Below are 72089 nucleotides of genomic sequence, written 5' to 3'. Positions count from 1 at the left end.
TTGTGGAAACAGGTGAAGGGAAGTATTACAGAAGAAATTGTTTCACTGGAAAGGCTACAGAGAGCTGGCAAAAGCAACGGACTGGTTTGAAGACTGAAGGTGAGCAAACATGAGAAAAATGCCATGTTTTGGAAGAGTCACATGCAGTAGGAAAAAAATGCCAGCTCCCTTAGTAGCTCTTCTCTGAAGATGCTCACACCATGTACAATTGTTTCAGCCTGAATGCCGTTAGCAAAATACATATAAAGGAATTTTCTTAACCTTAAGTTTTTGCTTTCATTATTAGTCTGTATCTTTAAAGAGGTGAATTCATATTACAACAGAAGCGTCCACCAGGCTGAAGTCCCACACACAGGCTGCACTATGCCCATGCGAAGGACCATCAGCAGTCCTAAGGTCTGAAGTACAGGGGCCAGGAGGTGTATTTCTGCAAGTGGGTAGACAGAAGAGCAGCATTCAGAAACATATCAGAAAAGTTGAAATTAAATCACACTAATAGGACTGTGCTGAGCCACCAAGAAGGGGAAGCGTTGGGTCCAGCTGGACAGAGGCCGGCTAGCACAGCCTGGAGACTAGCTGGGCACCATGCTCCTTGACATGGTGCACTGGCACCTCTCCAGGCATCAGGCGGTGGGCATTAGTTATTGGGGCAGTTTCCCTGCTGGAGAGAGAGATCGTAGCCTCTGTAACATAATGATGTTGGAGACCATCTTTCCAATAAATAGGCCCTCAACTGGAAGCAAGGCATTTTAAGTGCAAGACCACTTTGTTCTTCTACCCAGAAAGAAGAAGCACCAGCAGTATGGGGAAGACATGTACTCTGTGGTCTGGGTGTGATGGGAGCAGAAAAAAAAAAAAAAAGAACCAAACACCCACACAACAAAACCAACAAAACAAACCCACCCAAAACAAGCCAGAACAGAAAAACCTTTGGGAGGCTTTGTTTTCCCTAAGCACCGAGCTGGCTGGATTCACAGACCATGACTGCATCTAAGCCAGGGCAGGGAGTGCAGGGGGCAGGTTTCTTTATGCTCTTCTTTTACGTGCTCAGCCCCAACTTGGCAAAATCAAGCTAAAGGTATATCTCCTTGTTATGGCTAAGTAACTGTAATGCACATATGCTCACTCTGTAGGGAAAAAAAAGACGTAAGAAACTGCATATAGCATTAGCCCATTTGTTGCTTTTCTCAGAAGCCAACCCCATCTATCATTTTGTTCACTTACCGTGCAGCTTCAACCTGGTTTTGATTTTCTGTGTCTGTTCTTAGTGCACATTTTAACACAGTTTGCCCCCCCCTTTTTTTTTTTACTGTATCATTTAACTCAAAAACTTTATACATCAAGAGCAAATGCAGTTGATCACTGTGCTTAGTTTTATAGTAGAAACAAAACATTGGGTCAAGGGTATATCTGAATTAATGGATAGGAGAGACTTTCATCCCAAAGGTATCTAAAAATGCTATTCCAATGCATTTGCAAGGATTGCCCTGAGAGCATTTGCCTTGAAGATGATAGAAGGAAACGCACATGCACAACATGCACAGTCTGACTAGCAAGCAGTGCTAATAATCTACATATTAACAGGGGTGAATATGGAGCAGGGAACACTAAATGCCATACTTGCAGCAAGTCTCAACTCACAATATATAGGTGGCTGCAAAAATCAGTACTGCTGATTTTATCTGTGCTTCATTCCCAGAACAAAAACTCTGTGATCAGGAATCATGACACAGTGGAGCTGTGAACAGCCTTATCCCCAGCAGCATAAACTTATGGTTATTACCCTTAGCTTCCCCCCTTCCCGCCCCCCCAACAGCACATGAGCTTCATAGGCAGAAAAACTATCACTGAGATAGGTACCGTGTTCAGCAAATCCTCACATGCTTTCAGTCATCTGTCACACTATGGCATTATTCAGCACTTTGATGGACAGCGACTGCATGTGCTATTGCTGCATCCATGACGCAGTCGCCTCGTCTCCAGCTGGAGCTGCTGGGTGCTGCCATCAATTCAAATGAATGATGCTACTGTACACAAGAGCTGGCTGAGTCAATTGGAAGAAAGAACATCACTGAAATAATTCAATCTGCATAAAACACCTTTTCTGGAACAGCAATATACCCACTTGTAGTTAATTATGACATCTTCAGCAATTCCTTCATTGATTTGAAGGGCATCATACATTTGGGGTTCTCGATCAATTGTTCTCCTTTTGGTACATTTAACTGCTGCAGAATGCAGCAGTATTTTGTACAGCTATTTTGTTGTTCACAGAGAAACGCTCCTTGAAAAACACCTCAGACTCCAATTTATTTCAAGTCATTAGAGCAAAATCTTTCAAATGGACAATACGATTTATAGAGTCACAGAAATACTTTTATGAAATATCTTATGAATTCTAAACCTTCAATATTTGTTATAGTTCTTTATTCATTTGGTCTCTGAAAAGAAAGAAAGAAAAAAGCTCACCACTGAATAAAGAGGAAAATTATTCTCAGATTTCAAACAATAAGCACATCAAATTAAAAAATCATTTATTTCAGTGCCTCTCATGCAGCTTAGTCACAAACGCACACAATTGTCTAGCCAGGCTTTTCAGCCCACACACAGCTATTCTGTGTCTTTGAGGCATAAATTGAAAGTGAGCAACTCTGACAGAGCCGAGAGGAATACACAAACTCTGAAGTGGAACTGCAACAGCAAACTACACCTTTTTTTGTTCAAGACCCCTACTCAGACGTATGCGGTTTTCATTTGGCTACCTCCATACTCTTAAGAGAAACTAAAATCTTTACCCATTTGGGTAAACAAAATGAAGGAGGGCGTCTCACATATACACAAACAGTTCTATCCCTCTGAACGCACAGTATCCATCAGCCCTTAATGATAGATGCCGACTGCCTAATTGCACTGACACTTGTCTTTCGGCACAAAGCTCGAGGAGCGCAGCTCCGTGCCCTGAGACGTGCCACCCTGCAAAGACAACTGTTCAGTCCCACCAGCCCCGAGCTATTGCTGCTGAAGAAATAGCACGGCCTGTTTAACCCTCAGCTGATCTGGCCTTCTACAGGAATCTCTGCTGCTGGGCTAGATAATCCCATAGCACGTATGGCTTGCAAACAGCCCAAGGACACCCTATTCTAGAGCCTCAGAGCACGGGGAGAAACATCACACAAGCCAAGGAGATGAAAGACTCTTACCACTTCCCATTGTATTACCACTGGGTTGCCCACTGGAAGAGGCAAAATAATAGGAAAAAGCAGAATAAAGGCAAGGATGGAAAGGAATATTGAGCAAAAAAAATATGTAATCTCATAAATGCAAGCTCTGCATTCAATACATTGTAGCCAATGTTTTCAGACGCCAAACATCTCCAAAATGCTAAACCGTGACCACATTCTCCAGGAAAGGGAGCACAGTTGCACAGCATGCTTTGGCACTCAAATTCACATATTTACTTTGACTCCTTACAGACCCAAACATCCCAACCTCATCCATATTTCTCCAGAGACCTGCAACAACTTGTTAAGTTGTCACAGACAGACGCAATTCATCCTCCGCCTCCAAGCTCCTGGACAGGTAATATTGCTGCTGCGTGAGCCTAACAGCTCCAAATCCAGCTGGTTCTTTGCTGTTTACTTTTTGTTCTTTGCCATTCATCCTGTTTCCTATTTCGCCCCTTTCATTTACCAGGTAACTTTTACTCATCCTTTTTCATCTATCCACAGTCATGACTTTTTCTAGTGTTTTCTAAGCTATTTTAATCTAATCTTTCATGGGACTGCTGGCTCAGAATGATAGCTCTCCTTTCAGACCTCATTTATCATATTACCATATGGCAGTATTACTCGATTACTGGTAAGGATTCAAATTTTCTCTTTATTGTTACAAAAACCTATTATGAACCTCTGGACTCTCCTGTTCTGGACAGAGAAATAATTATAAAAAGTACCCGCTGTCTCTAATACTGATAATTTGTCATCTACTGAGCATTTTTTCTAGGTATAATAGTAGTGCGGCTAACTCATACTAAATACAGCAATTTTGTTGTCGCCTAGCCAAATATTTCTAATATTAATGATGCAGTTTAGATAAAATGATTTAGAGTTGTACATACAACCATTTCTGTGTGCTTATGCAATGATAATTAATTATCTTGAAGTTTTAAACTCCAATCTTTCACTTCCAATTATATTTTAATACTTCTGATGATCATTCCGTAACAGTTTTCTTAAATTTCATAATCTAGTTTGACATTAAACCACTATTGACTGGAAGGAAGAAGAAAGGAGATGCATGCCTGGGAGCACATTCACCTCTCAGCGGACCGAAGCAGCAAGTTGCAATGTGGAAATAGGTTAAGAGCCTCGCTGTCTTCACAGAGAGTGTCAGGAAAAAAATTATATATACTGTTTGCACAACAGCAGTACTTCAGGTGCTAACACAGGGGAAAAATAAAAAAAGATACAGCTGCACACAAACACGGGGAAATCCATTCCCTGCTGATTGCAAGGGGCTGGGGGATGCTCCCAGGCAAGGAAAGGCCCTTGGCCACATCCCCACCCCTGCATATCTTGCTGTCTGGGCCACATCAGCAGGGCCAGGAAGGCCGTCTTTTCATCTCAAAGCTCTTGCTTTCCTTTGTCGGGCAAAGTTAGAGGCCTCTTGTCCTCCTACATTCGTGAGCTGGTGTTATTTTAGGTCTTCCTCGCTTGTCAGCTCCTTGGAACGCCGAGCCGGGAGAGCACCAGGCACTGTCAGCCGCTCCGTCCCGCTTCAGAGAGGTTGTGTGCAAACCTAATGGCAGCAACACACCTTCATAACGCTCATGGGCACACTACAGGTGTTTCAAGATGTTGGCTTCATAACGTAATACTTTTAAAACAACTATATGTTATCAAGGAAAATGCATTCCTAAATACTTTTTTTCCCCTCATGGTCTGATTCAAACACAGCTGAAACCAGGGCATTCCCCTTTGCCTTCACTAATAATTTGTCTAAAATCTCTGCAGCTCTTCTCTTTTTATGAAAATTGTGTGAGCCCTCCCACCAAAGATGACAGCATGGTCTGGAGCTGTTTGCTCACCTGGGAACAGGGTCTGGGACGCTGGCAGGAGTCTCTGGAAAGGGTCATTTTATCTCAGAAGTAAACTGCTTTTACTTCTTTGCAAACATTTATGGCCATAAGAATCACAGAAACAAGAAGAAAAATCTGCAAAATCCTTGACAACCCTTTCTGCTGAAAAATAAAATTTTTAAATTATTAAATTTCCTGAGATGGTCTTAAACCTTACAAATACACCCCCACAAAATTAAAACCTTCAAGAGCAAATCACCACAGACTAAAACTCCAAGCTGTATTCATCTCCAGGGACTCTCCCACACATATTATCAACAGTTGAACAAGACCAGGACAATTGTACAATATTCAGAAGTTATTCTAGACTTTACTCAGCGCTCAACAGGGATGACTGTTTACAGCACTGTGGATTTGTTTTAAAAGGTGAAATTATCTAGCACATTTTGCATATGAAGTAAAATTTAAAAAGCGCCAATAAGTGCAGATGATGAGCACTAATCTTAGCCCTGAGCCTCAGTATCACTGGAAGTTTTTCCCTCCTGCCTGAACAACACATGTTCAGAACAGATCCATTTTTTCCATCTTTTATTTGCAGAGGTGGGGACAGTTTATTCAAGCCAATTATCTCAGCACGATTCATCATCATGATGCTCTAAAATAAAAGCAATCATGCCTGATTGGTCGCAATTAAAAAGGTATTTTTACATTTGGAGGAAAATTACCTGTTGAACCGACAACTTTTTCCCAAACAAAATCAGGATACCTGTTGAACTGGTATGCTGTGGTTCTCCCTCTCTCTGAAGCTCAAATGCATAGCCCCCTGCTCTATGTTTTCCCTTGACTAAATGTCTTCAAAAATCAAGTGAAAAAGCTGTGGTCCATCCACAAAGTGAGTATAAATTTTAATTGACCCATTTTAATCAGTAAAGCTACCCTTGCTTTGCAGCATCACGAAGCAGTGCTCACACACAGCGTTGCCTGCAAAGATACTAAAGGAGTCGGGATTCAGGGACCCATAAACCACTCCAGGGAAGACGAAGGGAATGGCTTTCATCCAGTGAGATTTTTCCCAGGGCCTCTCTCAGGTCATGCACTTCCAACTGCTAATTAAATATTGCCTAATTGATGCACACAACCTCTGGCAGACTGGAAGAAGTGTGTTTATAGGTGGAGGCTCTGCTTGGCACTGAAACCTACTTTTATATTTAAGTGTATGACTGTTGGTCTCCCCTCTTACCCATCTGAAACCGCAGCGTGACGCTCTGCATCACACCCTGTGCACTTGTAACGGCAGCTGCTCACCTGCTCACCTCTTTTGAATAGGAAATATTCAAATCTTGAAGAAATAGTCTAAAGACTTAATTTCTATCAACCTCAATCAGAGCATATAGAACTACTGATAAAGATTAACTACAGAAATTAGGAGTGGCTGCTTTTAAAGTTTATGGCCATAAAAATAAACCTCATCTTTATTCTTAGTGGTGGGACAGGGAATATATGTGTATATACACATATGCATATATAAATACATACATATTATTGGCAGCTCCCTGTTGCTACAGACAAGTACTTCTGCATTCTTCACTAAAAAGACTTTGCAAGTGCAACTTCCAGAGAAGGCCACAAACCTTATGGCTGTGAACAGAATAAGAAGAAAATCATTGCTCGACTATTTCTTTGATTAACAGTGAAAGCAATTTGTACAGGCACTGGGCAGAAGGAAACAGAGACAGCAGCCTGTACAAACTGAAGTGTGAGCCTCTGACTACAGAGCAGTGTGCAGCACACCCAGCAATACAAATAGCAGCTTATGTAAAATTCCCTGAGTGGCACAAACATATTTATGGACGGGACAATATGCTTCAAACTGGAACTGATGTTCTGGTTGCAAAGAAATGAGACTGTCTCCAAACTGAGCTACTGCTGCATCATCTTCAAATACCTGAAATGTTCCAAGACCCAATGTTTTTTAAGTGTCACTCTGTCTTTGATCTTTGCAGAATATGAAACGTTATCGTTCCCACAGCTGATCCTTCGCTTTATTTGTTTCTTCTTTTAAAGTCCTGTTTTCTAGCAGAGCTGAAATAACCTTGAAAACAGGATAAAAGCCCAAATTTTGCAGACTGCTGTATCCACACAAAGGAAGGTACCGTAGTGCTCTGGAGAGCAGACGGGTGCTGCTCCAGCGCTGTCCTGACGCAGCACAGCAGGCTGCTGCATCAGCGAGCATCCCTGGTGCACTCAGCTTGGGGGGACAGAGCCATCCATCCAAACTGCTGCCACTGCACAACGTGCAAAAAGACTTTTTCTGCTTAACATTAAAGAAGTGTTTCAATGGTGGGTAAAGTAACAAACCACTTCATTCTGTGTGGCACTCACACAGACTGGATCCAGTTTTTATATTTGCTTGCTCTTCTTTTGATCAGAAAGTGGATCCAGGACATTTCCACATGGCAGCTTGTGCCCTTCACTTGTGTCAATCTTCACCTGGAAGCACTGAGGGGATCCATGCAGAAGAGCTGAGCAAGGTGAGCTCAAGTCTAGAAGCCATACAGCCACTTGGAAGCAATTAGCACATTCAAGCCCTACCTCTGAAGGCTTCTTTCTCCCACCACAGCACCACATTACCAGAACAATTTGGGTTCCCTGTCCCACGTGGTAAATCCATGCTTTCAAACTCTGGACAGCATCAGCTATGACCCATAGCACTGCGAGCAACTGTCAGGCATTCAGAGACCCAGACAAAGAAGTTGCCCAGAGAGGTGGTCAATGCCCCGTCCCTGGAAGCACCCAAGGCCAGGCTGGACGGGGCTCTGAGCAGCCTGATCTAGTTGAAGATGCCCCCACTTACCGGGGACACTAGCTGACCCCTAAAGGTCCCTTCCAACCTAAATCATTCTATGATTCTATGATAGTGTCCCTATTTCCTATTTATAGTATATGTACAGCACCAGATTCAAAGGTGGTCTAAGCAGAGACAAATCCAATGAAAATCAATGTCATAGATATGCTCTTTAAGCAGCAGCTGAGGCAGAACTCTCCAGAGGGACATGAGTCATAGAGGTTTTTTACCTCAGGGGAGGAAAAGCAGGAAAAGCCTGAAAGAATTTCAGTTTTTCATTCTTGGGTCAAGGTCTAACTCACAGTTTCCTTTTGCTATGCTAGCTCAAGGTAGGTTGAACTTGGCTTTACATCCTTCTCTGAAAAAGAACATAACACATGTACTGAAAACGGAGACTTTTTTCCCCACCCAAATAGCTCTGAAGGAGTACTTTTGGAAGCCCAGTTGCATGGCTGCAGGCTGGGCAAGGAGTGCCCTGAGCTTCACCAGAGCACTGTGCAGGACTTCTCACAGGAGAAGCATGCAGAAGCACCATCTCTTCACCAAACTCTTTGGATTTCTCCTTCATCTCCTGCAGGCAGAGCAAGAAAAGGAATAGCTTAAAAAATGTTCTTGTTTCCCCTCTCCCCACCCTTGCCTTGTTTTTCTTTGGCTCTGGAGAGAAAACAAAGGTATTTCAATATTTACTGCCACCTTAAATTTTTGATAGTAAAGTCAGATGCACCACATTAAAAGGTACCAGCCTCCATTATCTAACAGTAAAGCTAATAGCAGGAACACTGCAGTGTGTCAGATTCGCATGTAAGCATATGGACACACTTGGGTTTCTGAGATGAATCTTCTGTCACAGTAAAGGCTGAGCTTGTCAAATGAATTATTGAGGCAGTAACTGCAAATTAACACAAATTACACACAGTTATCAGAAGGAAACTTTCTAATTTTTCTCCCTCAAAGCTTCTAGAACAAAAGTGGGAAAAGCTTCAGAAATTGTACCTCCCAAGAAGGAAACACCAGCACATGTTCTTACATAGCTTTGCAAGCAGTGAGTTAAAAGACAGCTAAAAGAAAAACATACTTCAAGGCTAAAACTATCAAGCAGTATTATACAGAAGGGCAGATATGCACTGGCTTTGGGTATCGTGCTGTGCTAAGCTCAGTTACAGCTCCTGCCTCTCCCTGAAAGTACAAGGTTGCACTTTTTACAACAGAATTGCAGTTCCTGAAGAACGATGCCTACCCATCCCCAAATGCAACTCTACCCATGTTTGCATTCTCCCATAGGGATGTTGGAAAAAGCAGAGGAGTCCAAGCTGAGTTCACCAAGAGCAGAGATGCTTCCTAAAACCCACCTGGAAATGAGTGGCTGAATCTGCAAACGAATTAAGGTTACTGTCTCTACTTTTAATGATATCACTGGGCTTGCAGGATTCATCCTTTCTGACTACCACTTTAAAAATAAACAATGAAAATTTGTTAGTGAAGACAATGTGGTTTAATTATTACCATTTTTATTCTTATCCTGGAATGCAAGATTCCCCAAAGGTGCTCAGACTAACAGGCAAGAGCCACCTGCTTCCCAAACTGCTAGTCATTACAAAATCAGGTTTACAAACAAAAGGTGCTTGGTAGCAATTCCCCTATATGAGTTAAAATATAAATTTATTTTTGTCTGCCCTATGTACGTCACCTGGGGCAACCAGAGAACTTATATTTTTCACATTAATGAATCCCCCCACTTCTGGTAGAACAATTTCTTCTAGGTGAACTTCTCAGAACTACCTTCAGAGTCTCAAGAGAGAGGTTTATGTTCCAGCCCAAGAAATAGCCTCTGAATTTTCATTTATTTCTTCCAATGAAAGCTCATGACTTTCTCACATCACGTCATACACAATTTGCTCTATATTCACCTGGCCAGTGTTTTTTCCCCTAATTTCACTGGCACAAAACCTGTCACCTTGTGAAGAAGTTGGAAGGTTACAGCCCTATCTGGGGTGCTGCAGGTAACCCTTTCATTTGCAGAATGAAACCCTTCCTCTGGGGGTTCTTTTCAATGTCCACAGATTTTGATGCCCAAGCGTGATGTGATTGATGTAGACATCCAAGCCTTGTGTTATAGTAATTGCCATTTCCATCACTGCATCTGCAGGGTTTCCTCTCTATTTTCTCAAAGAGCTCTGGATGCCTGAGACTGTAGGACTGTTAACAAAAAAAATATACAAAACCAAAGCAAACACACACCACACCACCCCCAAAAGAAGGGAAAAAAAAAAATCTGTTCACCTTTAGGGACAGAGATTGCTTCTTATTGGTCTGTTGAAAACAGTTCAAGATTACATCGCTCTCTTTAATAGTAAAACCTCAAGAAAAAGTTTCCCAATCCTTTTCATGGGGCCTCTTGCTTTCTTTGAAAGATAAAAACTTGTCCAGAAAAGCCAGCTGCAAACCCAGTGGCTCAAACCGTGCAGCTCTAACGCTTTCCACAACTGGACTTTGCAAAATTACTTATTTTTTGTCACTGTGGATAATCAAGGATCACTAGAAATCAGCGCACCCAGGTTTGGTGAAAAACTGAATACAAGAAGCCCCTCTTCAGCAACTAAGCATGATGTCATCTCTTTCATTAAAAAAATTATAGTGAACTACTGCTTTCAGCTTTACCTTCAATTTTTTCAGAGCCTTTCCTAACACTGCCTCAACTCCAAGGTTTCTGCAGTTTGTACTGTTCGTTTTTGCTTCAACCTAAAACTTCATATTTTCTGTGATGATGAGCTAGTTTAATTTTATTAAGAAAAAATATAAAGAAAACCACCAAGATATAGGTTATAATTTACAGTTTTCTTCCTGACATGTCTTCAATAATATTAACAAAACAACATATAAACAGAGAAATGTTTTAAAAAAAAATAATAATCTTATAGCAAGGACAAGTATCTGATCATATTTTTTTACATGGAACTCTTTTCACTGGTAACAGGGTGAGTAAATTGCTAGCAACAATCCCAGCACTTAAAACTGCACATATCACACATATTTCTGCCACAAAGAAAAATAGTGTTTCCTGAACCTGTTTCCACCTAGCCCTAGATCTTGTGCAAAACTTGACTAAAGATTTATTAATCATTTAAGCACCAAAATTAAGAAGATTTTTCTATTTCTTTCCCCAGTCTTTCCATGAATAGGAAGATGTATTTAATCTTACTTTACACTTTATATTAACTTTGCAACCATAATTACCCCTGCTCAGAGCATTCCTTTCAGCAAAGTGTCCCCTGACTCCTCTCCCCCCTCCAGTTTGTCTCTTGCTTTTTCCAGTATAGCACAACTTCAATTTAAAATTTAACAGTTTTAAGGAGATCCTTGAAATTCATTTCACAACTGCTTCAATTTGTTATTATTGCCTTTAGAGTGATTTTAAGAGAAAAGGAGTACAGCAGTGGATGCTTTTAAATCAATCTTCGTGGCACAAGAGAAAGGACAGGCCCTTATAACCACAGGTGCCAAAAGTCTTTTTTGTACCATTGTACTTCCTGTCACCATTGGATTTGAGTATAGATTTTGTAAGTTATTTCCTACTTTTTTTAAAAAAAGTATATATATAAAGAGAAACTGAAGAAATAAAGCCTTTAATATAGTTTCAGAAATCACTGCCTATGTGATTTTAGCCACTTATTCAGTGGCGGCAAACATCATGACCCCATGTCAGTAAACTGCCTGGTGGATTGGCGACACCAGAGGGTACCCCGCTGCCTGGTAGCATCTGGCTGTAGAACTGTTCACTTTTTTTGTGCAATCCCCTTTTGAACATCCCAGAGCAACGAACCTCCACAGCCTCCCGCAGCAGCAAATTACGATGCTGACTTTGCACACTGGTGCCGTTTTAAACCTTACCCTTCAATTTTATTGCATTTATGGCTTCCTGGTTCTTAATGGCAGAATTTGGTGAAAAGCAGACTGTGCACCATTGCCTGGTAGAACAAAGTCTCTGCTACAATAACGACAAATCACAGCAATTAGTTAGTGTGGATCCCAGCAGTGCTTATGATGCGACCGGATCAGGTCACTAATGTGCTTCAGGCACTACCCGACCTCTGCCTAGCTACCCACTGTTTCAGGAGAATTACATTTGAAATCACCATAATTGCCTGGATAACACGAGGATCTCATCTGAAATCAATTCATTCGGTTTCCCCTTCCGTGTTTCTAATATTGTTTCTGAAGTATCATGACAATTTAAAATAATTATATTTTAATTAGCACTGATTTTCAGTGGAAGTCATGCACAGCCACTTAACAACTTCCACTTTAGTACCCAAATAAGTTCCCTGTGATTATGTGGAGACTCAAAAGCAGAAATAATGAGATATTGGTATAATCTTTGTTAAGTTCTTTACAAAAAGATCTCTAACAGACTGCATAAGCAGCACATATATGTCAGAGCTAGAGAAATAAGCAAAATTAGCACAGAACACACACAAAAAAACCATGCAAACTAGACTTCAGTTGTCTAAAACATCTACTTCACTTTATTGTTTTTAGGAAGAAATAACAGCACTTTAAAGGGTAGCAAAGTACAGTCAAATATTTCAGCTCTTTTTGTAAAACACACACTTAAAGGATGGGTTTTTTTCAATTTTCGAGGAGTTATTTAGAGAATACACCTATTCAATACCTTCTTTTTTTTAACATTGTCTATCACCCATTAGTCCCCAAACACCCGGCGGGATTACCGCTCCTGCCTTCGGCGCTGAAGCAGCGCTGGGACACGGGGTGAGTTAGCACAGCAGATGGGGGCCTTGGGTAACAAGTGGCTCGGAACAGAAAACGGTATTGCTGCAACTTGGGACAGATAATGTATTGCCAGATTTTCTGAAGATCACTCTGAAAATTTATGAAACAGTCCTTGTAATTGTTTTCCTCCCTCCTGTGCGGTGCGCTAAGTCCTCTCTACCCAAGCATGACAGCGAATCCCAGCAGCAGCCTTAGTTCCTTGCAGATCAGGATTTCCAGCCCCAAACCCCACCGGAGCTAATTCTGCTTTGCTCCTTTGAAGTGTTTTTAACAAGGGATCCCAAAGCATTTTTAGCACCTCCTTTATGACTTACTTGGATATAGCTGCATGCATTTCACAGATGCAGAGATTCACCAGTCATGGGTATTCACTGGGAATGAAAGCCAAATGTCCTAATTAGTCACATAGTCCACTAATCACTTGATTATCTTCATTTCCTGAAGCCAAAACAATTTAATTTTAAGTTTTGGAGATATTTGTGCACAGCAAGATATTAGCCTGAATTAGGATATGTAGTTAAAAAGGAAGCGCATTAATTTCCCTTTTTGTTTTGAACACAATGGCATCGAAAAAACCCATAACTAAGTAGCAGTGGCACGTTGCCAACATACCTACATCTTTTTTTTGACAGCCTGAATTATGGAAGTGCTTTTGCACCCAAAAGGAAGAACAGTCATGTTGCTCCTAGACTGAAATTGCCTGCGAGCAATACATTTTGCAGAAACAGAGCAGAGCTTTAGACAGTGAGTATTTAAATGACATGGCATTACTCCTAAAGGAAATATTACTGACAACAGCATGCAAATGTTTGGTATAGTGTTTGGCACAAAGAGAGAACATATGGTATTTAATGCAAGCAAATTAAACAGCTCTACGCTACAGTCAACTAGAGATGCATCCTACTGCAGCAGTCCTAAAGCCGGTATAAACAATTTCCCTCCAGATTTGCACCTGTATGAAATTGGTTGAACATATGCATGGTTCAACCAAGTATGCATTGTTAAATTTCGTCCAGGCTTTGCAGATGCATACAAATGATGGATTCTAGGTAAAATTTATGGTAAAATATTTCAGTAATTCAGAGTTTCTCCATTTCGGTTCCTGTACTCAAGTGGCTGATGTGTAATCTCAGATTGGCCATCTGCACTTGTGATCAACTGTCTCCTCTTCCATCATCAGTGGGTTTTTTTATTCTTTATTTAATCTCAGTTGAATGCATTTAAATTACCCTCATTCAAATACACCAGCAACTATCTACAGACCAGAACTAACTATCCAAAACCATATGCTGCCAAAGAAAGAGAAGTCTGTAAGAGCCTCCCCAACCATGGCGACTTGTATCACATCAAGGTCAAGGTTGCTCAACAAAATGCTGTGCCCTGAGTTACCAGGATGATCCCATCCTGCCCAAAACTCTTGGGCGTTTAGGCAAAGCAGGCTGCTGCCTCGCAGCCCTCTGACCCTCAGCTGGGAAAGACTTCCCACTCCCTGAGCACAACCCAAAACCTAGGCGTGGGATGATTTGCATTGACCACAGCCCAGCTCTTACCTTGCAATGGCATCACCATGCTGCAGGCAGCATTTCTTCCTCTACTAAAATGGAGGCATTCTTTATCCTGTAATTTTAACTCTGTATTTCCTTCAGCTGCTAGTCCAGCTCTATCTTGCTAAAATTTACCATGCAATGCAAATAACCCAAACTAAATTTCCTGTGTAATGATATTATAATCACTGAATCTTCAGTTTCACCACTGTTCATCAGATTTGCCTCCTTTACTAGGATGAAACCCAAAAACCCCCTCTGTTCACATCAGCTGCTCAGTAGGCTATTCAGGGAGATGATTTTGTTTCACCTCTAGAAACACTTTTGGTTTTACTGAAAATACTCCTGCAGTCATTACCAGTAAAGTAACCTAATCAAAACCAACGCTTCTGACCTTTTCCACAAAATTCAAACATCTATGTTAACTTACATTTTATCTTCCTTTGCCCTGTCCTACAGACCTAAAAAGATCTAACATATTTGTGGAAATTTACATTACAATATTCATTTTAACCCATCCTTGATGAACAAGCTAAGTTACGTATTACAATTCATAGAGAGGTTGTCTTTTATTATTTTAAATTAAAGACAAATTTTATTTTGTTACCTTCACATACTTCATTACACAAGTTGTCCTATTGAAATGAAGGATTTATTTCCATACTTTAATATTGCTGAGGGTTAGTAATATTATTAAAATAATATGTTATGAACTATAGTCTCAAAATCAGTGTCAAAATGTTTCAGCTATTTTTATGCTAACCATCATCTCTATGGAAACACAGCAATTAAGTTTAATACGAATTATCATAGATTTTTCTAGTAATACAGATGAACATTAAAGAGTCCAGACTGGTTTTAAAGGGAACAAACTAAGAATTTACGTGTCTGAACTGACTTACTGGATACCTTAACGATAATCATTTTTACCTCTGCACATTAACTTTCTCTCCTAGAAAAAGAACTGCCTTTATGGTTATAATATAAATTATCTGTTGACATCTGAGGTCTCTACAAAAAAAAATAATCTCAGAAAATATTAACAGAGCCCCATCTATACTCTGATTAATGAATTAACTGCTCCTACAGGCACTTTCATCTTTAACTCTGAAAGGCATCTCATAAGAGCAAATATTATTTCTAGCTTTCTGTATTTAAATAAAAGAAGAAATAATCTTTTAACATAAATGTATGTGGAGAGTTTGGGAAACACAGCAAAGTGAAAGGATGGTGCCACACGCTCTTACTATCTTTGCATTAAAGAAGGAAGATTTATAACAAGTTATTTTTTAACCTATCTGGCCTCAAAACCTATAAACAAAAGTTTGGCCCAGTACAAATTCTGTGGAAGTTGGGCTGTTTCCATTAACAAGTTCATGCTAGTCATAGCCTCAGTCACAGATGATGGTAAATGGGTCACACGGATCTCTGCTCACATGAAGTTTTAGTCCAGTTCAGTAAATTCTTCCCCTCCCTGGGAAAAGCGGCGCCTTCCCAAGGACGCCTTAGCACAGGGTACGAGCGGGTCTCCCTTGGCCACTGGGAATTCAGCTGTGCGAACTGGTCAGACTGCAAACATTTACCAGAGCGATGGGAAGGGGATGTAACATAGTGTTGTCATTTTATGTACTCGGTGAACTTATTGATATGTTATATAAAGACGTGCCCCTTAATAAATATGTATCTCCTTTTTATGCTTTTACTGTTGTGGTTTCATAATTTTTTACTATGTTTAGTCTATTTTAGTGTTAAGGACTAACTTAAGTCACACAAACTTATGGCTTAGTTAAAGGATGTAACTGTTAGTCCTTTAATAAAAGACGACAAATTAATTCTGCTGAGAGCATTCATCACAGAGCATCCAGAGCAATCCTGAGCACCACTCAGAGTCAGCATAGGAGAATGCAGGTTATTCATGCATTTCAAGCTGGGAGACAGTTCACACCAGGATATGCTACTGAAAAAAAAATGTATCACGAAGCAAAAGGCACATTTCAGTCTAAAATATTTCTAAAAGTTTAAACTGGCCTGAGAATTGAACAGGCCCCCACCTTTTGGGCTGCCTGACAAATTAGATTATCCAAGCTTGCAATGAACAGCCAGCTCAGTGCTCAATTAAGAGCAGGCCAACCCACTTTTCTTGTTGCTTTAGAATATTATTGAATTACTGTGCCCAGAAATAGAGGTTGCTCTCAGCACGTTATCACAGCACATGCTAGTAAGATGTATAGCAAAACCTAGAAAATACATTCAAATGCCCTTAAAATTAAAATGCACAGAAATCATGCGTGTAGTCTGGACACACGCCCTGGAAAACTGTGCTCGCTGGGTCCAGGGTTTTCACGTGTCAAGGTGAAGCTCGGCATTTTTGGTCCTTATTTTACAGGTTAATTTGTATTTCAGTATTTTGAAAATGCCTAGGGAGTGTGGGGAATGCAGGTAAGCGTAGCAGCTCTAGCCCATCCTGGGGGAACTTCTATTTTTTCATTATCACCTGTGTCTTCTCTCACCTGATTTAATCAATACGCATATTATATGTCGACAGTCAGCACCTCTGTGTCAGAACTAACAATAAATCAAATCAGCACTATAAATATGCTGAAGATTATACAGGTCTGCCCAGTTTCTGGCTGCCAAGATAAAAATCACACCAGTGACAGCTAAGGTGCCGCAGTTTGCCAGAGGCACCGTATCAGCAATGCGAGTCCTGGGGAACAGAATTAGCAAGACTTTAAAAAAAGAAATATCTGGGGATTGGAAAGGGGAAAAAAAAAAATCTTGGCCTGTTAATTTATAGGTATATCAACTATTCTGAAAACATTGGTGCCTGGTGTAAGAGTGGAAGGTTTCAGGACAGGAAAATACACTTCGGACAAAGCAGCATCAAAACCAAGAGATTCAAGAAAAAAATATATAGGCAATTTGTACACTGGCATAACAGTTGTTATTAATGTGTGTATTTAAAGATATCAATAGCTCTACATAACATTTTCATGAGATATCACTATATGAACCATCAGACATTACACCCCGAGACTAAGAACAAAAGCTCAATGTAAAGAAAGTTAACATGTTTTTTTCTGCCATAAGCAACAGTAAGTTCTATAGAAACATTTTTTTGGTCATATATCATATTAGTGGAAAGTCTCTAAAAATCCCCATTCTCTGCCTGAAAACTTTCTACTCTGATACTTCTTGTCACTCAATAAATAACATTTATATCAAGGATCAGCCATCGTGGCAAAACCAGAAAAGTACATTTAAAAACATAATCCAACCTGGAAGGCCCAGTTCCGAAATCTGCATCTCTGCAGAGCAGCAGCACCGCGCACCGCACGCCTGCACCCAAGCAGAAGCGGGGGAAAAGCATTATTTGTTCAACATATGAGCCGTTTGCACACCTTGGAGTTATTTAGGGTCAAACTTTATTTGCCATTTCTCACATAGGGTGTCTCAGTAGCAGTTCATAGGGATAAGACTTGTTTGATAGAAACCATCTATCAAGTTAATTACTGAAAGTAGCTTTCTTTAAGACCATGCCAATGCTTGCTGGAAGGAACCCCAGGTGAGGGTGACACAGCCGCAGTGGGAGCCTGAACAAGCCAAGCAGCAACAGCGACAATGCTTTGCCTTCAGCTGAGCATGTTAACTGGAGGGCATAGAGAGCACAGTGCATTTCCCTCCATTAAATTTGGAATTATGTAAGTTTGCTGCTGTTATGTGGTTAAAAAAAAAAGTGGAAAAGCACTACAGCTTACTGACAAATCTTGTACTTCTACTACATGCTTTTGCAAATATTTTATGCAGTTTAGGTTTTCAGATTATAAAAAAAAGTATATCTCCTCCCCCCAGGACTATTCATTGCATGTGTTATTTTTAAAAGTGACTGTTACTGTTCACCTAATAAGACACCTACACACCCAGCTAATGCAAGAAGCCTGGTGACATAAGATTATAACATTAGCATACAAGGCTTCTCATGTATAATTTATAGGTACCATGGTTTAAGCTATTTTTTCCCCTTCTTGGACGCTAGGCGTAGTGTTCAATTTCAGCTAATCCTTTCATCTTTTTCAATCTAGATTGTGAAGGTCAAACCGAATGCAATATTCCTTATATAACCCAAACCAAGGTCAGCCTTTGAATTTTATGATCAAAATTTCCCTCAGGAGGATAAAGTAGGAGGCAGCAATCAGTTCACCTCCAGAAACTAACCCTAGCTAATTATTGAACCCTTCCATACTAAAATGCCTATGCTGGAAAAGAAAATAGCGCTCGGACCATATTTTTTATGGGCTCAAGGGCAAAGCTGAAGGAATTGCACAGAACACATGATGGGACCTTCCCTTTAAACTGCATCCTGGATGATTTGAAACAGTAGCTATGGGTGCTATAAAACTAGTCCTTTTGCCTTTGATTGCTTTTTCCCTAGAGAGATTTGTGCACTTATGGGGCACACACGGCAATACATTTGCAGCTTTACTTTGTGTATAAATTCAACATTTGTAGTTTCTTCGGGGAGGAAAGCATCCTCCCTACTTATGTTCTCTCGCTCATAGCTGACAAAGTTTGAGAGGTGAAGGATCAAAGTCCTTGACATTTGAAAACTTCACTCCAATTGCTTCTTTTAATTCGCAGCCTGCAGGTACAAGCGTATGCAAAGGCAATGGAAGGGAAGAGCCCCCCTAGGGTGGCTGGTGCCAGTCTGCAGCCCCGGCTGCTTGCCAGGCTGTGCCAGGCAGGGAGGTGGCACTGGTGCCACTCGGGGGTGTAACATCTAAACTCACATTTTCCTGCACCGAGCTGCTCTTTTCTTAATAATTATTTTCCTGCATAACTGCAATTTCTGCATGAAAACAGAAGGGCTTCCACATGCATGCTCATCCTGGAGAGGAGCTGCTCAATCAACCCCTGCACACTTGGCTTGGTCATGCTTACCATGCCCTCTGGTATTAAAAATTCTCTGAGTAGCAGCAAGCAGAGTCAACAAGCTATTATCTGAAAATTAAAGCTAGCACTGCTCAGAAGTATTTGTCTTCCTCCTCTTAAAGCACCGTCTAAAGGAACAGGATGCAGCTATTTAGCATGGGCAGGTCTGGGGGAGTCCTAAAAAGCTGCCCAAATTTCCAGGGGTTCTGCATTTTGTGAGCCTTAAAGCTCTTAACATCACTCATGACAGGGAAGTTTTTGCCAAGTTCCTTGCTGTTGCAAGCACACGCCATCACACCTTCACTTCTTAACCACCTTCATTTAACAGACACGTAATTAGGAAAACAGCATGCTAGTCAAGTGATATGTTAGCGCTCAACAGAGGATTTCATGGTTGTTTTGTTTTCCCCCTTCAGTGAACACTGGATGCATAGTTACTTTTTCATATTACCTTGACTCAATACTTTCCATGTCTCGGGCTCAAATCACAAATACCAGAGTAAAGATTATTTCGTGTATCTTGTATCAAGCATAAAATGTTTCAGGCTTCTAAACAGGAGCAAATAGAGGTGAGAGAAACCTTTGTCATTTTCAGTAAATCTTTTCTTCACTTTTTCTTTTTTAAAACTTAGTACAGGATAAATAATTTGTAAGCATCCCCAAAATGTCCATACAGCGAAAGTAAAAAGGAAGGTGGCTTTTTTTGTCTTTTTTTTTTGTTTGTTTATTTTTGGTTGGTTTTTTTCTGTTTGGGTTTTTTTTTTTTTAAGGTGTTCTCAAGAGAGCATTTGTATAAACTGTTGTTAGACATGGTGGCGTAGGAGGACTGGAAGAACATTTCTATTTGGAAATACTCTTTGCATATCACGAATGAATAAAACATAGCCCTTTGTGTGCACATTATATCATGTAGCATGACTAATCTTGGAATACTTTCTGGCTTTTCTAAATTCCAGAAAATTAGCAGATTAGCTCAGGATGCCATAAATAAGAGATAGACTGTCACCTTAAGACTTAGTTAGAAAGAAATAAAACAACATAGAGGCTTCTGAAAACTACTCCTGTTGGTTGCCCAGTCCCTGTCAGCAATAATACCATCTGTAAACTTACTGGCTTCATACAATTAGACCGGGGTTTTTTTTTGTGCTATCATTTACCACTATCTTTGCTGGTAGTCTAAGACAGACAGGATTCAGATCTTCTTGCAATGCTTTTCCATCCTCCGCTCCTTAAATAATACTTACCTAAATGGATCTTCAAGGTAAGTATGACTTCTAAAGGATGTAGTCCTAGATCTTTCTTTTCTGATTGGAAAGATTGACAGGCTACAATTTAAAGAGAAGGGACAAGCCACAGGCATGGTTCTGCTTTATCATCTCCAAGGCTGAATATTTCATAAACTTAATTTGTAAAGCCTCTGTGGAAGGGACCGTATTTGGGTGAGCAGTTGCATGCTGTCCACCATGAGTCCTCCTGGTGAATGCTCAGGGTGTGGGGCACAGCAACATGGGCAAGGAGCAGCAGCAAACCTCAGCACCCAGCGACAAATAAAAATAGAAACATCACAGCCACCTGCTCTGCACTCTCCCTGGGAAGCAGGGAAACCACACCGCAGGTACCAGTGCAAATATTACAGTTTAGTTGCCAAGCAACCCCCTTATCCTCCAAAATTCATGTTCAAGTAGCTATAAAATCACTTCTTCAAAGAAACCGGAAAACAGAAACAAGTTGTATTTGTGGCATCCCATTTTGCTAAGCAAAGTGCAAGAGAAGCAAAATCTGACCCCCAGCCAAGGCTTTCTGAATGTAAACAAATGGAAATCACAACATTAGCTTCAGGATGCCAAAACTGTGTTTTTCTCATCATGCAAACAAATAAGTGGAGTCCTGTTGGGATTAGAGCTCTCCAAAATGGGCTTTGGAAAGGGGGGCCCACTCACACACCAGCACCCGATATGACCCACCTCGTCTCCAGTGCACCAGGTCACCTTGCCAAGCTGCGAAATATTATTTTACTGTAGACTGCAGGGCAGAAAGAGTCAGAAATATTAGCAATAGTGATCAAAGCCAGTGACATACTGTGGCAAACAGCCACACACTTGCATAGGTGTTTCTAATTATTCAGATAAACTTGATCATAAGCACGATACCCAAACATCACACATCGTAAAAGCTGTTTGGGGGCGGGGGTGGAGGGGGTGTCATTTTTTTTTCTTTCATTACTACAATGAATGAACAGAAGTTAATTACATCCATCCAAATACAGTCTGATATGAAATCAAGCAATGGGTTTTTAATCCAGTCACTCATGTTTGTTCGGCCATCCACCACAAGAGCTCAACAGAAATGCCAGCCAAGGACAACAAGTTTCAGTGAACTATTGGCAGACTTTTCCCGTTATTCTGTAGTATTTCTTTCACAAACACAGATAAGATTTATGTGCATATATACTTCTGCATGCATAGCTGTCTATACACATACATATATCTGAATTTAGATATAAAAGGGTCAATATTAGCACCCTTCTACTTGTAACACTTTCAAAATTGAGGCAGTTCCTTTAGACACTCTGGACATTTGGGGACAGAAAACTTTAGCAATAAGGAAAAAATAAATACTTCCAGTTTGAATCAAGTGTTTTCCTTTACGCAGTATATTCATTTTTCTGTCCAGACAGATTTGGAAAAAATAATTCAATAAGCTTTTATTTAAAACCAATTAATGAAGTAACAATAAATATTTTATTTCTTTCTTTTTGGTTGCTGTGTGAGGGTCTAACCAGGCTCCACCAAGGCTTATAACAGTCTTACTGTTATCTTTAGTTGCCATGTTATACCATGCCCTTTGAAGCCTTGGTCAGGAGGCTAGTCCTCCCCTTGATATCTCCTTTTGGACACTGAGAACTGCAGTTCTGGGTAGTGCGGCTGCAGGTGGGTCGGTGTGGGCATCCTCTCCAGAAACAGGATCCCTGGAGAGACAGCTCTTTACTATACACAGATACAGCAAATAGAAATTGAGGTGGGGAAAAAAGCCATCCACAACAACAACAAAAATTATTTTCATTTTATGAAGACTTTTAATCAAAACCAAAATTGACTACAGATTAGAGGCGACATGGGGAGCGCAAGAGCTTCAGGTTGTGGGTAAATTATTGTATAATATTTCTGAAATGCTCTGATTGAAGGGCTTGAATTTTTTTCTTCCTTTTAAGGACAGAATCTTTTAAACTATAATCAGTCTCTGTCACTGTGCTGGTCCATAATACTGTGTCTTTCACTAATCTTATTTTTCTGTCTCCCTGTTTCACCTTGCTTTTGAAATGTTATCTCCTCCCGGATAATAAAGATATACCTCCTGAAGGACTTTTTTCCTGTTTTTCAAACATATAGTTTATAGAAAAGGTCTGGAATGGGAAAATAATTGTGTGAGGGTGAGCTGGGGATGAAAGACATGCAGAGAGCACAAAACTGGGGGGGACGGCTGAATGTACCACATGCCTCCACCCACAGCATCTCTGCCTGGGGAGCTGCAGGCATTGTAAAGATGAACACTTTCGTCCAACCCATGAAAAGCGAGTCAGGTGGAGAGTTAAATATTTTTGGGGAAGATTTTTCCTGAAGATCAAGAGATCCTCAGTTTCCTTGCAAAAACTCAGCCTAAGGGACCTGACACTTAAGTCTGAGGAGTCAAACCTAAAATTAGCAACAAGTGTCTGGGTGCAAACCAAAGAGTGAGTCTGCTCTGACCTTCAGCAGGGAGCTGCCAGCTGAGGCCAGGCTCCCACATCTGAGCAAAGCTTTGTCATTAGCATGACAAATTTCATTATTTACAATTTTGTTCGGTACAAACAACCTCTGTGTGGCTCCTTTTTTATTTTTTTGGGGGTGGGGAGTAGGGGTGTGGGTGGGGGCGGAGGGAAGGTAAGGTTGGTGATAACCATTGAAAAACAAGACGGAAGCTCCAGGCTTTAGTTGCAAATTCAATTGGCCATGAAGGATGACTGTTGTCCATAAAACATGGTCAACAAACTGATGTAGTTAACTGCAAAAAAAAGTTTAAAAGTTTGAGCAGTGGATCTATGGATATGATTGTTCATGAGGAGGCAGATAATGGACTCCTGCATAAGTCCTACTTTTTACATATATATATGAAGAGATATAGATAAGATATATAAGACATGTATCCAGATACATATTTTTATATATGAATTTTCAGGAAGTTTGAAGACCCGTGTTTTCTGTTCTTAAACCCTCCCCATTTCAGAGTTCTTAGGAAATCAGCTCACACCAGTACATACTTTTTCCTCTCCAGGTTCTCCTGCATTTGGGTTATAAGCCAGGACCTTCTCTAACCCAAAATAATCAGTATCATCACTCTGGTTTTAACTAACTCCACTTTCTATGCATAGAATCCATTCATAATAAACATTTTAGCTACTTACTTTCTGCAGTCCTATTTTTTGGAAACATATACCGGCCAGTTTAATATGTTTAAAAGTTCATTTATCTATACAAAAAGTTACTGCCCTTGCCCATGCTAAATAGCGGAATCCTGACCATAGATTTATGTTTTATAGCTTCTGTAATAATACACTGAAGTAGTTTAATTTGCAAGTCCCAGCCCTGAAGGAGAGGGATGAAGATGGGACCAGGAGGAACCACATCTCTCAAATCTTGATCTTCAGAGCATAGGATCGTCTATAGCCTCCACACTGCCCACACATTTCACTCCTGCTCCCTTCCAATATACAGAGGAAAGACCTATTGTAGCAGATTTTTAAAGCCACAGGCACTTTACATCCCTCCCAAGTCTAGGTGGTTTCTGCCTAGGAAGGAAAATGCTAAAGGTTTTATACGTTCTCATTCGCTTAATGTGTCCCTTTATTGCTGCACTTGAACTAAGCATCATCCTTACACCTTCTGAAGCTCAGAAACCCTCCACTTCCTATTGACTCGCTACCACCACCTGCCTACCATCATCTTATTTTCTTTTTTCCTCCCTTATTCTTTTCCTGCTTGTTTGGGTTGGTTTTGTTTTCTGCCATCTCTGTAGCCACTAGAGAAGTTCCACAGTCTTCAGCAGGTCTAGGTGAAGTCGTGGGTGGGGCTGGTTTTCCCCAACAGCCAAACCCTGGTTTTCAGAATTAACTATTTTGTACATGTTTATGTTCCTACACAATTTTTATTTACTGCTAGAAGAAATGTTTCAAGTAGAAAATCCTAAGCATGTCAAAATTTTTCACTTTTAATGTAATACACTTTTCTATGAAACGGGGTTACCAATGTCATCAGCAGGTCCCATGAACTCAAAGACCAATACAGATTGCAATAATTTTTAGAAGTCCCTGCTTCCTGCCTTACACCAGTTTAGATTGTTACATTCAAAATATTTTCCCCAGCTAAAAAATAATTGAAGTCTAATCTGATGAAACAGTAAGAGTGTTAATACTAAATGCTGCTTTTTTCTCACAAGCTTATGGATCTTGGATTTTTTTCCCCAAACACAAGGTACACCATCAGACACCATCAGGCACAGAAGTGCCTGAAGATCACAGGCTCACAGGAGCCTGTAGAGCAGATTTCTCTACTACTCACTCAGGCACCACAGCACTGCCATAGCTCAGGTACTGTGGATTATGACTGAAAAGACATTATTGAGACTAATGAAATAATCTAGATAAGATCCCCAGTATAAACAGAATATTAGGCTAAAAATCACTCCAGCTGAAAAAGCTGCCTTCCGTGCACCACGAAGAGCAGCCAGCTATGGCTAGAAGAAAAAACACAGGGAACTGCTATGCATAACTCAGTTTAAGCACACTATTACTCTGCAATACTTCTCACAAGGTGCCTGTGCACATTCTCATTACATATTTACTTGTTATTCTCCTTAATAAAACAAGTAATTTAAGAAATGGCAGTGTAGTAAACGAGATGAAAGGAAAGCTCATTTACAGTAGGTCTATGTTCCTTTCAAGTACAATTGTCATTAATGATCTATTATATTATTAATAAAATCAATTTAGTTGCAGTGTTCTGTCAGGATGTTTAGCATTAATATAAATACTATCAGTACTAAGGTTATTTTTATGAGCTAAGGACATTACTAACCAAGATCATGCCATCAAACAGTATAGCCCATTGATAGCACATGCTGATAGTATCTACCTCACACCAGGTTTTCAAATACTCATTTTCCAAGGCAATATACCCAACTTTCACTTAGACAAAACTGGAAAACATAATTTGTCATTTCTGCAATAAATGTACATGGTGATACATTATTCTTATATTGCAAATGTGCAGTACTCCATTATGCAGAACATGGAGAGGAAGGAATCACAAGTAGTTATTACTCCTCAATGTTTTAATGAGCAGTTCTTTCATGGGGAAAAATATAGCTGTTGCTATTTTTGTATACGTGTTTTATCCTTTAATACCTGTATGATGAAGCCATGAATATACATGCGGTAAATATACTTGGCATTAACCTGCATTTGCTTTATGCCAGAAGTTATCTAGCGTACTCGCTACCACCAAATGCTTAAACCCAAACAAAAGATATGAAGGATTTAAAAATCACAAATGTCTCGACAACATTTGAAACCATATGGCACAACTATATTTCTTACCAGCTATTTACTCCATGTGTCTCTACACTGACAATCAACCTTCGAAAACACAGAGCAAAGCATATGTTTTACCACAGAGGAGCTGGACAACACATATTTGCTTTGTGAAGAGGTGTGACAGAGATTATTATTATAGGACCAATTATTATACACATTTCAAGGGAACCATGAAAAAGAAAAGACCACCAAGAAGTTTTCCAGACGACACATAGATTAGGAAAATAAAAGTCCCCTTGATAATTTAATGGGATGTCAGAACAACCAAGAAAGTCTTGCTAGTTGTTTGTCCTCATTGGTGGAGATTCAAGACTTTAAGAGAGGGGTGAAAGTAAAGGCGGAAAGAGATTCGAATGAAACCTTTCCATAGCAGCAATATGTTTTTGAGGAAATAAATCTTTATCCAATTCTACGTTAGGAACAAACAAACAAGAAAACCTGTGAAAACCAAATAATCCAAAGAACAAAGGAAAGTTGGTGCAGGAAGCTTGGTTGAAAAAAATTGGGTTTTTTCATATGTAATTGAGGGTGGGTAATATTTCCCAGTAGTTTCTCACACATATGAAAGTCTGAAAACATAAAAAGGGGAATCATGTTTCAGGCTTGTTGGTATTTTCAGGGGCAATAACAATAGTTCTGCTTCTGTTTTCACAATTTGCATTTTCTATGCTATCACTCAATTTTATAAGTAAACTGGGCACGCACAGTAGTTATTCAAATACTGGGATAGAGATAACAAGACACATATGATAGTTATTCAAATACTAGGATAGGGATAACAAAGATCTAAAATGAAAGGGAAAAAAATCAAGCACTGGAATTTTATAAGTCATTTTTCAAAAACAAAGAGCAGAACAAATAATTTTTAAAAATCTCTTTTCAACTGGGATAAAATATCTCAGTATACTGAAGTGTTTTAGAACCATTTAGGTCCAGACCCACACTTGGACACTGCATTCCCACCAAAATCCATTTGGGTATCAAAACAACTGGCAGCGCTGGCCACACAGCTCAGGGACACACTTTGTTTTATTGTAAAGAAAGACAGAAACATGCCTTAGAAGTTTGGCCCAAAACTGGAAGAGCTTCATCCCAAACAGCTAGAGCAACCTGAATAGGTACGAGCTTGGAGCCTTTTCCACAAAAGAATTACAGACCAGTTTCTAGAGCATTTACTCCATTGTCTGTATGACTGGCAGCAAGCAACACCTCTGGCTAATTTATGAGTGAGCAAATAAATGCTTTGACAATAAAACCCTCATGAAATCATTAAAAAAAGATTTATTCCCACCGGAAACTATTTTTAGAGACATTAGGGTTTAAATTTGCCCACTGAGTCATTCATTAGCCATTTCATAAGAACAGGTACTGGCCAGCAATGCTTTCTCCAGCTACATGCATGGAGCAGGGTTGGGTATGCCCCAGACTCCAGATCTCCTTTCCTAAAGCACACTATTAAGATAACACAAAGGCGATTGTCTGTCTATTGGCACTGACAGTTTATCCTTTCCACAAGACCATGAGGTACAGATGCTGGAATGACACAAGAAAATCCCTCTATAAGGATTTTTAGGCAGGGAAGGAAACTATGAAACAAATTCTCCAGGAAAAAAAAAGTACACAAACAAAAAAAAAATAAAAACAAAGCCACACCAAAACTTTGTGACTGCTCACTTTTCTGTCTAAATCCTTCATCCTTCATGATTTAATCAAATGTATATCTTGACCTCACGTGGTGAAATTGAACTTAACCAAGACCTGAAACAATTCAAATGTCACTTCCTTTGATTTAGCAAAAAGAACAGCTGCATGATGAATTGGAAATACCACATACACTCTACCTCAGAGCCAGATATAAAGCCACAGAAATGCCACAAATACAATTTTATATTTGTGCTTAAGAGCTAATACAAAGATAAGGTCCCTAACGTTACTCAGGCTTCCACATGGCCCACATGAACCATCCTATGGCACGTGAGCACAGCCTCGGTGGAAGCGAGTAGCACCACAAACATCTCTCGGGCCAAGCAGAAAAGTCCTAAGGGGTGAAAGGCCATACAACCTGATTCTTCTCATTAGCACACGAACAAACAGGGTTATCAAAGCCTTTATGCTCTGGTGCTTTTATGTTATACAAAGGAGATCCCACACTTGCTGGGGATCCCATCTGGACACCATTCAGATTATTTGCTAACCTATGTGCAGCTTTCTGTTATATTATCAGTTCTGTAGCAACGGATTTCTGGTTTCCATAGCTCAGTAAAGTGGAAACAGTTATTCTGATTGGCATTCAAAAATAATAATAATAATAATAATAAAAAAAGGAATTCACACACAAAATAAGGAGGAAACACAAAGAAGCTATTTTAGGAAATTACTATGGGGAAAATGGTAATCTGCGTATAGCGCTGCAGTAAATTTGAATTATACACCATGGGCTTTGTTTAGATAAACACTGTTTTGAGAACTGTTGGATTTATTCTGGAATAAAAAAAAATAAAAAAAGAGAGAGGGATGTGTCTGAAAAGCCTAGGAAAAAAATAGCTTTTGAGCTACAAGATACCTACAGTGCTGATTTCTGATGTTGACTCTTGTCTGTTAGCTGCCTGTTATCCCATCAAACTGCCCATGGGGCTAAGCCTCTCTAAAAATGAGTTGGATGCCTCTCAGAAAAATATATGCTGCAGTTAAGCAGAGTTGTTTATTTTCATTATGAATTATCTGGGGCCCTCATCTATTCCCAGTGATCCAGCCAAGATATTGGCCATAGCTTCCATCAATGGGGACAGGAATTGACGTAGGTTAAGAACAACCAAAATAGGGCTATGAGGAAAAGATAGTATGAATATCAAAGTAAGAGAAACAAGACATCGTTGTAATTTATTACTGATGTGAAAAAAGATAACTAGCGTACTTGTTCACAGACTCTCTGGGACAATTGACAGAAGGGTATAGAGACCAAATTATAATCTTTTTAGGAAGGATCCAAAACCAGATTTTGAGCATCTAGATTAGGGTTTTAAGTGAATTCAGCTCGGGCTGCAATGCTGAAAGCCCCCAACAGCTGCTGCCTCCCAAAGCCCAACTGTGGCCCCACAGCTTTCCAACCACCCAGAGCAAAACTTCCACCTACCCAAGGGACCTGCCCCAGTCCCACCAGGCTCAACACGCAGTTCAAGCACCAGGCCTATGCCTGGCCAAAGCCAGGGATTTGCAAGAATAAGTCTTCAAGAGAGCTCAGAATATCCAGCATTTTCAGACAGTGCCCAACAGGAGGAAAAAGCAAGCGTTTTCATTCTCCTTTAGGTGTTTGCTGGACAGGCCATATTAAAGTCATAATATATGCCCAGGCAAAAAGAAGAATGAAACCTGGGTCTTCAATAAACTGGGCACAGGTTTTAGCCATTAAGGTATAACACAGAACACAGCTCTTCCTCCAGCTTTAGTCACCCTTATCCCTTGGATGAGGGAAGAAAAATTACTGGTGATAATTCACATGGAGACCTACGCTGATGACAAGCAGTAACATCTACCCTGTACTGTTTTTCTTTCCAGGGATCCAAGCCCACCAGTCTTCACCACCATCAAGACACCCAATTAACAGTGGTAAGAGAATCAACACAAGAAAAAAAGCACCAGATAAATTTTGGCCTAACATTGTACGTGTGTACGCACACACAACCTGAGCTTCCTCAGTTTCACTCCTGCTACAGAAGAAAGCATGTAGAGTTTGAGTCCAACAAAACGACTGTGCTTTCAAATACTTACATTCTGCAGTGCATGACAAATGTGTGGTACCCCATGGAAAAAGGCTTGCCTTTTTTTTTTTTTTTTTAAAATAAGCACTCTGCCTCAGAAACATTGAAGGTGCTCATGGCCAAAATCAGCCAAAGCAAAACAGCAGAACAGTTCATCAGTGGTGGCAAAAGGCCAAAAGGGGTGTTTTGGCCATTTTGCTCATGAGAAAATTAAGTAATAAGATGATGCAGTTTGGTAAAGATAAATGAAAACGTTTACTGTATGCACATATTCAGAGAGGAAGAAATGAAAACAAGGACAAATTGGGTATCTAGGGCTGAACCTCCCCCTGCCGTCCCCTGTTGGAGGGCTTTCACTAAGTGCAGTCCTGCTGGAGCCCTTTACAGTAAACAGGCTGAATACAGATGCTGTCTTGGGCATCATGCTAAGTATTGCTTTTAGTCAGCTCCACTGAGTGGAAAAGGTCACCTTTGGTTTCCTTTTAAACAGTTTTTAAGTAGCAAGTTAATGGTTGCAACTAGGCTGAACTCCCTGGAAGAAGAAGAAAACCAGAGCTCTTGCCACGGGGGTGGGGTGGAGAGACAGGGTCAAAAGCTCCTGTATTCTCTTGCACTCTCTCATGGTGATATAGATTACTTCCCGCCCCCAGTCAAAAGCCAGCTTTAGGGGGATAATAAATAACATCATCAACAACATTACACTTTCCTAGCTATCTCTGCCTCTGAACGAGGTGCACAAGACCCAGCTACATGCCATTTTGATGCCAAGGGGAAAACTTTATCTCAAAAAGCCATAGCAAACCAATTTGTTTGTGAGAAATAAAGCAAGTTGACCCAAAAATCAAGAAAAACCCAAAAAGGCCACACAATTCTCACAAGATTTTAAGCTTCTAAAGGATTGAGAAGAGCAGACGCACCCTAGAACAGCTCGTGCAATAGCCGTTGGTAATGCATGTCTCTAATTCCTGTAGAAAGTCAAGGCAAGTGTGAAATATCATTCAGGAGGTTATCGTGTACCTGTACTCAGATCCTGTTAAAAATTTACAGCAGGTAAAGAGATACAGTTATTTGAATATGCCAACTTGACTCCAGCAGCTCACAGCACTACTCGTACAGACTGTATATGGAAGTAGGTATGAGTTTTGAATAAAGATGATATAAGGTGTAACAAGATTCAGATAGGATAAACAGATAATTCACTTGTGACCAAATCTTAAAAATGCCAATAGGAACAATTTTAGTAACTCTTTGACATAAATCATTTTAATGAAAATTCAGTGTGGACCGCAGCTATGTGAAAAGAAAATGAAGAAGCTTTGCAACCTCATTTCTATTAATAGTCTTACTGTGTATATTCACATTGAGATTGAATTACAGTTGAAACACAGATACATTAAGAAGTCCCCTTTCAGATATGTAAAGAATGTTATTCATAGGAAAAAAAGGTGTATTTAGCCAGGAGACACACACTAACATTTTTTTGCAGCTGGACCAAAAGCAAGTGAGAATAAAAAAAAGTTATCTGTGAAGCATAACTGCCACCTTGTGATTGAACATTGCAATTCAGGTAGTTTTGGGGGGCACAAAGCATTTTTATTATAGTTGCCTCCCCCTCTCCAACCAATGGAGAAAAGATTTGAAGGTGAATCAGCGATTCTTTTTCACAGACCTTCACAAACAGGTGGCACAGGCTCCCAGATCAAACCAAGAAACCCATAAATATTACTGGCCCTTAGGATTCTTGTGTTTAATCAAAATGAGGACTACATTTTCTATTACTTTCACTTTATTATTCTGTTATTTACTAGTAGCCATTAATTATCACCACATTAAAAAAGTTACTTTCAGAATATTACTTTCCATAAGCAATTTCTGTCATTATTGGTAAATATTACATGGTTATGTGTGGGAAGGAATAGTCCTTCCACTTACAAATAAGAGTGTTAAGAGGATGTTGATATAGTCAAATATAGCATTTAAGAAAGATCATACTCCCAGCACCCATAATGAGAAATTTTACCAAAAGTTTAGGAAAGAGCTATCTCTGTATGTTCCTGTGTATTTTATTGGAAATTCCCTTTTCATATGAAGACAGTGAAATCCCAAAAGATGCATTAAATTGTTGTGAATGAAATCCTGAAGAACTTCTCATTTAAGCAACGTTTTTACTAAAGAGTTATGTGAGAATATGCTCAGGACACCTGGATTTCACACTTTTCATAGACTTGTCAACAGTTCTGTCACCCAGCTTCAAATACCTGAATATGATTAATCAATACAAAAGTAGTCACAGCATGAAAACAGAAGGGAAGATAAACACAAAAATAAAAAAAGAACAAAAAAGGTAATAAATGGATAAAATTTTTAGGTCCTTAATTTCTTTTGAGTGAAACTTCTCTTACCCATACAAGAAATCTTTGGCTGTTAAGGTTTCTAAAAGTGTAACACTTATGACTCTAATACCAAAAGGGCACCATGCATAAAGGACGAGTAGAAAGGATTAGTATTAAAAACTGTAAGGTTACTTTGAGTAAAGTTAACTTATTTTAATAAACTTTGGTCATTCAGTTACAACCTAGAACTTCAAGCTGATTGGCAAGCACACGAAATACAGAAGTCTCTGATTTATCTCAGCAAGATATTCTTGGTGAAAACAGTCTTTATAAGCAGGTTCTGGCTTTTTTCCCTTGAAGACTGTAGTCATAAAACATCCTTGCAATATACGACACATCCATATCGTTTAACTTGACTTTGCAAAGATAAAAGAAAAAAAGCTTAATTAAAATGGAGGAGAAATCCGAACTGTATCTAGCACCAGTCCCTTGCCTGGTTTGTAACAAAGTCAATGTCGGGGTGCTTTTGGTGTTCCTGCTGTCTGTGTGCAGTCCACCACTGACTCAGAGCCTGAAGGTAGCAGGACTCTTTAGTTTTGAGGTGTCAGAGGCTCTTCGGCAAAGTTTACAACGGCAGAGGGCTACGCGGGGACATCTCAGCCAGACAGGGCTTGCTAAACCTCTAAACAAATGGGAAAAGAGAAGGTGGAGGGAGATATCTTGTCAGAGTCAGTCCTGCCCTGTCCCAACAAGCACCCACCTCTGCCCAGGGTTTAACAGCAGGAAGGGGGCGGATGCTGAGGCCTGTCTTGCCTTAATATAGATGAGTGGAGGGAGAAGCCAGATACCAATGACTTGCCGAGGTAGTCCAAAGACTGAAGGAAAATACCAGGCATTTTCAGGGCCTTTCAGAAGGATAAAGGTGAATTCTACACACAAGACGAACTGTATTGCAAAATGTATAATGAACTTTAATAAGATGCAAAAAATAGAAAAAAAAAACACAAAATAAAAATAAATAAGAAAATATCTTAACGACCATGACAATGCAAGTCCTCTAATCTTTGCTGGGCAGAACTGGATGCCACTGCATTGCAAAAGAGTATTCTCCCTGTACCTGCTGCCTTTTCACCACTGATCACTTTTGCATCTTTTTTTATTCCTGGGAGTACAGTCTTGACATCGTTCCTGTGCTGGCCATAACGATCAATAATTTGGGGCAGAAAGTTACTTGTGCTCAATTTCTCCATTGCTTTCTGCTAGCTCTTGGAGTCAAGCACACCCCACACTCACCAAGGAATACCCCCATCCTCCACACTGCAAAGCACTGTGGAACCAGGACCAAGTCCAAGCCTGTTCAATTCACCAGCAAGACTCCTGTTCATTTCACTGGGAATTGAATCAGACTCAGAAGTATTTTAGAAGTCAGCTTGCGTAACTGAATAAATGAGTAGCCTAGAAACAAAGGCATAATGACTTTAGTAGGCCACGCATTTGGTGGGATGTTAGTGGTACATCTGATGGATGCTTCCTGACTGTCAGATTTTAAGTAGTATGATATTTAGTGGTTATTTCTGTCAATTAAGTCATTGCTAATTCAAACCATCTGTACTTTAAAATCCAAATTAAATACCTGTACAAGCTCATAAAAACCTCAAACTAATTCAATTATCATTCGAGACTTAAGACATAAAGCATGCTATCACCATGGCATTCAAATGTATCCTTTCACAATAGACATGTTCACAGAGTATGTGCATCAAAATGCAACTTCTACATTTTGTCTGTACACAAGTTTTACTTGTCTGTTCACACATACATACATACGTGTACAATTTCTTTCCTCTCAGGAAAAAATAGTGCATGGAAATATTTGAGAAACTGATTTCATGTGTGGTTTCATATGTACGTCTCTTTGGCACATTATTTTTTAAATTACTATCCTAAACCATGGACTGAGAGGAAGAAAAAACACAGAACTGTAATTCCTTTTGAAGACTTTTACACACTATGAAGAAGCATTAACTGCATGGCCATATATGATACCAAGGCTCCTTACACTCAGGTTAAGGAAGCAGCAATGCCCGCCCCTCAGGCCTTACATTACCTCCTAGGGCTTGTTTTCTTGTATTCAAATCCATGGCCAAAGTGCAATTTATTGCACATTTTTAACATTATTATCCTAATGAAATGAATATTTTACTCCTAGAGTTCATCACAATAGCATCCGATTGCTTTGTAAACACACATTTGTTTTTGCAACACAGCTGTGTTATGAGCAGATACTTTACAAAGAGCTGAAACAGAGAGTTTAAAGTCAAAAGTACCTAAAAAAAATTGTAGGTGCCAGGTGGAACACAAACCTTTCAGAATATTTGGCACTTCAGGTATCTAATATTGTTTCTACTGACTTGACCAGTGGCTCTGCTTGGATCTCTGGAAGGGCTGTTCAATGACTGGCACCCAGAGTAAATCTTCCCTTTCTGTGGGCAACAAAGGGATCCCATTAAAAAAAATAAATAATATCACTACAGACAGACATAGTCCAGCAGTAGCATTTCCTTATTTTTGACTTTGAAATTTAAGACAGCTGTAAGAAATCCTACACAGAACACCAGGGTTTAATAATTTCTTGAACAAAACCAAGCAAAAAAAAACCCCACAACCCTCAACCTCAGTAAATAAAAAGAAATTCAGTGAAGGGTTATTAATGGGGCTGGAAGCCTGGTTCCCTGGTACAAAGGTCTGAATATCAAATAATTGATGGTAGAGATATCTTCCCACATGGGGCACATCGGCAGCTATTCTATCAGAAGCAAACTAACAACAGGGTATAGAAATCTTGAATTTCTTGTCACATCTTTTAAGATCTACTAGGGCAAGATTTTTTCTGCTCATTTTCCCCATTTATGTTTCCGGTACACTCTGACCCATCTCAACTTTCTCCCTTTCACAAATGCCTCATCTAACGCCTTCCCCACCACTTTAAGCTAGAGAGTCTCAGGAGTCTTTTGATCTCTGCATTTCAGCACCTGCGCCGAGCCTCCTTATCAGAGCTGCTGGGATACATCCTACCCCTTTTCTTAGGCCCCTCTTACAGACAGGGTCTTTTTCTCCCCATCCCCACCCCCCCAGTTCAAACTGCAGGTTTTCAAAGGTGCATGCTGCAGAAAACTCATTTTCTCAAAAGCATCAGGACACAAGATGGTTTGGTCTGTTAGCTTTGTTTGTTTGGGTTTTTTGGGGGTGGGTTTTTTTGTTTGTTTGTTCCTTGGTTTTAGTTTTTATATTCTTTTGGTTGGTTGGTTTTTTCCCCCCCTTCCATCAACGATTGTCAGCACTTTGTTTAACAGGCAAAACAATGTGTTTTCTCACTTGGCATCCTCAGAAATGGCTGAAGTTTTCTAAAGAGATTCCAGCAGATACCAACGACACAAAATTTTTGCTCAAGAGATTAAGTTTTTGCAGAGTCATCTGCCATTCAAAATAAATCCCAATAATTTAGAAACATTAAAACATTTGACAGTGTTGCTCCAGACCTACCCAGCTTGCAGAGCTGCCTGAAGCCGCACATGCCAAGGATGCGGCACCTCGCTCCAGAACGGATCAGCCCAGAGCTGCCTTTTTTGCAAACGTGCAAGGCTGATGGAGGAATGACAAAGACGACAGAGGTACGGCCCGGAATAACCCTTTGGCCTCTATCAGGATTGATGGCCAAGCATCAGGCACCACTTCCCCAGCTTCAGCAGGGGTAAGACATAGCTGGTACTGGAAACTGCGCTTTATTAGCAACACGGTAAATCCTGAAAAATGGAAGTTGCACACAGTAACATGCTGTGTAATATAGTCCCAGATGCTGAACACAATTCTTTTTCTGCTTCTTATTCATAATGATTAGGTGACATCTGGCAACTGGAGGCATCATCTTTTTTTTTTTTTTTTTGGCTACAGAGCATCAGCTAGCGAAGCTATCTTTTACACGAAGCTGTGTAAAACAGCCTTTGAAGTGAGCTTTTTAGAAACACAAATCTGTAGTTTCAGCTGAACTGTGTGGTTCACAAAGACAAAGTCACACCTGTGTACAAGGCAATTAGCAATTAAAATGCTCCATCAATTGAAGATTGGATACATCCTTCGTACATATTCACAAACAACATAAAAAGGGGTTGAGATATCGACAACATGTTCTTAGTTTTCTTTCTTATGCAGAAATTGAGTCGAAAGCCAAGCCTATTACTGCAGGTTACAAGTTCCTTCCTCAATTCTGCCCACAAGTGCTGATAGCTGTGTCATTTCCAGGAATCTGGGCTCTTATCTTGGCATGTCTGTGTCAATCTAGATGTTCATAATTTTCAATTTCATAATGTCTGACAGCCAGAAGTAATATTGCTTTACTTCTAGTGCTGGGTGTTTTAGACTGTTGCAAATGCTTCTGAACACTCAGTGTACAAACACATGGAAGTGTAATTTTCATTTAAAGGTGGCAAAAAAGCCCAGCTATGGTTCAAATTTCAGATTGTCACCCCTGCCACAAGCACACCCCCACAGCAGTGTCATCTTCTCCCCAAACACAACAAAGAACCTGGTAGAAAATGCAGAGGGATCACGTGTTTAAAATATGTCCTAACAGCTCTTGGGTAAATACCAGGGTAAAAGTATATTGAAGACCACCACACAGCCCCTTATGGCCAAAGAGATGTTGTCTCACCTCCAGAATTAATTATATCCAGAGCTATAAGTTTAGGCTTTTTTGTTAGTACCATGCTGTACAAGATGCCAACAGTTAAAAAAAAACCAAACACCATAAAAGTAGTTTAATGTTCTCATAATGTAACAAAACTCAAAAGCAGTTATGTGGTCACTTTTGTTGAGGGACTCAGGACTGTAGCAGAGTTGTGTTTTCATAGGTGTTTTCCATAATGTTTTATCACAACAAAAACATCCTGAAAAACAAAAAGTGTGCAGAAGATGTACAAAGAAAGTTATTGTAAGTGCTAGAAGTGATACAGCTATTTAGGGTACAGACAGAAACATATTAATCCTTACCTTACCACATTTGTCTTCCTTAATTCCCCATAACAAAACAGAACATGGTTTAAGCAGCAGTACCTGAACGTCTACTTAAGAATGATACTTACCAGAAACAATTATAAATGGTATTTAGAGCTACACAGTTTTGGGTCAAAATGCCAAGGCTGAAGACTACATGCAAATTAATCCAAAGATCTCAGTGAAAAAATAGGAAGTGAGACTTCCGAAACGCAAGAGATGGCTAGTTGTACTTGCCAACAAGGCTAGAGCACATGGATGTAAAAACACTGCAGTTCTCGTTGCCACTGTAGTGCAAGACCTGCGTAATAGCAAGACCCTTTTAGCAGATTAGAAGAGTCATTCCCCATTGAACAAAAATTTAATAAGCAAAACATACCTGAATTGGCCTCGTGTGAGTTTTGTCTGGTCTGTATTTTGTGACTCTGCACTTGCAGCACTATGTTGTTCAGCTGAGCATAGGCTCAATTTTTTAAAAGAAAAGTAATAGTAAGTTGATAAATACAGCCAATTTTTATACCTGTTAAAGTTTAGGCTGCCTCATAACTATATGTTTAAAAGGTGTACAAATGAGCGTCCTACGAGGCATAAGTTTCTAACCTAACATAGATCAATGGGATACAGACACAGCCAGCATTACAGCTACTATCAAGCTGGGCTTAAGAATAGATCAGTAACTCTCTCTAACCATCAGTATTTATTTGCAAAACTTGCTGGAGTGTAAAATGGATAAAGCTGAAGCTCACATAAAACTCGTGAGTTGAAGAAAGGAAGAATCAGAAAAATAATTGACTATAAATATCTCATATGGATTTTTCTCTTTTTTGAGGCTTTTTTTTTTTATGGGGTTTGTTGAGCTTTCACCATATAAAATTGAGAAATATTCCCCTTACACTTACTTTAAGGAAAAAAAATAAACCCAAAAATTGTTCAAGTAGTAAATAGAACCAATACCCAAAAGCCATAACATCAGAAGTATTGCTTAATAACATATATGGGGTTTAGATCTTTCCACATAACTTTGCCAGACAGCACAATTCCCAGCCTTGCTACACTGCTGATATCTCAGGCTGCATCTCTTCAACCGAGACAGCCTTTCATATCAAATTGTGTGGGCAGCTGAAGACAAAAATGATTTTGACGTGCAGGTAAGACAGACGCAGTTTAAGCAATCACCGCTCCTCAGTACTTAATGATCCAGCATTGCCACCAGCCCCAATACTGCAGCACAGAGTTAGCTCACGGTAAACACGCTTCACCAACCCCAGTTTTAAAAATCATAATTCCAAGAAATTCTTATTTTTAACTAGACACAACCCCAATGATTATAATGACATAGGTTTTTTTATACTTAGAAAATCCTCTAGCCTCACAGCCACGAATCGGTCTTTGGCAAAGCTGAAAGATTCACACATGAGGGTCAGCCCCAAAATCAATGAGTCAGCATCACAGCTGGTGATCCCAGTTAGGTATGGTGCTAATCAGTTTTAAGAGTGCCACTATAAGCAACTTTGATAAATCTTGCAAAGCTAAAGGAACAGCAGGCTTGTGCGGTATCCAATAAGAGAGCAATACAAAACACAAGGGACAACATATAATAGAAACAGTATCTTGTTAACCATGCTTAATTAGCAGTCAGGTTAATCTACATTTTTTTACTCTAATTAGATCATTAGCTGTGTGTTTGCATAAAGAAAAAAAAACACCAAAATTTCTGCAAGTCAGAGGGGAAAGGAAAAGTGTTTGCAGGATTTCCAACCCCTCAGAAAGACGCTAATGATCTCTGACCACCAATTACCACTTCCTCTGAAATCCAAGAGCCAAGGTCTTGGGAGAGATGATTGCTTCTGGTTTTCACTGAAGTTCACTACATATTCCCTTCAAAAATAAACCACATTGGGAAACATAATAAAGCTGTGATATTTGGAATTCAGTCATTTTAATGTAGGAGTTACAACTTCAGCAGGTCAGTGTGCAGCATAATAAATATAAATGACACAGTGAGCAGAAACCAGGGGCCTGATGTTACCATCATCTCCTTGCTATTATCTCAAAAGTATCATTTTGCCTATAAAGATTAACTACCCTAAAAACAACGACTCCACAAAACTCATTAAAGGGAGGAGAATGAGGCCTCCAGAAACATGCACGCCTTGGTACCCAAACACAGGCAAAGGCTGTAACAGATACTAACAGTAAAGTAAACCAGGCTTTAAATGCTCATCCAGGATAATTATTAGATTTGATCTTTACTTGAAGATTTGGCAGAAAGGTAGGGATTATAAATAACAAAGCCAGAAAAGATTAATTATAGAGCAACATTGTTAGGGTATGTTTTTTCATAACAAAATTATGACCCTCTCTTTGCATTTTGGTGGAAGGATACCACAGAGTTCCAGGCTTCAGAAGTTCAGGAGGTAAGTATATCTATTTTTTAATCTATATTTTGTATAAATTAGTATAATCAGTACAAATTTGGCAAGGGTTATTAGCTAGAATATAGTAACTCTTTCTACACCACTACTGAAAAAATTACTTCTATCATGCAAGGAATACATTTACATTTTATTTAAGTCTCAACCAAATTTTGTGACTGAGCTCTCTAAGCCATCATTTTTAATCCTGAAAGGTATACAAACCATGGCTATAACATAAACACAAGATGTTACAAAAAAAACAAAACTGGGATTTAAACAAATTAAAAAAAAACAAGTCAAGCTACCGCAGCCAAAAAAGATGAAGCCTTCTGGTCTTGAGGGCATAGAGGTCTACAAGGTGTTTGTAAGGTGTAACTGCTACACATAATTAGGGTCTGGGCTCTTCACTGGTTTTGTTCACTTGAACTGATTTGCCTGGATTAAAACTAGTTTAAAAGTTGTAGTCTCTCCTACAGACCTCAGTTTAGACACGGACTAGAGTTATTAGTTTGAGATTATCATCAAAAGTCATTTTCCAAATGATACCACAAAGCAGTGTTCAATACAACCAGCTGCTTTCTGTACAGCAAGCTAGAAATATCAGATGGTCTCTACTAGCTTCAGTTATCGACACTCTGAAGTGGCAATCAATAGGAACACAACTGATCCATTCACTGCATTGAACCTGGCACTACCAAAACTATAGCGCAAAAAACAAGTTTACAGAACCTGCTAAGACAGAACCATCAGTTTCTTCTCCTGTTGTGGTCTCACTGGAGCTTGTGAGTCCCAAATAACCACAGAGGCACCCTGAAACGAGCCAGCCATGCAAGTCTGCAGGAATCTTCAGTTTGCAGGCCAAACAATTGTAACAAATTAAAAGTTCTCTGAAGTAATGCACTGTTTTACACACAGCAGAAGACAGGACTCTAGACCACAGGACATTGGGTGTTACGTATTGTACAAATACACTCCACGTTACATTAGATATCCTGTCAGGACAAAACTCTTCAAGAGCTTTTTAATAGATTTGTCAAGGTCCCTTGGACAAGTCTTACAAAGACCCTCACAGTAAAGATTAATCCCAGGACCTCTGACCGAGGCAGCTCTAATAAATACCTGTAAAATTGGTCTCCTGCTCAGTACATGCCTCCAGCCCTGGAGTTCTAGTGCTCTGAAGCCGTCAGAAGAAATTAATGGAGTAACAGGGTTAACTCTACCCTGTTCCTGCCCTTAGCATAACAGAGGTCCATAAAAACTTCAGACCCTCACCCAAGTGTAAATGTATGAGTTCAAATTAACTACAACGTCAAATAAATAGTAGGGAATTTCCCTCCCTACTCAAACATCCCCATCTCAGACAGCTCCGAGAATGGAAGCAAAGGGGAAACTGGTTGAGACTTAAATACTGGCTTGAAGGATGTTCAGGGCATCAGCATTGCATTGTCAGTCCACAAAAAGTCTCTGCAAGAGCAGCCTAGAAGCGGGTTGGAGTATCAGGGTGGTTGCACTAAAAATAGAGATCACACAAATAAAAATGAGCAACAGCTAGAAATCTGTCAATTTTATTTCATAGAGGTTTTTCCATTTATCTTATGGTAAATGAAGCATTTTCATCCTCTAAGGTTGTAGTTTCAACCACCTGTAGAGTAGTTAGAATATGCCTAATCTCTAAATCTTCCCATATTGGGGAAAAAAAAAAAAAAGTAACAAAAACCCCAGCTGATCCAAGTTTTTCTGTGTAAACCTGAATCTCTGATATTCTGTGTAAGAAATCAATAGCAAGTCTGACTATCTCTCTGGAGCTCCTGCAGAGTCTTCTTCACATGAATGATTTTGGCAAGGTCGCTGCTAACACTGGCCCAATGCTTTCGAATGCACTTTGCTTCTTCCTTTCTGTTCAGAGGGAGAAGCGACATGGTTTTTTTGCTGCTTTGATTGTCTTTTTTTGCTCAGAAAAATTAAATTTCATGAAGTTCGTTCTTATAGATTGAACACTCTGCTAAACAAATGGTTATAGTCTTTCTGGTGCTTTCAATAAATTAGAACTAGATGTTCAAGCCAATATTGAACTGACAAATTAGATTTACCAAGCAAAATTTTCCAAAAATATAATCTTATCAAACAAGTCCTGTATTTTGCACCTGTCAGAAAATATTTATTGCTTTATTTCATTAGCATGTCCTGTCAACCTTTAATTTTAAATTGCCTAGTAGAACGGAAGAGGCATTTTGCTAAGAGAGAGCTAACTTTTCATGGTAGGAAACATCAGCTCGTACGGAGCAGAGTACCACTGTGTCTTTCAGGTAAATTTTCTACCAGCCACTTGGGCCACAGTTTTTCCAAATTATTTAAGTATTTAAAATACACAATACTACCAGCAGATTCCCCCTATCTGTAACAGAACTTGTCAAGTCTGAGTCATTTTCATTAAAATAACAGTAATTATGTTTAAGCTACATGGATTTTTCAGTTCTTGCTCTGTTGCAAATACTAAATATTTTCCATTAGAAGGTGTGGGGTTTGTTAGCGTTCATTTAAAGGAAAGCTCAAAAGAGATCCATGAAAACATTTGTATACACTTCTACTACAGGGATTTTTCATTTTAAGGGATAAAATAAAATCCTTTTTAAAGCAATTAAGAGTAGCAGTCTTTTCTCAACACATATGCACAATTCTTATTATGGCTAAGGTAGTTCTGCAAGTGCCGAAGGAATATCGTACCTGCTCAGCACTTAGTGGCGGTGCTTTTGTGAAGGACAGTCAGACTTCAGGGAGCTGCCATCTGAAATCCACTTTAATGATTTTCAGTGTATCTTGCAAAGACTAGAGGAAAGAGACTATTTCTGGGGCACAGGTGACAGCATCCCACCTGGTCAGGTGCCTCCCTCTGCCACACGTGGGTGACTTTCAACAAAGCTGGCATCCTGCCTCCAGAACCACTACACAGCATTTAACTAGAGCCCCTCAGAAACCTAAAGTATCCTTTGAACACCCTAGAGATCTGAAAACTTGAATTATTTTTAGGATTCTTGGCCAAAAGCTCCAACTGCTTGTGCTGTCCCCTATCAGGAGGGAAATGTATTTCTCCAGCATGGTGCCATTGACTTCAGTAATTTACATTGGCCAAATATGCAGCTCCTTTCTGTTTAAGCATAAAAATGGAAAAATTTGGGTTTTGTCAATAAAAATGTCTTTTACATTATCTGTGTATTGTAGACCGCCAATATCTCATTTCCATGAACTAGTGATGGTCAACCACTGAAAAACAAGCCTGTTCTCCTGAATGTAACAGTTGATGAAAATACTATCAAAAGCCATCATTAACTCATAAGGTTTTGATTTCCTTGACAGCACCACATCAAGTGAGTTCTACTTTTTGCTGCTAATTTTAATTACTGCCTTTTTACATTTCTTTAAAGCATAGCCAGATCTGCCTCAGACACAGCATTCTCCAGGTTGTTGTCATTTGCTCATGTTAAAGTTAATTGGCAGCGGTTTCAGGAAAAAAAAAAAAGCTCCTTACAAAAGCCCTTTAGATATATGTTCTTAAGAGCACATAACCAGCTCCATACTCGTTAACTACCAGATGTTTTAGTATAAATAAAATAAATTGCATCTCTAGCAGGCTGTTAGACAGGACAGATATCTCACATGCAAAACCAAAATCACATTATGCTCTTCCTAGATTTCAGGTTTTGAAGGCTGGAAAATATAGTCAAGCTTTTCAGCAAAGATAATAATGAGAGGGGGAAAGGATAAAAAGTTAAAAAAAAAAAGCTTTCCAGGCTGGAGAAATATGCCAAGGTGCCTGCTCCGAGATATTTGACTTCCCTATTATCACCCTGAGAGATCATTCACATGCAAACACCAATGCCCAAAATTAGAACCCCTCAGTCCTATCATAGTTGACTATTATCTATTCCTTCCCAGCACTTCCTCATCTGTATTTTTTGATACTGCATATTTTGATGTGCACAGCAGCATGTACTTATAATGCACACTTTTTTATACCGACTCGGATTTGGAAAGTTTAATCAAGCAACCAACAAACAGCAATGCCCATATTTTAATCACAAGGAAAAGAAAAAGAGTTCCTTCATATTTCTAAAGCTTTAAGGAGCCCCATTTCAAGGCTTTGCCATGCCGACACTAGTACCAGAAGCATATTTTTAATTATTGCTTAAACCAAGATTTTCATATTGTCTCCTTCATGCCAGGAGACAGGGCAGAAAAAAAAGAGCATTTGCAAGGAGTACTATCATTTTATTAGTTTTTTCTAATCACAGTTTATATATTAAAATATAATACTGGCTTGCCTCAACAGGTGGTCTACAGATTAAATTTTTTCACTCTCTTATTTAGCCAGCTCAACTTTGGAGTTCATAAAAAAAACCTGTGGCCTTTAATCTTTATCCAATACCCACACATGGCATCTCTTTTTGTAGTGTCCAGACCGATAAGGACTGATAGTAAAACAAGGGCTGTGCCTGACTTCAGGAGGATATATTCGCTATTGACTGCATTTGCTCAAAGTCGTCATCAAATATCCTTCCCAGTTAGTGCCATCAAGCAGTGGCTGGCTCGAGGCACCAGCCATTACCTTTTCATCGAGTGCCGTGATGTATTCTAAGACCTACGACACAGGTCTAGTTTTACCTTAGTAAACAGTGTCCTCCCCGATTTGTCAATTTATTGTTGATACACCCTTCGCAAAGAGTTCAATTATTGAGTGGAGAACAAACAGGCAAAGTAAATGTGTTTTCCTCCAGAGGGAGCAGAAGACATACTGCCGGCCCTTTTAAGCACTATTCTGAGCTCTTTGGAAGGGAGATTGCTTAATTTAATGTTCAAACAAATGATACAGTCTGAGAGGGCTTCATGCATTCGGATAATAATTTCTCAGAAATTTAATTCACTAATTCCATTAGGTACCACATCAGCCAGTGTAGTTTTCAGGGACACATTTAGAGGGCAACTCATTTGAGTGCAATTTTAAAGAAACAGTTTTGACACAGTGTCAATCTATTGCCAAGCTGCATGGCATCTCCCAGGAAAACAATTGAATTTAGGAATACAGCCTGCTTATTTTAATCTCCTCTATCTCACTAGGATAAAGTAACTCTTTTACATAAGCAGCAAATATGTTCAATATTTGATGATGTATGACTTAAAGTTTGTCCTTCACTGAAGAAAATAATTCAAGTCTTAAAAATGAAGACTAAAAGCTCAACTATTTCCTCCTCTTCATTTTTCCAACAGTTTTTAATGAAAGGTCATACTAGTCACTGCCATTCTAAATTTGATTTATCTCCTTGATTTTATAAAAACACTTAACTTCACACAACATTTTGTGATAGGACACAAATCTAGACAGAGGTATTCCTCAGAGAAAGAAACACTCACCTTCAAGCGCTTCACACAAGAAGGATGGTTTGTGCCACGTTCTTTTCTGAAAAATTATAGGAGAGCAGGAGAACTTTGAAAATTGTGTAGTTAATGCTTCAGGACACTTTCAGAGTAGAAATTAACCCTTAAAAACTAGTTGGATGGATTGCAAGAAGAAATTAAATCATTGTACAACTTCTGGGATTGACTGAAAGAGAGAAGAGTCCCAACATTTTTTCATATATACATAAAAATAAGTGTTCGACCAACCAATCAACAGGAAGGATCCAGGCCTGTGCAAATGATATCATCTAAGAGCACTTGATTACCAAACTTCCTCTTGTTCAAATGGTTTAAGAATATTTACTTTATATTATAGTCATTACACAGCAGTTGAACACAGTCTAATGTCTTTGCGCTGTAGTAAAGTGCCTCACCTGAATTAGCTAAGTAACTTTGTGGAAGGTGTAAAAATATTAGAAATTTTTCTTTTTTCCAAGCTTGGCTGTTATTTAAGTAACACAGCCTGACTTAACTAACCTAAATTATACACCTAGTATGAAATTACTTTCTACATCATGAAGGCCCTATATTTTGTACTCTTTAAGAGGTCATGGCCTCAGTCTGTGATGTGAGATGTTCAGTCAGACTGATGGGACATTGTGTGGCTCACCATTTCTATGTCAAGGGACATGCCCAGGTACAGATTTGACACTTGTGGCTCCCAGCTGAGAGGCCACACAATGTCCTTGAAGAGCCTGCCAATAAGTTCAAACTCCATTGCCACCAGTTTACTATTTCTAGGAGTTCATAGTTTTAAAGGCAGATCTCCCCATAGCTCCCACCAAATCCCTGGAGAAGTTCTGATTATCTCTGGATAAAAGCTGCAGTACTTCTTTGGAGAAGGTGTACTCGCATAGGTTCAGGAGGCTGAAGGTGGCACTGAGGAGACTATGGGGGGTTAGCAGGGAAGGACACCCCTTTGGGTGTGGCTTCTCTGTTGTCCACAATAGCCAACAGACACTGGGGACCTGTCCCAGCATGCACAGGAGGTGAAAAGAAAAACAGTAGAAGGCAATTCCCATGTACATGTTTCAATTGTGCAGCACACAGGGCTGCGTGCAACAAGTTTGGAGAGTTGGTAAAAGTAACTATATATATTTAATTTTTTTTTAAGCCACAAGGAGTCTAGTCACATTTAAATTCTGCTTCTAGCTTGTAGTGTGTCTGGACACAGAGAGGTCACGGCTTGATGCTACTGCTTTTGATGATGGAAGAGAATTTTATATCTAACTCATCCAAGTTTTAATCAAACTTCTGGCTCTGCAAGTATATCAGTTTATATTTGTAGGCACACAAATACACTACTAGTATAATTTTCTGTTCTGAGAAGCATTGATGAGGGCAAAACAAGGAATATGACACGAAGTGCAGCACACAAGAACCTGCCTTACGAGCTTGGTTTTAGGGCACAGAAGATCCCCAAGAAGCTCAGTCCCACAGAGGGGTCACATGGAGCAAGTAGTAGCTGTAGAGGATAGCAAAACGTTCCTGTCCACTTCTTGCACCTTCACATAAGGGAAGTTGGCCCTCAGGGGCTTCTACAACAGAAGGTTACGCTTCAGCTGAGCATTTAATTTAAGGTTGGATTTCATCAGAGAATAATCTAATGAAAACTAGTTAATCTTACAATGAGTTATGTTACCAGACTAAAGTTAAATGAGACCACATCCCATCGTCAGACTTTCATTTTCTTCCCTGCTGCTTATGACCTCACTTACTGTTAATATTAACTGCCATCATATTTAGAAACTGTGACTCAGCCTTCCCCTGCCAGCCAGGAATGATGCACTGTGCCTGAGGGTGCTCACAAGCCCCATGTTTCCTATGCTCAAGTTACAAAATCCTCACAGCAGATATACGGATATGTAGACAACAAGAACCTTGACATGACACCCGCCACTCTGAATTCCTCCCTCAGAGGCAGAAGAGAATCCCTTATCCTGTAAAAAGTCCTTGGAGGAGGCTTGTACAACCTCTCCTAGGTGTAAGCATTGGAGAAGAGCCAACCAGAGGTCGTAGCATAGATTTCCTGAGGATGATGGGGGAGAACAAGCAGGTCTGGGATTCTGACTAGGAGAACAGGGACAAAGCATAACCATCTGTTCCAGCTGATCCTTTGCTATTTAAAATGGGTGAGAGAAGTAAACATATTAATACTAACAGCCCTGTGAGATAGGGTGCGTCTCAAATCCCCACAGAACACACATCACATATTGTTTCCAGCACTGTAATTATCTGATAAAGCTATTAACCATACCCCCGAGATGCCATAAAGCATTCATACGTCCCACCAAAGCAATCTGAACCATGGCCAGATATTAGTCAGCAAGTATATGTTACTTTTGGGGTGGGGGGGCGGAATATCAGGAGAATCATTTCTTTGTATTTCAGAGAAACTTAAGATTTACAATGGGAGGTTGAGTCAGCTGTGTATAGCTCTGCTGAAAAGCACAGTGCTTCTTTCTTTGCACACATTAGCAGAGAAGAGCAAAAACTTAATATGTATACAAGGGTGGGGGGGTCTCAGGCCACATTTGCCTCCACCTCACGCTGAAGCCTCATTAAGTGAAATATAACCTAGCTGCTACGGATTCACACCAAAATAAAAAGCTAGCAATATTAAAGAAGCTCAAGTGTAGATATAGAATCCCTATACATCAACTACCTTGTCAGTTAAATAAATAATGGGATATTATTAGTGGGACAAGAGTAAAAATTGCAACTGAGGCTACTTCAGACTTGAGCAAAGCTATCCTAGAAAACAAACCAACACCACTTTAATAAAATTCACAACTGAGGAAGTTTCCAGACATCAGCAAGATATTCCTCGCTGAAGACTGATTGAGCTAACATGTTGATGACTGGCAGCCGCTGCAACAGTTTCCCCACCTGACTTGTCTACCAAGCAGCACAGCTCAAAGTGGACCTTTACTGCGGCTGCTGGCGTGGGTACAGAGAAACATACTTGGTACAATCAGCGTGGAGCACCTCATTGTTTATAAGATGGATCTGGAATGGTTCCCAGATTATACATCTGCCCCTGTAATTCACGTCCCGTATAATGAGGCTAACACGGGAGATACTGGGAATGAGCACATTTAGTCACAGTGGGCACACTGCTGTCTGCCGGTGGAACATCCATGGGTGAACCCTTCCCAAAACTAGTTATCGTAACTACTAGCAAACCAAAGGGAAATACCTGTAGGCCAGTTTTGTTATCCTCAATTTTGAATGTGCTAATATTAACACAGCTGCAAATATACATTTCCCTCCTCACCTTCAGCAGGTAGCTAATAAAAGGGGTGACACTGAGCCTTATTTACCAGTGAGAGCAGCTTCAATTCTCCTCTTCGTTCTCCTTTTATCCCAGTTTCTTCCCTCACATTTATATTTACTGTCTACTTTGTTATCACAATAATATGTTATTGTATAATTAATGTACCATTAAGAGTTTTCACAAGCATCCCTTTGCAGGGCAAAAAAAAACCCAAACCACCAAAACAACCCCAAACAAATACCCCACACCAACAAACCAACATTAATCAAAAATAAAACCACAAAACCACCCCTCCACCACGTACACAAAAACTAGAGCTGTAAAGGACTTAGTAGGAGGTCAGCCAGTCCAGCTCCAGTCTCAAGGCAGGAGTAACTTATACCTGTGCCTGCTGGTAGAGCTTCCTCATGACCCATAATGACCGAAAAGCAGCTTTTCCTCACTACTGCCAAAAATCCCCATTGCAACAACAAATTTGGATTTTACTTTCCTTTCTTATTTTTCTTTTTTGGTACTAGTAATTATCAGTCTAATAGTCTCTGGTTATTTTAAAGTTGTTCCTGTACCACATTACTAGTCTACCCCACCACATCTAGGGCCAGCAAGGCAGTATAACTGCAGCACACTGGAAAAAAGAACTACAGAGCAACACTAAAACATTTTGAACTATAATGTTTATACTTTCATTTTTTAGTTTCACATATGGAGATATCACCTACTTGTCATTAGACTAAAACCAATTCTCATCAAGGGCTTAACCCAGAGTACTTCAGAGTCAATGAGACTGTTCTACTGCCTTCAAACGGCTTTGGATCACCCCCAAAAGAAAAAAAATAAATTACAAATTGTCTCATTAACTTCTCCAAATGTCTTTTGAACCACTTCCAGAAAAATAAATGAAGAAAAAAAAGTATTCAAGCACTCCAAGAACACAACTCAAGGAAAAAAAAGGATAGATACTGCCCAGACTGTTTTCAAAGTAATATGAGATAAAATATAATCACATATTGCAAATGACTCCTAAAGTCAGGGAGAACAAAATTCCCCATAAGGCTGCCCTTCAATCCGTATGTGTCTCGTCATTCACCCTCTCCTTGCTATTCAATTGTGTCACGTGCAAAGCTTTCGCAAAATCACTGTCAGAAATAACCACACTTTTCCCCATCTGCACTCACTCTGAGCTGAGCAGGGGAAAAAAAGACAACAAAAAAACCCACTCTCTCCACACTGCTGGCAAAGCAGTTACATCAACAGATGTGAATTCTGATTTAAACAACGATATTTCTTTCCCTAGAAGTCTTTGTGGTACTGAGAGCATGTGGACTTGAATAAAGTTTTCTTTAACTCAAGCACATAAAGAAATTCTTGCAAGCCAAACACAAAAAAAGTCCGTACTAGGTTCCCAATTTCACGTGTTTTCAGATAGAAGGTGCCTAAATATCTTTAATAATCCTACCTTGAGCTTTAGAAATCATCATCTGGGGTGCAGCAAAACCTCTGTGCCACTGTCGTACTCCAGCTGTGATTTTCACTTCATTGTATGCCTAAAATTGGTTAATTTGGACCTGCCTAGCAGGGCAATACAATTAATGCCACTGTCCTGAATGTTTCCTGTTCATTGCTGAAATTAAAGCCTCTGCTGGGTGGTGATTATGAAGCATGATTGCCCTTGTAATTCTCATATCTGCTTTCCTTAATTTACAACTCTCCCACCAAATAAAACCAAGGAAGAGATAGGAAGTTCATTAGCATTACAAAATTAACAATATTAAAATGATCTGCAATATCATCCTTCTGGATTTTGCATCAAATAAAGCTTTGTTCTACAGTGTTTTCCCTGTCTGAGAAACAGATTGCTGCCAACCTCACGTCACAGCTCACTAGAAGTGAAGTTCAGAGAGAGTATCAGTCTTCATTTTCAACTTAAATAGTTTTGATAGAAAATTGAGTTACACTATTTGGGGGTGGAGACGCTGCACAAATGCGACTAAAGCCCACGTATTCTTACTTCTGTATGTTGTGAATAGTCTCTGATCTTAAAAATATTACTGAATAAGTATGGAATAGGAAATGCAGCCATTTACACAACACATAGCAATTGCTTATAACTTGCACTCTGTCAACACAAAACAAGACACCATGATAACAAATAACACTCAGTTTAATCATGCATCCTAAGTTGATATCCCCGCATTTTCTGCGGTGTCAGGTTGGATAATTTTATTCCACCTAGATAAGATTTGCAATATATTTTGAGTTTCCCCAATAGATCATTCCTTTCTCTCCATATGACCACATTGTAGCCCAAAAATAGCTGTTAACCACTACACACAGAGCACCAAATTCAAGCAGCAAGATTCAAACCAAGCTGGTCAGATTTCTGAAATGTTTTGACAGAAAATTAAGCCAAATTATTTTGTACCTTTACTTCTTCCAAAATTTATTCCAATATTTATCATCTAGAAAAATACACATCCTTGTTTCACTCTACCAGCACTTCTGCAGTAATCAAATTAAAAAAAGATTAATGGATCCTTACATGATGATTAAATCAAGTAGTAAAAGCCCCAGTCCTAGAAATATTCAGGAGGTAGACCTGGCGCAAGTAAGCTGGTCCTGTGAAGGCTAGAGGCCACTGGAGACTTGACTGAAAGCATTTCCGAAGGACAGATTAAGCTTCCATCCAGAGCCTCCTCACCAATTCAGATTTCTCCTCAAAGAACTCTCTGCAGAATCAGGCCTATTATTAAAAGGCATTTTTAAACACAGAAAGCAACAAAAAGACAAGACAATGTCTGAAAGACTTTTCTTCTCCCCTAGAAACAATATTAAAACCCTCTTGTCTGTTTAAGCAGCAACAGAAAATAAGATTTTACCCACCAAAAAAAAATACACTATTCAGCCTGTCATTTTTCTTGAAGTTAATGAGACCTTCTAGTAGGAATGAATCATATAAGATACACACCAGATACACCATTTCCCACTGAAAATTGTGGCTACATTCCCTTGGTGTATTTCAGGGTTATCTTTAAAATATTGATTAAAGAAGGTGGCAGGAGTAGCTGAAGGCTGCTCTGCTGTGAAGTTGTTACATCTGTCAGCGGCAGATGTTTTGAGAGGGATGGGCGAGGAAATCCAGGTAAGGCAGAGATGCTGTGGTGTCTTCCTTCTCCTTACTTGCTTCCAAAATAAAGCTTATACTCCCTCCCATGGATCTGCAAATCCCTCAGTGCCACCACACTGAATTTGGCCTAATATTCAGTAGTGTCTAAGTTACATCCCTCCACAGTGACCCCACAGCTAACATACATATGACTTCTTCCTTCAGCTCAAGGAAGGGAGAGGAAAAAACCCACCACCAAAAAAAAAAAACCAACCCCAAAGAGATTCAGCCTTAAAATACTGGAAATAATTGCACATTTGATTTGACAAAAGCACTTGTTAAAATATTTATCAGAAATATGCAGGAGGCGCACGCTGACGCCTGTGCTCCTCACATAGCTGTCTGTGCGGTGGAGTGCCTTAGCACCAGATGAAAACCCAGATGCAATGTGTAAATCACAAGAAGGGACAGGTTGAGAAACCTGAAGCAAATGCATTTTACATTTGTCCAGTCGTAATTGCTGTTGATCCATTTAGCATACAGCTCAATTGGTTTGTAAGCTAACAACAAATACAAGAAAAAAAAAAAACACGCTTTCAAAAGGTACAGTACAGAAGGCTCCAGAGAAGGATTTCAGCCTTTTTAGCATGTAATTACTCCTTTATTTTCTTGTTCCTTGCATGGAGTTTGGCCACAGTCTGGAGTCTATAAATTAAACATTCATAACCACGATAGCTGCACAATAATAATAATTATTTATTTTTTCCAGCATGTTTCATCTTGAAAGGCCCCCTGAAGTGCAGCCAGCTGTCCTAGAGAAAGGCACACAGAGCACAGCGAGCCACAGAATAAAGCATCTGCAAGACAAAATGCCAGCAAGACCTAGTGCCTCAACAGCTTCACTGTCCATTTCAGGCATTTTGTACCTGGTCTCTTTATACAGCCCCTGAAAGACCGGCTGGTGAACTCAGAGCGTTGGACTTGCTGCTGGGAAAGGACGATGAGCTAAATTAACCCTAAGCAGACAAATTCTTAGTGCATCTTGCAGCTCCCTTGTCCATAAGGACGTTTTCATGATGATCTCTAAAGCCTGTGTAACCCTCAGGTGTCTCCGGATTAAAATGCTCTTCTCCTCCAAGGAGAAATATGGAGACTTCAGAGCATCATCAGAAAATTTATGAAGTTTTTTTTAGTTTAGCAGTAAATAAAAAAGCTTAAGAAATTAGTTTGTCAGATATTGGCAAGGTCTCTAGTTTCTATGCCATGAGCTTCCGTGAGAAACCTAGATCATTGGCTGGAAAACAGAACTAATAGCATCTTCATGCTTAATAGATAGGTTGTAAAACCAAAATACATGACAGAATGTCCAATCATTTGGGTACTGCTGCAGTGGAGGAGCATGGACCCATTGGATGCTGTGCAGCTACTTCACTCACGTTTTCACCACCCTTTGGCATGTGGGTGTTTTTATGTATCTAGGAACTAGGGTTACAAGAGAGGTGGGATAAGTTGCAGAAGGGAGAATCTCCTGGTGGTATCTTCCTTTGAGCCACTAGAGAAACTGAGACCAAGGCAGAAGGTAAAAGAAGGGTTAAAGTTATCCATCACTTATGTGCAACTGTCACAAGACTTTAAAAAACACACTCTTAAAATTTAGCTGTTGTTTAGGCACTTGGAAGTTTAAGCTTCCAACTTTTCCAGACAACTTTCACTCCCCTTCTGTCATTTCTATGCTCCGGTTTCCCCAAACCAAAACAGCATTAACATTTATTTAGCCAGACACCTATTATAAACTCATTTAAGGAGCTTCTAGTTTGATATCCAGCACTTCTGGTCAACAATGTTACCAGAGCGCCTCCATTCTCCAAACCTTAAAATACATGCCTGGAAGCTCTATTTTCCATGCATTTGTCTTTGATTAAAGATGCATCCATCGGCTGTATTTTGAGGCTACGCTGTGCATCTCAGCGGTTTTTCCAAACCAAGTATTTTGTATATGCTACAAGGGAATCTCCTCTGCCATGTAAAAGAGGAAAACCCCAGAAATTCAGTAAATATAAATGACTAAATAAAAAAAATACCAGCAGAACTATGCAACTTGTAGTGAACCATACTCCAGGGAATGTCTACCTGCTTCTCAGAAGTACTGGGTAAAATATTTGTATGGATCACATCATGATGAACTACTGGCACTTTTTATATATATGTCACCTGATTCTAGCATTTATACACTTTACATTGCAGCTTCAGCTTTAATTTGATCATCCTCCCCATTTTCTCCACATCCTAAACACTCTTGGGACTTTTTCAGAGGGAAAAAAACAAACCAAACCAAACATAAAACCACACACACACAGAAAACCCCCACATGTATTCAAGCTCAATTCGCATGAAAACGCCACAATAAATACAAGCCAACAATAAATAATGATTGGCTTCTCCCCTTGGATGCTAGAACAAGATGTATAGAGATGCAAAAAAGTCCCAGGCTGTCTGTCCAATATCTACATTTTACACCCAGTCCCCGTGTCTGTATTCCCTTATAATGGGCTTTATTTTTGCACTAATTTTGCACTAAAATTGCTCAATTTGATGGTGGGATCATTTGTGCTTAATCAGGATCCCAAAGAACAGCATGTTAAATCAATTATTTTTTTTTTTTGCTAAAGACTGAAGAACAGATGACAGATGTTCTTGAGAACTTATTGAAGATGACGACTGCTTTGAGCAAGCAAGAGAAGTTTTAACTAATAACATCTAAATCAGAGGATGACATCAAAATCATTTTCCACATGGGCAGCATTGTTGTTATAGCAGAATGAGCCACAGCAGTGGGCTCTGGTGCAAGGTCCAAGCCTGGCATAGTGGGCTTGATCCTGTGCCACTTCAAATAAGAGGAAGTTTTGTTTTGAAGTTTAGTTCCTTCATACAGACAAGGGCAAGAACTCCCAGAGTACACATCTATCTCATCCATGGTTATTTCCCTGCCACAGAATAGTATCAGGTCATGCAAAGTTAGTTCTCAGTGGACTTCTTGGGCTTTGCTATATTGGTTCCTGTTCACCCACACTGACCCATGGGCTCATGCATGGCAGCTGTGCCCAGAAAATCCTCCATTTATGAGCCAAAGCACAGGAGTTTATGGGGGATAAACACAGTCAGTCCAGGGAAGTCCTGGTCCTCCCTGCACCACTCATGGCACGAGCACGTCTGACTGCGATAGCCAGGTGTCCATCAGGCTGGTACCCACCTCTCTGAAAACATAGTATTGTTCCATTTACCCTCTACAGCAGAGCACTTCTTATTGTCAAAGTGAGTTAAAGAGGTTGCATCTGATTTACCACACAGATAAAAGCTGTTTGCTAAAGGCTGGCAGGTGTATGCAAGGCCACAGCTCAGAACAGAGGGATGCCAGGGAGGATCTTTTGTCAATTTGCCCAATACTTACTTTCATTTTCTATCCAAATGGAAAAATTTTATAGTAAATTTAACTATAAGGCTCCCTTTTCTTCAAATTGACAGGTAGCCCTGTCTGCTTTTGTCAAAATCAGAGCTAAAAATGTCAGCAGCAAACTGAAGGGAGTTGGGTGATGGACAGGGAGATGCCCTTGGAGTCCAGCACTGAGCAGAGAGAAGCTACAGTCAGAAATGCTGCGCTGAGCTGATGGAAGGGGGAGGAAGAAGTAAGCTGGGGGTTGGTAGAACCAGATTTAATCACACTGAAATAGAGAAAAATTGTGTCCTTAACAGCTGGCAGTCAGTCACAGGCTGACAGGAAAGATAGAATGGGGAACAGTGAATAAGAATAGATATTTTTATATTCCTAATGTTCAATTTTATGTTTACATCATAAATATTAATAAAGGGAATATTTATTATAGACATATTGGCTATTTTTCCAGGCTTTCTGCTAAGTGGGATTGTTTAAATTTGCTCCACTCATCAGGGTGAAATAGGGTCTTTGAAGGTTCACATAATGACAGAGATGGAACGAGCGACTGGGAGAGAGGGGTAGTTAGTTTGGGTTTTGTCTTTTTAAACTCAGACTTCATTGCAGCCTGTCACTTGCCCTTGAAGGGCATCAGCCCACTAACATAAGACCCAGCAAAACGTAATTCAGGTACATCACATCCTAAAAATGCATACTGTGTTCATCCTCTGCACGAATACGGGGATATATACACATTATGTTATTTATAGACAAAATATATTTTTTAATAAGATTGTCTTTTCTCACTTGAAATGTTAATTACAATAATAGTGCCTTAAAAGCTACATAACAACATAACACAAGGAAATATCCTTTCCGTATCAGGATCTTCACAGAGAAAACCTTTTGGAAAATAATAGTTCCCAGGGAAGTTTGCTCACAGAGTTTTTTTGAAGTATTTGCTAGACTTTTTATAACTTGTTTGGGAAATTTAGAAGAGCTCTGAGGATCAAAAGTCAAACTTTCACTGTAATTTTGAAATTTTACTATTTAAATTTAATTTCTTACTACCCATCCATATTGCTTGGAACAGACCCTCAAGATACAATAAAATCGCCTGCAGTAACACAAGGAATTAAAAATTATTACTGAAAGAAGTGAGAACTGTTTCGAGATGCCATGCATCCCAAGATACATATGGGTTATACAAAGCCTCTGTGCAGCTACAGAATTCAGGTTTTGAATAAGTTATTCTGCAATTCCAGAACTCCTTTCCAGCAGTAATGGGAACCAATGGCTATATTTTACTTAAACATTACTACATAACGTTTACAGAATATGCTACAGACCACACTGCCCTATGCCCCAGAATATACCTTCTGAAGCTATTAGAAGTAAAAAGAAAAATAATAATTATTTTTTCCCCAATTCCTCCTTGTATCTGCCCAAATTAAAAGTCCCAAAATCACATCACAGCAGAAGAATAAATGCTAGACGCTCGGACACAGATGCGCCTTGCTCAGATCTCCCGCTTGTTTGGCTGCCTTGCCCCACAATCACACTGTTCAAGTGTGAGATTGCCTTACTTTTAAAAGTTTTTCCCAATATCTAGGTTCCTATCCAAATTACAGTTTAACTGATAGCAGTATCCATCTCTCCTCCAGCAGCAAGCCCGAGGAAAGCAGTAACTGCAAGCCACGTGCTTCACGTACCCAACTTACTCCTCGTTTCTTACCCTAATGGATCAAAAGCTTTAGACATGAAAAGCTTGTTAGCAATGCCCTGCTCACCAGCCAATTTGCAGAGAGTTCAGCATATGTCTAATCAAAATATCATCCTTATAAATCAGACTTTCCTTTTTAATTGTAACATCTCACTGGGCCTTTCTAATAAATATTTTAAATTCATTAAACAAGTTTCATAAAAGTATCACCTTGGGCCTTTTAAACACTTCAGAATTTAAAATGTGAGCCTGGCTTAGAGCTAGAGCCCACTTGTGTCTTATGCTGGCATTTCTCTGTGTCGACATTCGAGACTTCAGCGGGTACAATGCTGCTTCAGCGCTCCCGGCTGCCTGCCGCGAGGCAGGATGCTCAACGGCAGCGATTACCATCCTTCTTTGAAGGAGAAGATACAGAGGCAATGGATTGTTCCTGGTCTCAAACCATACCTAGGTAACTCTGGTGACTTCCCTGTTAACTGGTACCCAAACTATCTCTCTCAGGAAAGTTCAGACACCATGACAGCCGGGACAGGGCATCTCAGCTGTGTCAGTGTTGTTCAGACTGGGTTTTGCAAGGCTGCACATTCTTGTATGGGATGAGGGACAATAACAGTGTAAGATAACTTCTGCAAAGCCTGAGGGTACACAAAGTGTTATCTACAAATAGTGACCTTTTTGAGAAGTCTGACAATTTAATAACTCCTGGTCTAAAACCTGAGCAACACCAAGACTCTGTGTGTAAGGGAACAGAGCTCAGAAAGCAGAACCACATAAAATGATTATTTCTGGTGCAAGGAATTCCTGTAGACACCTTAGCCTCAGGCTATGACAACTGTAACTGGAAAGACACCTCAAATTCAGGGAGGAGGAGGAAAACAGGACTCATCCCAGGTTTTCTTCCTGCCTTGAGACAAAACCATTCATTTAAGCGCTGTGGCTTTCTTTTCTAACAGCTTCAAATGCAAGATCTCGAGAAAAAGGCATCAGGTTTACTTTATGTCTCCCTATCATTTGTGAAGCGTGTGGAAATTGTCAAGTAGATATTAATATCTTATACATATATTCTTGGACATTTTAAAGCTTCACTTCTTTTTCTAAGTGCCTTGAAATTATAATCCATTACATTACCTAGTCAGGCTCTTATACTTCTGAATTTGTGGAGTCTTGCTTATTCTGGAATACTATCATAAAATAAATGCATTTAAAGACAAACTTAATAATTAATGTAAAATATTATCCTTAAAGTAACATAGTAAAAATTACTCCGTAATAAACAACCTGGGGTATTTCCCATTTTCTTGTGATGAATCCCAGTTTTATATATCCAGTTTAGATCACAAACCTGAGCATCAGGGCACACAGGTCAAATTTTATGCTTCAGAATTACCAGAAACACCATATAGATTTTAATAATTTGAGAACAAGATGACTTGTTGACATGGGATTCGGCAATTTTATTTCTTTAATGCAAAACTAAAGATCAGTCTCCACAGTTTCTATAAATACCCACAGCAACTGTTTTACTGTACATATCACTGAAAAAACAGTATTATTCTCTATTTCACTGACATTTTAACATAATAGCAGTATCCCCTGCACCTACTAGAAATAACAATTTGGGAGGGGGGGGTTGGGGCAGCGGCTTCCCTTTCTTCCCCACAATTCCATTTTCCACCACAGTTTTGGGAACTGATTTTCCTAAGATCATATGAAGAAAGATTGAGCCAACAAGCAAATGCAACAAGCTGTCCAATGTTCCTATTCAACTTCCGTAAATACAGATCATGAATAAGCCAAAATGAAATCAATAAAAAAAACTTCCTAGCTTATCATTTTACTGTTGAATTTATTTATTTAGTGAAAATCAGAAGGGTGGGGAGAGGGAGGCAAATGTTTTATTATCCTAATAGCTATTGACATTCTGGATTCAGTACCTCATTCATAAAAATTAAGTACCCCAGACTGCAACTGTTAGAGAAGACACCATATTTTTCCCATGAGTTAAGATGTACTTCTGAATAACTTTTCACAAAAGTAGTGTAAGAAAGAGAACATCAGCAGAAGATAACTGGTTACAGCTGTCAACCCCACCACAGACAGCGTGGCTTAATTCTTTTCCACACTGACATCCTTGTCAGCATTGCAGTAGTTATGACTTAGACCCTGAAATACTTCCAAAAAAGGATGGGGGTGGAAAAAGATTTGTTGACAATACCATTTACTTGCCAAAGTGAAACTTTATGAAAGTATACCGTCCTGTCTCTGAGGACTCTCTACTTGCAGCGTGCATCTAACACATCCAAACAGAAATACCCTGAACTAGAGGATTTAACTCAAGGTCAGATATTTCTCTAGCACAAGGATACTGTGAGATAATGACAAGCCATATAAGAACACTTATCTAAGTGTTCAGTATAAATGACTTGCCTAACCTCTGCTGTTCTAACAGCTGCTCCCTCAACATTACTTTTAGGTGTAAAAAAAAAAAATGCTTTAATTAAAAGGACAACTGTTTTATATGGAGGGATTAGCATTTCTTATCTGATTAAGTCTATTTTAAGAAAGTTATCTGTACTGGTTAGCTTTTTTTAGCCACCAGTTGCTAGTTGTGCTTTATGCATCTCATCCATACAAGTTTTAAATATTTGGAGACTCCTACAAGTCTGGCAGTAAAATACATCACAAAATTTGACATGAAAAGCAACACATCCAAGGTACATGAAAGGAAGGCCATGGGTGAAAAAAACTTAAGTAGGTTTTATTTAAGCAAACACTGGAGAAGCAGTGGAGTAATTTTGCTGCTCCATCACTTTTTACATCCAGCAGCCTCATTTGTGCTGACAATCCTTTGCTAGTATTTTCAGATAGAAAAAAAGAAAAGAGAATGGATAGTTTCAGACAGGTTTCTTTACATCCTTTTATCTTACCAGTAGCAGAGATGTTCATCCTACACCTACTGCATTTCAAGCCATACAGCGTACGAAGGGTGAAGCCTTCACTCGACACTGGTTGCAGAGATGCACAGAAGCATCTGCTCTGTGCACTTCAGAGAAGAACTGTTCCTCTAGAAAGGCCTCAGCATATAATTGACATATATTATTTACTACAAATGCTTCTGGCAGTCAGATAGTTTGCTTGTTTTTTAATTTGCTTATTATTTATTGCTTGGTGTACCTGTGGCCTGGAGACTCGATAGGCAAGTTCCCCTGTAATATCTAAATGGGATTTAGTAACAACATTATCTCAATATGACAAATTTACATTGCCGCTTCTTGAGAGAAAACCTTTGCACTAACCACCTTGTTAGATAAATTGAGAATATATTCCCTTTCCTGAGCCTCATAGTTGCAACCGTCATTTTCCTTGCAAACTCTTCCCTTCAAAGCACACGCGCTATAAATTCCCAGCTGTCAGGCAGTGCCGCTGCACTTCCCGACAAAGACACAGGGTGGGGCGGCGGGGGGAAGGCAGCTAGAAGCGCTTAATAATTATGACAAGAAGATATGTCCTTAATACTCCCAACATACAATGATGGCGTCCAAGCAGCTGTTGTCAGAAAACTGACTCATGCTCTGAGAGCTCGCTCAGTCCAGCTGCAGTCACTGACATGTAGTATACGTTTTTATGGTCTTAATGAAAGACTTTTCTTGATAAATTTAGAAATCAAATGGCATGCTTAAGTCACTCAGATCTGAATAGGCATCTGTGAAGTACTGAATACTGATATAGTTCTCCTCTTTCCAGGGACAGTGGTATGTGGGTTTGGTTTTTTTTTTTAGCAGGAAAGGAAAAACCAATTGAAAAAAATCAAGCAAGACCAAAAATCCAGTGCCAGCTTGTTAAATATTCAACCAGTCTGGAGCAGCTGTATGTAACTTACTTATTTTGGCAGGGTTATTACTGTCTGAAGAGATATTTATTTTTTCATTGAATACACATTCAAAAAAGTAAGAAAAAGGTTTGACAGGTGAGTTCTGGTAGTTTCCCAGAGAATTTATTTATCTTAAGTAGTTGGCACGTAACCATGCACCATGGATATTTCTCACCCATTCTCCCCAGAGGGACATGCACTTTTTCACACCTGATGTCCAGTGCACAAGGAACAGAGGTGGCTGCTCTCTTTAGAGTAGGTAATCTCCCAGGGTCTCTTTGCAACAAAGAGGCTATTATATTAAAGATTTAAAAAAAAATTTAAATGAAGTCTGTATTTTAAAGTATTCTTTTCTTTCAATAAGGTATGTAAAAATAGTTACATTGTACATTAACTGAGCTATAAAACAACCTGCTATCATTTCATAGGCTTTTATAACCTTCCTCCACACATAATATCACATTATGCAGATTATAATGAAACCTGATCACACTGAAACTTGTAAGACAGCTGGGTGGTGTTCTCTGAACAGGGGTCCCTCCCCACTCACACTCTTTTCCAACAGCCCTGTCTTCCTTGATTTCCCAAATAAAGCAGATGCTCAACAGTCTCATAACGAAAACCACATTAACCGAGTGAGACCTGTAGAAAATGAATTTTTAAATAAACAAAATACTCATGGGGTTGGAGTCTGAGGTCTCATTCCTTGGGTTCGGCGTGGGTGTGTTAGGGATTTTTGGGTTTCTTTTTTGAATTGAGGATGGGGTATAAAGTGCCGCATTTGATTCATTTGCCCATCTAGCCTATAACAGCTTACTTTCTCAAAAAAAAAAAAAACAAACAAACCCAACCACCAAATCATACTATTAAATTAAGCCTTAACTGACTGACAAAATCAGGCTACCTCATTTAGCAAACTGACCATCCAGTGCTTAGGAATGCATATCTCTCCCGTTCAGTATTAATACACACTGTGACAGCACTGACATCTCAACAGCATGGAAAGTGGTTTCCTCGCATTGTTTGCTGCCTGGAAAGTGAAGACTGGCAGATGTTCAGTCCTTCACTTGCCAGGAAAATTAGCACTTTCCCAACAGATATGCATACTGAGTGAAGCATCCTATAGTCATTGACAAAATAGATCTCAGCATGGCAATGGACTGCTTGGAGACAAGAGCTCTTCAAACTCAATATGTCAAGAAAGTACAGGCAAAGTTATTTGCAGCCACACAATCAAGACCTCAGAACGGTGTAATTACTATGACATCAGAACTAACACAATTTACCATCCACCCATAATATCTTTGCTGAGACAAACTAATTTACAAAGCTCTAGTGGTATAAATGTGTTTTAACATTTTGGATTTGATCATAAGGAAACTCAGATTACAATGGTTTGCATTTTGCAGTTTATTTGTATTACATATCAATTTTATTTCTATTTCCTACGGGGGTTTTGTATACTTATTTGTGGTATGGTGAGAGAGATGCGCAAACAATTTTTCTGAACTTTAGATTGTTTCTTGAAAATTTTGAAATTATCAGTTTAAATTGTTAAGTTTTTTTCTTGCCTAATCCCTGTTAAACCATATGAGTGATTGCTATAGTAAGACTCAAGCCTACTAACATTAAATTGTTATCCAATGCTCTGCATTTTGTGTGATTTCACTTTTAAGACATGACAAAGATTTTTTCCATATATAAAGAATGGAAGAATTGTCATTAAGTGCCAAATGCTTTAGTACCCACACCCATGAAAACAGCTACAAAATCTGTGAATTCTGGATCTAAGATTGAAGGCATTAAAATACTTAATTCTGACAGAAGTATTTTATTCCCTGGTCTGTACTTCTCATACAGAGAGATGACGCCTCCCATGCAGCCCAGACCTGAGACTAATCCAGCTCGAGTTAGTGTTCCTTTGAGCAAAATCCTTGTTTGCTGGGGTAAGTGCTTGGGCACCAACTGGATTGGCCAGTGACCACAGAGTGAGGGCAGTTTTCTGCTTTAAGTTTTTGTCTTTAGAAAATATTAACCTAGAGTCACATTTAACTTGCCCAGAATAAACTGCCCTGAAATCAGCTCAAGAAATCCAACAGTTCTTACAAGGGCTCCAGGTTTTCAGAGGATTAACTGATGCCAGCAGTCTTCTACTTCCATTATGCAGCATTGAAGAGGAAGAAATAATCAAGCAAGAGGCATCTGGGAATATTGACATGTCTTTGTTTTAGAAAACCTATAACAAAAAATTGATTGCAAAGCCCAAAGCCACCACAACCAGATATTGGTATCCTCAGCACCGCTGAGATGTCTAAAGCCTAAGGCACTACTAGTTGTGCTCATTGCTGGCACTGTTCTTACTGCTGTCCCCAGTCCCTGACCTAAGGAAGGAAAAAAAGAGCATTGGTCCCCTTACACTAGGGTCACCAGCCTTTTTGTCAACAGGGACTAAAAAAAGTTTAAAAAATGAATAGTTATGGAGCTTGTTTTGGGCAAAGTGTAGAACGTGGGGATTTACATCCCACTACAAAATACAAGATTAGAGATGCAGTCAGTACTTAGTGCAAGAACCTTCCGATGTTTAACTCTACACCCTTCCCCTTCAGGGTTTCCAGCACCATAGTGAGGACAGGTGCTTCTGCATGCTCAGAAGACAAGATCATTGATTAGATGAGCCCAGATGGGAATAGAGCTCTTCCTGGGCAGTTACACCAGTACCAGCAACAACTCCTGACATGCAGCAGCCCTTCAGCATAGAAACTGTAGTTCCCTGTACTTCACATGCAGAGCTCAACCACTCAAGTCAATCAAGGAGTGTCTCTAAGTTAAAGTTCTCAGCAAATGCTGTAGTTTCACAGTCCTCTGGAAAGACCATTTCAGCAATAATAACTGGGAACAGTTCATCTAACTACAGAGAAAGCACGAAAGGACTATTTGTTACTGTCACCCTGATTTGTATTTCGAATAATCCTGATAGGTAGTCGTCTTAGTCAGTATTTGATGTTATCTCCTACCATGCCACGTGAAACACACAGTCACTTGAAAAAGCATTTCCTTTTCTTGCTTCTCTGTTCACAGTTGTCAGGTATGAAATACAGCTCGTCTTGGGCCAGTAAAGCATCAATATAGGATTGCAGTTACATTTGTTTCTTCTATAAATAACATTTCATACCAGACTGGGAGTGTTCACAGTGGAATTTATACCACTTTAGCAATAAAATGAAAGTCATGTTTTGGAAACAGCATAAAAATGCATATTTAATGACAAAATCTTGTAAACCCTAGCCTAGAATAGTGTTGAAGTCATCCTTTTCTTGCAAAAACACTGAAGAGCATATACCCTAACCAACTTAACACAAGTCAAATGTTTGAATGATTGGGATTTGTAGAGTGGCTCAGAGCACATTTAGCTGTGTCAGCATCTTAGGGCTTAAGTTAAAAATAAAGTAATAAAATCCAAACGCAGTTATTCATTAGGTGCATCTGGTCACCACTGGAGAACAGCATTTGGGCAACACTGTTCATCAGGCCATTCAAGTACGGTGTTTGTTCCTTGAATGAGGCAACGGTTTGCAACTCAAGCCACAGGTGCGAAGGAAGTGGCCTAACAGAATCTCCCTTGGACAAAAGTCATTACTCCCCACTGCTCTGAGAGCCCTGACCACCCCTGCTTATCACCAACCTCTGTCCTCCATGGGGTTTTGTCTCCAATACCAGGTTAACTGTAAATATTTGTCACAAAACTGAGCCTAGGTATTTTTGCACTAATACGAGGGGTTTCAAAGTTCTGGTAGGTGAAGGAAGATGCCCAAGAACTGAAGAAAGGGCACATCAGGGTAAAGTAATAGAATTCAAATAAAACAAAACAAAAGAAAGAGCAAAAACCCAAACACACCAACCTCTTCCTTATTTATCCATGGAAAAAGGAAGGAACAAACAAGACTTGACGATAAGTAACTGTTTGTTTTCTGCCACCTTCTGGGAACCATAGAATAACAGGCAAATTTGTTTTCTTTTTTTTTTCTAACTAGTGGAAGAAAACCCAGGGGAAGGGGAAAGCTTAAGGGAGAGGGAAGAGTATTGAAATGGTAAATAAAAAGTCTAGGACATAAGAGGAAGATAGGATGGGGAAAAAAAGGAGAATGGGATGTAAAGCTTTGCTTCCAGAGTGTATTAAAGCTTCAAATTCACTGCCTTCATGTGAAAACTGAAAGAACGTAATTTTCAAATTAGATTTTGACCATCAGTATACTGCTTTTGCCTAGACGTATACTTTCGTTTCATATATAGATATTCCTAAGGGTGGAAAAAAAAAAATCTGAAATCCAAGAAATTCCCGCAGAGGTATTTTACTGCTCTTTTCTTCCCAAAGAGCAGGAAATTCAGCAGGAAAGTCTAAGTGAAGACATGCCAAAAAAAACACATTATAAACATCCCTGGGTTTGACTCCAGGGGAGTACTAAATGGTGGTGGGGATCCATGCAGATGAAACAGATATCATTCTTCTGCTCACCTTCCTCACTTCATTTAAGAGGATTATGAGGACATAGACTGACAGCAGCTTTGCAATCATTTCTGAGCACTGGAAGCTGACCTGGCTCAAGAGGTCTGCTATAAATAACCTATTTGTTTTAATTTAATAGAAGGACTTTAGGAAAGAAACAAGGGAAAGATGATCCAAAACAAACCATTCCTCCAACTTTTAAGAACCCTGAAAAGTGCCAAAAAAGAAGGTGCTGATCATACATAAAATCTAAAAGGTGATGTATATTTAAAAGAAAAAAAAAAATCTTCTGTAAACAATGTAAGGGAAGGCTGGCACTGAATCAGGCAACTCTGCCTGAAGCAGAGAAACCAGAGTCTCATGGAGCCCAATGAACCTGAAGGAATCAGTGATGCCTTCAGGAAGGCAATGCTAAAATAAAACATTTAAGCTATAAATATGTCTTCCTCTGGCAGTGACCCGAGCCCCACAGTTAAGATAAGCAGACAAGTGTCTAAAGGCTTTTTGATCCCCTCACCGAACACTGACCATGTTCCAGACAGACATCAGCCACCAGCACATGGTGGAGCAATAACCACTATAAACTATCCATGGCCAGCAGGCTCAGATGGACCCAGTTGCAATGTCAACACTTCCGCAGGTGAACAGAGTCCAACACTAATGGGGGAACTAAATGGGAGAACCTGCCCAAAGAACATGAACATATTGCTGCAGCAATAAGTTCAAAAAGGTTGTAGGTCTATCAAGGAGGATTATGTGTTTTGATGAGCTTAGTATTGCTCTTCTGCTACACACAGGAGGAAAAAAGTACAAGGTAACTTCTGACTCAATTAACATTTGCCTTACACTTTCAATAATAATTCACCTTACATTTCAATGACAATTTGAACTGTAGTTTAAAATATGCTATATTTTACCCAAGTAACTGGAATTTTCAGCATGACCTTTCAGAAAGAGTTAACAACTGAGCTACCCATCTTGGAGTGGGGGAAATCACTTATTTAAGACTAAATAGACCAAAGGAATACATGTCTCAACACCACAGCTCCAAAGCCATTGAAAGCTCTTCCCAGAAGAAATTTATAAATTCATGAAAGAATCATTTAGTAGCACCACAAGGACTAACATGAGTTTTGTAAATTATTTATTCAGTCCTCATACTGCAGGGGACAAGCAAAACCTTGCAGCAGCTGATACTCGGCACATTAGTCTTTCACTTCTATTTTACCAGCCTGCTCATCTCCTCTCAAATTTGCTGACCCATATTCCTGAGCTCACTGAAAAGATGGGACAGTCTTGTCTACATATAACCAAAACTGTAAAACTTGGGTCTCTTTTTAACAATATCCTTTCCTGTAGCCACTCCAAAGGTGACCCATAAAAAAGATCTGAGATTTAATTTTGGATCTTCCATGCAACAAGCTGTTAAATCATTGTTATTAGCAACAAATAAATGCTGCAGCTAAATGCATGTTTCAGTAAAATATTAGTGTCCTGTCACTCATTCCACTATAATATTTTCCATTTACCTGTTTCATCTAAGAAATTTTCAGACAGAAAATGTAGTAACTCCCATCTCTTTGGGAAAGGTTTTATCAATAACTAAAGCAGCAAAACTCTTCCCTGCTCTCTCAGTTAGGGAAGATGCAGAAAGAATGAATGGTCCAACACCTTTCTCTCCTCTCCACCTCTGGGACACAGGAGGGAAGGGACCACACGAGAACATCTGTGAAATCAGGAAAAGCTGAGTGTGCACACTTTCTCACCAAGATAAGAATTTAAGAGTTCAGAAGGACAGCTGACTGACTACTAGCACTAGCAACCTTTTGTTTCTCTTACCATCATTCAGGCTATGTTGTGCCACCACCCACTTTAAGGCCCTCGGAGCAGGACAGAGAATTCAAGGACCTTTCCTTTTCATTACCATTTTGATATTTTTCCATGCTGGCATGAAATGCTTTTTTGATGTGTCACTATTTTCTTTCATTGTTGAATACAGTGGTTTTACAGATTAAAAAAAGGTAGAAATTTCTTCCATTTCTGTAAAGACTTACACAGGTGCTCTGCACTTAAAATGGCAATGCTCCTTCAGACCTCTGAAGAACTACAGAATTTTTTCTTTGTATCTGTAAGCATGGACATCATCTCCTTCCTAGTCAGTTTTACTTCAAATAGACCGACATATCCTAATTTCACCAAATTTGAGGGTCTTATTAGGAAACATTATATATAGAGAGAGACAAATGAAAGTCAGATACAGGAGGGAAGAAGAGAAAAAACAGAAAATATTTTTCTTGCGTTTTTAAGACTCTTTCATGATTAAACATAATTGACAACCCCATCAGGCCTGAACAGTTACCATGTCCCTGGTTCAGAGGGAAAAAACCACCATTAAAAAAAGGCTAGTTTGAATTAGGTATTAGGGCTATTGATATTTCCTAGACTGGATACAGAAAGAAGCCTATTTCAGCATCTCTCAGGTCACCAGCAAACATTACCATTATGTGCCTCCATACAATTGAGGCACAGATGTAGGAAGAATATTGAGCTTTGGGGGATAATCAGATTTATTTTTTTCAATAAGTAGAGCATATTATTTTCAAGTGGTTAACTGAGAATAACTCTTGCAGAAGTACAATATAACAGTAATTATTCTGAAATCAATGGCACAAAAGGGTTCATTTTAAATCATATTATGATTGCTGGATTAAAGTAGTTATTATATAATCGGATAGCAATTACTCCACCTTAATAATTTCTGGGTTTCTAAGGGTGAAAGTGATAATACAAGCTACAGCAGGTGTCAAATTTTAGACTTTGTGAAATGAATATGCTAAAGGCTGGAAAGAAGTAAACATATTAGCATATAAAAACCACAAGTGTAGAAAACAGCTAAAAATATAGAACTACTTCAACCCTCTTGCCTTGAGCAGACATTCAGAAGCAGTTCACTCATGACAAAGGACTTTCAATGCGTTTTAAATCACAAGGAATATAAAGCTTCTCATCATCCCTTCTCTGAATAAAAGTATAATCAACTTCATTGTCTATGACTTGGCCACCTCCTTACCAGAGCAGAGAGACAAGCCTCTAACAGCTCACAGATTTGCAGGACACTGTAGAGACATGCTTAATGTCTTCATCACGCTTCGTTTAGCTCTGGTTCAAAGTTCTGCCAACTCATTTACTGCAAAGTCAGCCTCAACCATTTTGTTCTTCCTGGGTTTCTTGCTTCCTTATCTCATTTCACTTTAATCCAAAGCTCCCTCCTTGTTTCTTTAATCACCAAGTGCCTCCTGCTTTTTGATCACATCTCATTCAGACAGCAGCACTTTTCCAGATGACACCAAAAATCCAACTCTTCTGAGTTGGAAAGAATATAAATGAGAAAGAACCCTGTTAGCAACCTTCTCCAATTCCTCTGTTTTTCTGTGATGGTTTTCACTTATTCCCAGCTCCTGAAAGAAATCCATGCTAACAGACCAAAGCAATGAGGTTTTTCTCAGATTCAAGAGCCTGTCCATCAGGCCTTAGATACAGGAACAAGAGCTTTGTTTCTGGCTTCCTTAGAGAAACGATCTCATCCATGCCTCCCTGGACACCATCAGTGCCTAACAGTTGTAGCAAAAGGTAGAACTAAATACACAACTTCCTTATTATTCTTTAAAATACAGTTCTCTCTGTGGAAGAATATATTAGTTTGTATTACAAACTAAATGGCAAGCTAAAGTCCACTTAGTTTCTAAAAGCCAAATATTTGATACATACCATCAAAGGCAAAGTAAGTAGACACTGAGGTTCAATACTTGCTAAGGTAAATGTGTAAAGTTTAGTACAGTTAAAGCAAGGGAAAGGGAAAGTCTCTTGAAAAAAGATATACCTATGTGTTGATTGTAGATTTACTAGATGTAGTTCAACACTAATTTGTGCACAGTCCTATCAACATAGGGAAATGCCAAGGAAAAGTAGACCTTGAGACACAATCAGGCAATAACATAAGCAGATGAGTTTCTGTCACTGAATATTTCTATAAGATTGATTTTGTTGTGTGAGGATTTGCAGTAACCAAATAATTACAAGTGCTCCACAAAATCTAACCAGTTATGGAGTTTTGAAGTGAAAGGCATCAACACAGGAAAGATTCTATCAAAATCTAAAGAGAAACAACACTTGAGAACATTACAATGATAGGAATCAAAATGTGAAAGAGGGATGTCACAAAAAGTTATAGAGAAGAAAAAAAAAAACTGTCTTCCATTTGAATTTTCTTCAGACTACATACTCAACAACTCTTACAAGAAGAAATCCAGCAATCTGCGTTAAGACAGTGTGGGACTGTCTCAAGAGTGCAAATGTGTACACATGGCAAAACTGCTAACCAGCTCGGAAAGAAAACTGCATAGTCACAACCCTTCTCCTGACAGCACTCCTACCGGTGCCAAATAGACGTTGACCAGAAGTGGTCCTAACAACCCTGCAGACACAAGACTGTGGGATTTTAGCATAGGCCCTGCAGTGACTATCTCATCTCACCAAATACCTGCTCTTTGATCAGCAGCCACAATTAGACACCTGTTAACCAAGGACTGTTCCTTCCCTTGCTGTATTCAGTAACCAGAGTGCACCCTTGCACGTGAGCAAGCAGGGAAGAAAAAAGTAATCCCCAAGTCTGTGACTAATTTATGATCCACAGTGTGAGACTTGCTTATGTTATGCTAGCTTGCATAATTAGAAACACTGTTATTGGTCATAAGGAGCTGGTTTTAGATTCTAGCAATGCTCATGAGCCACAGCAGGACTGAACATGCAGCACTGGATCTCAGCTCCAAAGCTACCACTGAGTTCAGCAGGCACAGGATAATCTCCACTGTCCATTACCATCATGGAAAAATCCACCATACTAAAAACTGTTCCTCAGTATGCTTTAAGCAGTGAGATACATAACATTAATGTTTTGTAACATTAATGTCTGCTTTAAGGTAACATAAATAAGCCGCTTATTGTTACAAGGACGTATTAACCATTCATCTCTCACCCAACACTTCAATCTCATCTTTCTGCCTACTTTCCATAAAGAAAGCTGTTATGTCTAATGTAGGCTACCTAATTCCTCCTTAAACTAGCCTTATGTTGAATTTACTGCTGAATCTCTACAAGCACGACATACAGATCTCTGGAGATCTATAAGTGCTATACAAAGCTGGGAAGTAAACTGTAAGGCTGTATTACAGACTGGTTCCCTCAACCTAAAGCTTTTGCATTATGTAATTATGTAAGGTAAAACATCAGCATATACAAGAGGACAAAGCAGAAAGACTTCCATTCCAATAATATTTCTCCATCACCACCACCCCAAGAAAAGCTTCATAATATATACAGTTACCAGAATACTTGGAAAAATCTGTTAAAGATGGTATGGAAATATCCACTCTACTGAAACAGTTTCACAGGGCAGGATATTTTAGCAGGTCTACTCCAGGAAAATAGATTTCCAAAGGTAAATGGCAGCAAGATGCATCAACTCTCTATTGCTGGTGATTTTTGAAACATTAAATCAAGTGCCTTAAATGAATACTTACATATTCTTCAGAAACTGAAAACACTGAACACAACCAATGCTCTTTCACTAGAAAGAGAAGCCAGTTATAAAAATAGTTAATACTGCAGTTCTTTAGCCTTTTTATCCATCTTATTTAGACACTCTGAGGAGTGCTGCTATGCCACTAACAAAAAGTTACTATTTCCATGTTAACAAAAATCTCATCTCGACAATTGTGCTGACTCATCCATCATGCCCTGTGATAAATGCTTGTGAGACACTGCAAGAAAAGTTATTATGAAAAGAATGAAGTGTCGGGTGACTCCCATCCATGTGCAATTTTAAAACCAAAAACCCACAAGCTAGAGAAATTGGCAGCTGGCACTTTGGGTTGTCAGCTGCCAACGAACTGCATTGTTTTAATTGTTGGAAATGATTGATTATGCAGCTGAGCTACTGAGGTAGCTGAACAATTTCATGACAACACAAACAATGGTAGTGTCACTCATTCTCCTCCAGATACATGGTCAGATGGAGAGAACAGTACTGTTTTGCCGTGCTAAATTACAGCATCTAGGAGAATAGCTACAATTATTTTCCCTGTCACTGAAGTTCAGTGTTGTTGCATCTATGTGGACACCTGTTGCCTGAACCAGCGCGTATCATCAGTTTGGAAGTGCAAGGAGAAAAACGTTTTATACTATATACACACACGAATTTTTTTGTTCTTTGTGTCTCATACTTTTCCTCTTGCCATAAGGATTCTGCAGAACATTCGAAGTGCTTAAGACAGTATCAATTAAGAAAGCAGGTCTTGCATCACCTAGAACCGCATATAGAGGAATGTTTCCTTATATTAAACTAACAGGGGTGCATTCTGTTTCTCCCATAGAATTAATTTTGTTCAGATCAGTAGGAATTTGGAGGATCTGAGAAGCAGTAGGAAACCAAGCTGAACATCTTCATCTGATTGTCTTTCACTGCCATGCCTGTCCAATCAATTTATCTTCAGAAATCTTAATTTATTAGAAATACTGCTAGGGCATACACAATTTTTGTGGTACCACCGGATGGTCCATTCCAACTTAATCCAGTAACAGCAAACATTTCTCTGAACATCAGAGAGGTTTGGCACTGTGATGTTCAGCCAGAAAAACTCCTCTGGGTTCAGCAGCCATAGACCAACATGATCTCCTGCTTTGAAGCCTACAAAACTATAAGGCTGGTCCACCAGGACTTAGAGTTGGCCTTAAGTAGTACTTCTTGACCACTTTTGGGACCTAAAGAAAGGAAATTGTACTGGGAAGGAGTTGATTCTTCTATTTTACACTACATGTAAGGTGCCCAAAATCTCCCAGCTGGGGACCAGGTATAAAGATCAGTGCAGAAGAAAAATAAAAGCAGTGGTCTTACTGCTATAGGATGTTTCTCATGAGAAGGTTCCAGCAAGAGACTACTTTCCATCTGACTGTATCCACACAGGTTTTCTTCCACACTGCATGTCCTGATCATGGGGTTTTTTTCTTGTTTACCCTTCATTGCCCTATCAAAACGCTGAATAACGGTGGCACACTACACTGCTCTGCCCTAGGCACTCATTCACAGGTAATACATTTTACTACCAAGCAAGTGACCCACTCCCCTTCAGGTGATTAATGGCCAGAATCAGTCATCAGGACAGTACATTTTAGGAAACCTCACTATAGCAGGATTTTGAGCTCTATTCTGTATGAATACAGAGGCAGCTAAAACCATGAAAATAGAGATCCAAGAAGGACCTTACAGCTCCCTGCTACATCAGCCAGTCATACATACCTTCTCAA

The sequence above is a fragment of the Phalacrocorax carbo genome, chromosome 7 (genome assembly GCF_963921805.1).
Source record: "Phalacrocorax carbo chromosome 7, bPhaCar2.1, whole genome shotgun sequence".
In the NCBI taxonomy this organism is placed as follows: domain Eukaryota; kingdom Metazoa; phylum Chordata; class Aves; order Suliformes; family Phalacrocoracidae; genus Phalacrocorax; species Phalacrocorax carbo.
This window is presented reverse-complemented; position numbering follows the sequence as displayed.